Below are 72089 nucleotides of genomic sequence, written 5' to 3' on the forward strand. Positions count from 1 at the left end.
CGTGGTATAAGTTAGAACCTATGGATGGCCATTCCTAAAATCCGGAAAGTCTAAACCTTGTCTGTGGTATTCCGAGTAGGATTTGGAAAGGGATGGCTGTGACGAACTTCAAACTCGCGGGTGCTGGGCGTAGTGACAGACGCAAAAGGAGGGTGAACCCTATTCCAGTATGATCGAGAACCTCCAGATGATTAGCCGTGCCATGACAGAGCATTTGGACCTTTTTCACAGAGAGGATGGGATGTAGCCATTGACAATGGTGATGCTCTATATAAAGCTTGCCATGGAAAGGAGTAGGAATGATTGGATGAAGACAGCAGGAAAGCAGAGGTTCAGAGGAACGAAAGTATCTCTATACGCTTATCTGAATTTCTCACCAATGATTTACATAAGTATTCCTATCTTTATTTTCTGTTTATTTATAATTATTATTCAAAAAATCCATAACCATTTGATATCCGCCTGACTGAGATTTACAAGATGACCATAGATTGCTTCATACCAACAATCTCCGTGGGATCAACCTTTACTCACGTAAGGTTTTATTACTTGGACGACCCAGTGCACTTGCTGGTTAGTTGTATCGAAGTTGTGACAAATTATGAATTAAGATTAGAGCACCAAGTCTTTGGAGCCATTACCAGGGATCACAATTTCGTGCACCAGCCACAAGAAACATCGAGAATAGTTAATTTTCATTTCATTGTAATTTGATTTTAATTTCATTTTGTAATTTAGGAGAGTCTATAAAAAGGCCTTACTTTCTACATTAAATTCATTCTAGAATGGGGGATTGAAAAGGGGTCTTCGGACTCCCTCCCCTCACACACTTTTCCTTCTCTTTCTTTTCTTTGTACTTTTCATTTATGAATTTTGAAGTTTCAATTTTAGTTTTAATCTTCATTTTTACTTTTCTGCACTTTCTTTCTTTTCTATTTTTGGTAGAGCAATGATCAACTAACTCTTTTCATTGGGTTAGAGAGCTTTATTGTGATTCAATGGATCAATTGTAGTTCTTATTCTTCTTCTTCTTTATTTTCTCTTGATTTTACTAGAGAGCTTTCGATCTTCATCCAATTGGGTAATTGTCTCGGAAGAGAAATTGCTCATACTTGGATTTCCTCTGAACCTTGGAAGAGGAATGAGGAAATCATGCTAGAAATACTCTCTCACATTGGATTAGGTTGGGGGTTGGATGGATATTGTGACATTTAATCCTACCAATACTTTGATCTATGAATGTGTGTGGTATAATCAGTGACCAAACTTCATCTCTTTCCATGAGCAATTAAATCAAGGAATTGGGAAATTGTTCAAGCTTAGAGAGATTGGATTACCAAGGAATTGGGATCCAATCACTTAAGATTGCCAAGGAGATCAATGAATGCATTGATTGAGGAAGAGATGAGAATGAACTTGATCCGGAGGATTGCAATATCTCTTGATCCCAATGTTCATTTTATTTTTAGTTCTTACATTTACTTTTCTTGCCATTTTACTTTTATGCACTTTATTGCTTTCTTTACTTTTATGCCAATTACATTTCCTTGATTACTTATCACTCCAATATGATTTGTCTAACTAGGATAATTAATCATCTATCGATTGCTTAATTCGTTAATCTTTGTGGGATTCGACCTCACTCTTTTGTGAGTTATTACTTGACGACAATTCGGTATACTTGCCGAGAGAAATCTATTGAGATACAAGTTTCTGTACATCAAGTTTATGGCGCCGTTGCCGGGGATTAATCGTGATTAACAAACTACCGGTTGATTGATTTACTAGATTAGACACTTTTCTTTTGTCTTTATTTTCTTTTGCTTCTTATTTTCTTTTGCTAACTAACTGTTTGTGATATTGCCTCACTAAGAATCCCTCATTTATTACAATGGAGATTCCAATTTCTTTTGGTGATTATTGTTTGAGACAGAGCTTTTTGCAGGAAATAAAGGAGCATCCATCATATTTTAGTCAATCAAATTTCATGGGAAACTCTCCACCACCACAGAATGATTCACTTTACTATGCTCATGGTGGGTGGGAGTATCAAGAACATGAAATGGGGTACTTTCCAGAGCCACAAAATGGTCCATATTTTGGTAAAATTGATCACTACTCAAATTGTGGCTGGGAAGATCAAAATCAAATATATTTCACTCATTCATACCCCATTCATCAAGAGCCATCACCTCTCAATTATCCAACCTCACCTCCAAGTTTTACATGCCTAAATTCTTCATCACTTGAGTATACCTCAGCACAAAATTCTGTCCCAAATCCATACAATTCATTTCACCATCCAAAAAACTCAATCCACTACCCACAAGAGTCATACCACTTTCAGAACACACAACCACAAAACAACCAATTCCATTCACAAGCCAACCCCAACCAACCATTACAACCTACCCAACCTCCTTTAGATAGACTTGCTAGGATGGAACTCATCATTGAAGAACTCAAAAAAGGTAGAGAAGAAGAGAGACTCGCTAGGATAGAACTCCTCCTTGAAGAAATGACAAAGACAAACGAAGAGGAGAAAATAGCAAAAAGAGACCATGAAGAAAAATTGAGACAGAATGCACAACTCTATTCTGAAAAAAAATTCATTGAAGAGCTGAGATCACAAAGAGAGACCACTTCACTCTCTCCAAAAATAGAGGAGTTCATTCAAAGATCAAGAACAATGGAGGAATCAGAAGAACAAGAAAAGGAAGCACCCATACCAAGTGAGATTTCTATTAAGAAGGAGGAGGTTATAAGAGTATATAAGCCCAAAGCTCCATACCCACAGAGGCTACTAAGGGTGACAAAGGAACATGCAAACTCACTCCCAAAAGACTCAATGCAACATCATGTAGAATGGTGCACAAAATTGTGATCTCTGGTAATGGCTTCTTAGGCCAGATACTCTGATCTAGTTTTACAGTCTGTCACAACTTCGATACAACTAACCAGCAAGTGGACTGGGTCGTCCAAGTAATACCTTACGTGAGTAAGGGTCGAATCCCACGGAGATTGTTGGTATGAAGCAAGCTATGGTCACCTTGTAAATCTCAGTCAGGCGAATATAAAACAGTTATGTGGTTTTCGAATATTAATTAATAAAATAGGGATAGAGATACTTATGTAATTCATTGGTAGGAATTTCAGATAAGCGAATGGAGATGCTTTTCGTTCCTCTGAACCTCTGCTTTCCTGCTATCTTCATCCAATTAGTCTTACTCCTTTCCATGGCTAGCTTTATGCAAGGGCATCACCGTTGTCAGTGGCTACATCCCCTCCTCTCAGTGAATAATATGCTCACGCACCCTGTCACGGCACGGCTATTCATCTGTTGGTTCTCGATCATGCTGGAATAGGATTCACCCTCCTTTTGCGTCTGTCACTAACGCCCAACAATCGCGAGTTTGAAGCTCGTCACAGTCATTCAATCATTGAATCCTACTCGGAATACCACAGACAAGGTTTAGACTTTCCGGATTCTCTTGAATGCCGCCATCATTCTAGCTTACGCCACGAAGATTCTGGTTAGGAGATCTAAGAGATACTCATTCTAGCTTAATTCATGTAGAACAGAAGTGTTTGTCAGGCACGCGTTCATAAGGGGGAAGGATGATGAGCGTCACACATAATCATCACCTTCATCACGTTCTTGGGTGCGAATGGATATCTTAGAAGCGAAATAAGAAGAATTGAATAGAAAACAGTAGTACTTTGCATTAATCTTTGAGGAACAGCAGAGCTCCACACCTTAATCTATGGAGTGTAGAAACTCTACCGTATGAAAATACATAAGTGAAGGTCTAGGCATGGCCGAGATGGCCAGCCCGCAAAACGTGATCACAGGATCAAAATACAATCCAGGATGCCTAATACAATAGTAAGAGGTCCTATTTATAATAAACTAGCTACTAGGGTTTACATGAGTAAGTATTTGATGTATAAATCCACTTCCGGGGCCCACTTGGTGTGTGTTTAGGCTGAGCTTAAGTGTTGCACGTGCAGAGGCCATTTGTGGAGTTGAACGCCAGTTTTTGTGCCAGTTTGGGCGTTCAACTCTGGTTTTGGATCCTTTTCTGGCGCTGGACGCCAGATTTGGGTAGAAAGCTGGCGTTGAACGCCAGTTTACGTCATCAATTCTTGGCCAAACTATGGACTATTATATATTGCTGGAAAGCCCTGAATGTCTACTTTCCAACGCAATTGGAAGCGCGCCATTTCGAGTTCTGTAGCTCCATAAAATCCACTTTGAGTGCAGGGAGGTCAGAATCCAACAGCATCAGCAGTCCTTCTTCAACCTCTGAATCTGATTTTTGCTCAAGTCCCTCAATTTCAGCCAGAAAATACCTGAAATCACAGAAAAACACACAAACTCATAGTAAAGTCCAGAAATGTGAATTTAACATAAAAACTAAGGAAAACATCCCTAAAAGTAACTAGATCCTACTAAAAACATACTAAAAACAATGTCAAAAATCGTATAAATTATCCGCTCATCACAACACCAAACTTAAATTGTTGCTTGTCCCCAAGCAACTGAAAATCAAATAGGATAAAAAGAAGAGAATATACTATAAATTCCAAACTATCAATGAAACATAGCTTCAATCATATGAGCGGGACTTATAGCTTTTTGCCTCTTGAATAGTTTTGGCATCTCACTTTATCCATTGAAGTTTAGAATGATTGGTATCTATAGGAACTTCAGATTTCGAATAGTGTTATTGACTCTCCTAGTTCAGTATGATGATTCTTGAACACAGCTTCTTTATGAGTCTTGGTCGTGGCCCTAAGCACTTTGTTTTCCAGTATTACCACCGGATACATAAATGCCACAGACACATAATTGGGTGAACCTTTTCAGATTGTGACTCAGCTTTGCTACAGTCCCCAATTAGAGGTGTCCAGGGTTCTTAAGCACACTCTTTGTTTTTGCTTTGGACCTTGACTTTAACCGCTCAGTCTCAAGTTTTCACTTGACACCTACACGCCACAAGCACATGGTTAGGGACAGCTTGGTTTAGCCGATTAGACCAGGATTTTATTCCTTTAGGCCCTCCTATCCACTGATGCTCAAAGCCTTGGGATCCTTTTTATTTGCCCTTGCCTTTTGGTTTTAAGGGTTATTGGCTTTTTCTGCTTGCTTTTTCTTTTTCTCTTTTTTTTCTATTTTTTTCGCCTATTTTTTTTTTTCTGCAAGCTTTGTTCTTTGCTGCTTTTTCTTGCTTCAAGAATCATTTTTATGATTTTTCAGATTTTCAAATAACATGTCTCCTAGTCATCATTCTTTCAAGAGCCAACATTTTTAACATTCTTAAACAACAACTTCAAAAGACATATGCACTGTTCAAGCATACATTCAGAAAACAAGAAGCATTATCACCACATCAATATAATTAAACTAAGTTCAAGGATAAATTCAAAACTCATGTACTTCTTGTTCTTTTGAATTAAAACATTTTTCATTTAAGAGAGGTGATGGATTCATAGGACATTCATAACTTTAAGACAAAGTTACTAACTACTAATGATCATGTAATGAAGACACAAACATAGATAAGCACATAACATAGAAAACGAAAAACAGAGAAAGTAAGAACAAGGAATGAATCCACCTTAGTGATGGTGGCGTTTCCTTCTTGAGGAACCAATGATGTCCTTGAGCTCTTCTATGTCTCTTCCTTGTCTTTGTTGCTCCTCCTTCAGTGCTCTTAGATCTTCTCTGATTTCATGAAGGATGATGGAGTGCTCTTGATGTTCCACCCTTAGTTGCTTCTAATAATTGTGTGGAAGAAAATGTATCCCCTGAGGTATCTCAGGGATCTCTTGATTTGCAGTCAAATGTTCTACCACTGAGCTATAGACCCTTGATGGAAGCTTTTGTCTTCCCTTTCCTCTTTCTAGAGGTTTCTCTGGCCTTAGGTGCCATCAATGGTTATGGAAAAAAACAAAAAAGCTATGCTTTTACCACACCAAACTTAGAATGTTGCTCACCCTCGAGCAAAAGAAGAAAGAATAGAAGAATAAGAAGAAGATATGGAGGAGATGGATGGGAGTGTGTATTCGGCCATATGGGTGGGATTGGGTGGGAGAGAGATGTTGAATATTGAAGGTAGTGGGTGTATGGATGTGAATGGTAAATGGAAAGTAGAAGGGATGATCATGAATGGGAAGAGAGATGATGAGGTAGGTGGGGATACTGTGGGGTCCACAGATCCTGAGGTGTCAAGGCATTTACATCCCTGCACCAATTTAGGCATGCAAAATGCCCTTGCACACAACTCTGGGCGTTCAGCGCCAGGTTGGTGCCCATTTTGGGCGTTCAACGCCCCTTTGCTGCCATTTCTGGCGTTGAACGCCAGAACCATGCTTGTTCTGGGCGTTCAGCGCCAGGATGTTGCCATTTTGGGCGTTCAGCGCCAGAACCATGCTATGTTCTGGCGTTTGAACGCCAGGCAGATGCTCCTCCAGGGTGTGATTTTTCTTCTGCTGTTTTTGATTCCGTTTTCAATTTTTCTATTTATTTTGTGAATCCACATGATCATGAACCTAAGAAAACATGAAAAACAATGAAAATAAAAGTTAGATAAACATTGGGTTGCCTCCCAACAAGCGCTTCTTTAATGTCAATAGCTTGACAGTGGGCTCTCATGGAGCCTCACAGATGTGCAGAGCTTTGTTGAGACTCTCCAACACCAAACTTAGAGTTTGGATATGGGAGTTCAACACCAAACTTAGAGTTTGGTTGTGGCCTCCCAACATCAAACTTAGGGTTTGACTGTGGGGGCTCTGGTTGACTCTGCTTTGAGAGAAGCTTTTCAAGCTTCCTCTCCATGGTTGCAGAGGGAGATCCTTGAGTTTTGAATACAAGGGAGTTCTCATTCCATTGAAGGACTATTTCACCTCTGTCAACATTAATCACAGCTCTTGCTGTGGCCAGGAAAGGTCTTCCTAGGATGATGGATTCATCCTCTTCCTTTCCAGTATCCAGGACTATGAAATCAGTAGGGATGTAAAGGCCCTCAACCTTTACTAACACGTCCTCTACTTGTCCATAAGCCTGTCTTCTTGAGCTGTCTGCCATCTCTAATGAGATTTTAGCAGCTTGCACCCCATAGATTCCCAGTTTCTCTATTACAGAGAGGGGCATGAGGTTTATTCCTGAACCAAGGTCACACAAAGCCTTAAAGATCATGGTGCCTATGGTACAGGGTATTATGAACTTTCCAGGATCCTGTCTCTTCTGAGGCAATGTCAGTTGATCCAGATCACTTAGTTCATTGATGAACAAGGGAGGTTCAACTTCCCAAGCATCAATGCGAAACAATTTGGCATTCAGCTTCATGATTGCACCAAGAAACTTGGCAGTTTGCTCTTCAGTGACATCCTCATTCTCTTCAGAAGAGGAATACTCATCAGAGCTCATGAAGGGCATAAGGAGGTTCAATGGAATCTCTATGGTCTCTAGATGAGCCTCAGAGTCCTTTGGTTTCCCAGAGGGAAGCTCCTTATTGACCACTGGACGTCCCAGGAGGTCTTCCTCCTTGGGATTCACGTCCTCTCCTCTCCTCACAGGTTCGGCCATGGCGCTTATGTCAATGGCCTTGCACTCTCCTTTTGGGTTCTCTTCTGTATTGCTTGGGAGAGTACTAGGAGGGATTTCAGTGATTCTTTTACTCAGCTGGCCCACTTGTGCTTCCAGATTTCTAATGGAAGACCTTGTTTCATTCATGAAACTTACAGTGGCCTTAGATAGATCAGAGACTAGATTTGCTAAATTAGAAGCATTTTGTTCAGAGTTCTCTGTCTGTTGTTGAGTTGATGATGGAAAAGGTTTGCTATTGCTAAACCTGTTTCTCCCACCATTATTAAAGCCTTGTTGGGGCTTTTGATCCTTCCATGAGAAATTTGGATGATTTCTCCATGTTGAGTTATAGGTGTTTCCATGAGGTTCACCTAAGTAATTTACCTCTGCTATTGCAGGGTTCTCAGGATCATAGGCTTCTTCTTCAGAAGATGCCTCTTGAGTACTGTTGGATGCAGCTTGCATTCCATTCAGACTCTGAGAGATCATATTGACTTGCTGAGTCAATATTTTATTCTGTGCCAATATGGCATTCAGAGTATCAACTTCAAGAACTCCCTTCTTCATAGGCGTCCCATTACTCACAGGATTCCTTTCAGAAGTGTACATGAACTGGTTATTAGCAACCATGTCAATGAGTTCTTGAGCTTCTGCAGGCGTTTTCTTTAGGTGAATGGATCCACCTGCAGAAGTGTCCAGTGACATCTTTGATAGCTCAGATAAACCATCATAGAATATATCCAGGATGGTCCATTCTGAAAGCATGTCAGAAGGACACTTTTTGGTCAACTGTTTGTATCTTTCCCAAGCTTCATAGAGGGATTCACCTTCTTTCTGTCTGAAGGTTTGAACATCAGCTCTAAGCTTGCTCAGCTTTTGAGGAGGAAAGTACTTGGCTAAGAAAGCCGTGACCAGCTTATCCCAAGAGTTCAGGCTGTCTTTGGCTTGAGAATCCAACCATAATCTAGCTCTGTCTCTTACAGCAAAAGGGAAAAGCATGAGCCTGTAGACTTCAGGATCTACTCCATTAGTCTTAACAGTATCACATATCTGCAAGAATTCAGTTAAGAACTGAAAAGGATCTTCAGATGGAAGTCCATGAAACTTGCAGTTCTGCTGCATCAGAGAAACTAATTGAGGTTTCAGCTCAAAGTTGTTTGCTCCAATGGCAGGAATGGAGATGCTCCTTCCATGTAAATTGGAATTTGGTGCAGTAAAGTCACCAAGCATCTTCCTTACATTATTATTATTTTCGGCTGCCATCTCCTCTGCCTGTTCGAAAATTTCTGAAAGGTTATCTCTGGATTGTTGTATTTTAGCTTCTCTTAATTTTCTCTTCAGAGTCCTTTCAGGTTCTGGATCTGCTTCCACAAGAATGTTCTTATCCTTGCTCCTGCTCATATGACAAAGAAGAAGGCACAGAAAAATAATAATAATAATAAAGATCCTTTATACCACAGTATAGGGATCCCTTTGTGAGTGGAAGAAAAGAGGGGGAGACAAAGAATGTAATATAATGGAAGAAACACAACTGTAAGGATGGAAGAGAGGTGAGATGAGATGTTAGGATATGAATGAATAAATAGAATGAGATGGGGGAGGGATAATTTTCGAAAATTATTTTGAAAAAGAGTTAGTGATTTTCGAAATTGGTTTTTGAAAAATGTTAGTAATTTTCGAAAATTTTTGAAATCAAAAATAAAAAATAAAAATAGTTAGTTAATTAAAAAGAAATTTTTGAAAAAGAGGGAAGATATTTTCGAAAATTAGAGAGAAAGAGAGAGTTAGTTAGGTAGTTTTGAAAAAGTTTAAGAAACAAAAAGTTAGTTAGTTAGTTGAAACAAATTTTGAAAAGATAAGAAGTTAGGAAGTTAGAAAAGATATTTTGAAATCAAATTTTTGACAAAGATAAGATAAGAAGATATTTTGGAAAGATATGATAGAAATTAGTTTTTTTTTTTTTGAAAAAGATTTGATTTTTAAAATCTCAATTAATGACTTGATTCATAAGAAATCACAAGATATGATTCTAGAACTTAAAGTTTGAATCTTTCTTAACAAGCAAGTAACAAACTTCAAATTTTTGAATCAAAACATTAATTGATTATGTTATTTTCGAAAATTTGAGATAAAAATGAGAAAAAGATTTTTGAAAATTATTTTTGGAATTTTCGAAAATAACCAAGAATTTTGAAAAAGATTTGATTTTTGAAAAAGATTTTGAAAAAGATAAGATTTTCAAATTGAAAATTTGATTTGACTCATGAGAAACAATTTGGTTTTAAAAATTTTTTGAAAAAGTCAACTCAATTTTCGAATTTGATGAGAGAAAAAGGGAAAGATATTTTTTTTATTTTTAAAATTTTTATGAAAAACATGAAAATTATGCAATGCATGAAATTTTTAGATCAAAACAATGAATGCATGCAATAATGCTATGAATGTCAAGATGAACACCAAGAACACTTTGAATGTCAAGATGAACATCATAGACACAATTTTGAAAAATTTTTAATGCAAAGAAAACATGCAAGACACCAAACTTAGAATTCTTTAATGCTTAGACACTAAGAATTCAAGAATGCATATGATAAACATGAAAAGACACAAAACAAAAAATCATCAAGATCAAACAAGAAGACTTACCAAGAACAACTTGAAGATCATGAAGAACACTATGAATGCATGATATTTTCGAAAAAATGCAAGATGCATATGCAATTGACACCAAACTTATAATATGACTCAAGACTCAAACAAGAAACAGAAAAATATTTTTGATTTTTATGATTTTCTAATTTTTTTGGATTTTTTTTTTTTTGAATTTTTCGAAAATTAATTGAAAAAGAAAAAATAAGGATTCCAAAATTTTTAATATGAATTCCAGGAATCTTGCATTCTTAGTCTAAAGCTTCAGTCCAGGAATTAGACATGGCTCACTAGCCAGCCAAGCTTTCAATAAAAGCTCCGGTCCAAAACACTAGACATGGCCAATGGCCAGCCAAGCTTTAGCATGTAATTTAGATATGACATGCCTGACATACTCATTCCCAAAGGAATAGACATGGCTTTACAGCCAGCCAGGCTTCAACATGCTTCATGAAACACTAGAATTCATTCTTAAAAATTCTGAAGCCATAGAATAATTTATTTTTGAAAACATTTTTATTTTTTTTCGAAAACAGATGAGAGATTTTTGAAATTATTTTTGAAAAAGAAAAGAAAATTACCTAATCTGAGCAACAAGATGAACCGTCAGTTGTCTAAACACGAACAATTCCCCGGCAACGGCGCCAAAAACTTGGTGCTGTTGCCGGATCAAAAGGGAATCTGGCACTGATGTTACCGGACCAAAAGCTTGCCGAAAACTCAAACAATCCCCGGAAATGGCGCCAAAAACTTGGTGCACGAAATTGTGATCTCTGGTAATGGTTTCTTAGGCCAGATACTCTGATCTAGTTTTACAGTCTGTCACAACTTCGATACAACTAACCAGCAAGTGCACTGGGTCGTCCAAGTAATACCTTACGTGAGTAAGGGTCGAATCCCACGGAGATTGTTGGTATGAAGCAAGCTATGGTCACCTTGTAAATCTCAGTCAGGCGAATATAAAATAGTTATGTGGTTTTCAAATATTAATTAATAAAATAGGGATAGAGATACTTATGTAATTCATTGGTAGGAATTTCAGATAAGCGAATGGAGATGCTTTTCGTTCCTCTGAACCTCTGCTTTCCTGCTATCTTCATCCAATTAGTCTTACTCCTTTCCATGGCTGGCTTTATGCAAGGGCATCACCGTTGTCAGTGGCTACATCCCCTCCTCTCAGTGAATAATATGCTCACGCACCCTGTCACGGCACGGCTATTCATCTGTCGGTTCTCGATCATGCTGGAATAGGATTCACCCTCCTTTTGCGTCTGTCACTAACGCCCAACAATCGCGAGTTTGAAGCTCGTCACAGTCATTCAATCATTGAATCCTACTCGGAATACCACAGACAAGGTTTAGACTTTCCGGATTCTCTTGAATGCCGCCATCATTCTAGCTTACGCCACGAAGATTCTGGTTAGGAGATCTAAGAGATACTCATTCTAGCTTAATTCATGTAGAACAGAAGTGTTTGTCAGGCACGCGTTCATAAGGGGGAAGGATGATGAGCGTCACACATAATCATCACCTTCATCACGTTCTTGGGTGCGAATGGATATCTTAGAAGCGAAATAAGAAGAATTGAATAGAAAACAGTAGTACTTTGCATTAATCTTTGAGGAACAGCAGAGCTCCACACCTTAATCTATGGAGTGTAGAAACTCTACCGTATGAAAATACATAAGTGAAGGTCCAGGCATGGCCGAGATGGCCAGCCCGCAAAACGTGATCACAGGATCAAAATACAATCCAGGATGCCTAATACAATAGTAAGAGGTCCTATTTATAATAAACTAGCTACTAGGGTTTACATGAGTAAGTATTTGATGTATAAATCCACTTCCGGGGCCCACTTGGTGTGTGTTTGGGCTGAGCTTAAGTGTTGCACGTGCAGAGGCCATTTGTGGAGTTGAACGCCAGTTTTTGTGCCAGTTTGGGCGTTCAACTCTGGTTTTGGATCCTTTTCTGGCGCTGGACGCCAGATTTGGGTAGAAAGCTGGCGTTGAACGCCAGTTTACGTCGTCAATTCTTGGCCAAAGTATGGACTATTATATATTGCTGGAAATCCCTGGATGTCTACTTTCCAACGCAATTGAAAGCGCGCCATTTAGAGTTCTGTAGCTCCAGAAAATACACTTTGAGTGCAGGGAGGTCAGAATCCAACAGCATCAGCAGTCCTTCTTCAACCTCTGAATCTGATTTTTGCTCAAGTCCCTCAATTTCAGCCAGAAAATACCTGAAATCACAGAAAAACACACAAACTCATAGTAAAGTCCAGAAATGTGAATTTAACATAAAAACTAAGGAAAACATCCCTAAAAGTAACTAGATCCTACTAAAAACATACTAAAAATAATGTCAAAAAGCGTATAAATTATCCGCTCATCATAGAAGAAAGGGAGGAAGTCAATCAAGGGAGTCCACACTACTCCAATAAAATAGAGAGTTGCATAAAGGGTGAGTTCATTGAACCACCAATTCAAGAAGCACTTGATGAAGATGATGCTCTAACCATCATACAACACGCAAGTTCTGAAATCAAGGTGGTGAAGGCAATCAACATGAGCACTAAAAAGAGGATGGTGACCAAGAAAAGAAGGACAATATCCATGAAGAAGAAAAGGTCAACCAAAAGCCATCCCACCCTTACCCCCAACAAGCAAGTTTACTCAAGCTAACAACAGAAGAAGGCTTGCTGGAGAGAGGCACTCAAAACAAGGGGCATTAATTGGCTCCTCTTTCCTCTTGAGGTCATTCCTCTTAACAAACTGGAAGAAGAGGAAGAAATTCATGAACAACATGTCAAGCTAATGACATTAAAAGAGCGCTTGTTGGGAGGCAACCCAACTGTAGGTAACATTTTCTTTCCTTGCTTAGTTTACTTTCAATAATTTGACATATGATTGCATTCTAAGTTTGGTGTTGCCATGCAACAAAATGATTTTCAATCTTCACTAGGTATTTGCATCATTCTAAAATGACAGTGTCACACTAAGTTTGGTGTTGCCACTTAACTTTCATGCAAAGTACCATGCCAACACCACTTATTAATGCCATCACAATGTTGCTGTTTTTAGTTCTTGTGCCTTTATTGTGATCCTTAATCTTGCTTGCTAAAACACATGCATACTCACACTTTATTCTAAGACATTCATGATCCATCATAAACCCCATCACCACTGTTTTACTTGTTGCTTGAGGATAAGCAATCATTCTAAGTTTGGTGTGGGAAGGGAAAGAATAGGAGGAAAAGGACAACAACAATGAAGATGAACTACAAGGTGGTAAAGTTCCTTTTTCCTCTTACTTATTTCCAGCACTTTAAATTGCATGATTGTCTTCTATTTATGCATATGTGATTACTTCTTGTGAATAAGCATAATTTGATATTTGATTTGTAACATGTTGCTATGATATCATGATTATAATCTTGAATTTTACTTGCACCCAATATCTTTAAGACTACAACAAAGAAATCATTCTTTTGAAAGGAAAATGTTGAAGAATTTTATAAATCTTGGGGCAAGCAAAAGATTAAGAGGAGTGGAGGTTCTGATTGTATGATTGTATATTGAGGTTGCATGTTTGTGAAAACTTGCATGGAGCTCATAGACAGGAATTGAAATTTAGAGAAGTATTATGGAATTTCTCAAACATCTATTGATCCAAGAAGCAGCAACAAAAAGAAAACAAAAGAAAAAGAAAAACAAAGAAGAATCCCAAGGCTCTGAGCATTAATTACTAGGAAGAAAAAGAAAGAAACAAGAACTCAAAGAGTTATTGTCCTAGTTAAATGCTTGTGGTGGATTTGTGTCAAAGAGAGAGGCTTGAGCAAGTATATCCTAAGGGGTGTTTCAACACCTAATACCTTAGACCAACTGGTTTGGGAGTATTGATTGAAAGCTTATCTTAAAAAGCCGCTTTGAGACATGATACCTAGAGTCGAGGCCAAGATACAAAAAGAAAAAAAAATGCTAGAAAATAAGTGCTGCTTCAAAGGTGACAATCTATAAAGAGGATTCCATAATATCATTTGAATGAAAGTCCGAAGATCTAATACTTCAAAAATGTAAGGACTAATGAGTACTGGAATCCTTGCATAAGCATACAAATTAGAGTTAACCCCACTGTCACTTATTCACTTCACCCACTAAGGCATCATAAGCAATTGTTCAATACATTCCAATTAAGAGAATTCTTTGTGCATAGTTCTTTTCTTGCTTGGGGACAAGCAAGATTTAAGTTTGGTGTTGTGATGCCAGGGTATCATGGCTAGTTTTACTAGCCATTTTTTGTATGCTTTAGGTTGGTTTCATGCATTTTCTTAGGAAATAAGAAAGTATTTGGTTGAAAATGCATTCACACCATGATTCAAGCAAACATTGTAAATTTTGAATGATTTCATGAGAATTATGCATGAATTGAATGGTAAAATGGATGATGCATAATCTCATGATTAAGAACAAGACTTTGATGCACTTTGTTTGATTGGTTTCAGGTAACAAGAAGCCAAGAAGACCCACGTTAATAGCCACGTTAGTTACACTAACGTGGGCATTAACATGGAAGAAAGGAGGCAGCTGTGAAAGTTAGTGGAAAAAGTGAACGCCACTAACGTTTGCGAAGCAAAGAAGGCCTACGTTAGTGGCCACGTTAGTTACACTAACGTGGACAAATTCTCACCCGGCAGCCTGACCATGCCTTCTTCAAACAAGGATAACTTGAGCCAAAAAGCTCCAAATGAAATGATTCCAGTGGCATTGGAAAGTAGGATTCCAGAGCTTTCCAAGCATATATGGCACTACATGGTGGACACTAAATTTGAGGGAGAAAACCTGCCCCGAAAGTGCAAAGATGAACATGGTATCAACCTGTAGTAAGGCCAACTGACCTCTTCACCTTCCAAGAAGTGTAACTCGAGTTGTAGAGCTCCAAATGATGCGCTTTCAAAGGCGTTAGAAAGTAGACATCCAGGGATTTCCAACAATATATAATAGTATGGGGTGGACATTAAGTTTGAGCTCCAGAACCTGGAAATATTAACCCCCTGGATGCGGACGTTATTGGCACTCACTTTTGCCAATAACGCCAGCCACTATGCCAGCAACCATGTCCCCTTCAAAGGAGTATAACTTGAGTTACAGAGGTCCAATTGAGGTAATTCTAGTTGCGTTAGAAAGCTGACATTCAGAGCTTTCAAACGATATTTAATACTCTATAGTGGGCGTGAAATTGGAGCACAAACCAGAGGCATCTTTTAAGCCCCAAAAACACCAACTGGGTAGCAAGTGTGACGTTAGCCACACTAACTTCAGCACTAACGCCACACTTGTAGCATTAGTGTGGCTAACGTTAGCACTGACATTAGCACCTGGACCTCAACTTGATTCACTTACAAGGACCACCCAACCTCAAGGAAGCAAGCCCACAAGTATCAATCAATCACGGCCACAAGAAGCATCGAGAATAGTTAATTTTCATTTCATTGTAATTTGATTTTAATTTCATTTTGTAATTTAGGAGAGCCTATAAAAAGGCCTTAGTTTCTACATTAAATTCATTCTGGAATGGGGGATTGAAGAGGGGTCTTCGGACTCCCTCCCCTCACACACTTTTCCTTCTCTTTCTTTTCTTTGTACTTTTCATTTATGAATTTTGAAGTTTCAATTTTAGTTTTAATCTTCATCTTTACTTTTCTGCACTTTCTTTCTTTTCTATTTTGGTAGAGCAATGATCAACTAACTCTTTTCATTGGGTTAGAAAGCTTTATTGTGATTCAATGGATCAATTGTAGTTCTTATTCTTCTTCTTCTTTCTTTTCTCTTGATTTTACTAGAGAGCTTTCGATCTTCATCCAATTGGGTAATTGTCTCGGAAGAGAAATTGCTCATACTTGGATTTTCTCTGAACCTTGGAAGAGGAATGAGGAAATCATGCTAGAAATGCTCTCTCACATTGGATTAGGTTGGGGGTTGGATGGATATTGTGACATTTAATCCTACCAATACTTTGATCTATGAATGTGTGTGGTATAATCAGTGACCAAACTTCATCTCTTTCCATGAGCAATTAAATCAAAGAATTGGGAAATTGTTCAAGCTTAGAGAGATTGGATTACCAAGGAATTGGGATCCAATCACTTAAGATTGCCAAGGAGATCAATGAATGCATTGATTGAGGAAGAGATGAGAATGAACTTGATCCGGAGGATTGCAATATCTCTTGATCCCAATGTTCATTTTATTTTTAGTTCTTACATTTACTTTTCTTGCCATTTTACTTTTATGCACTTTATTGCTTTCTTTACTTTTATGCCAATTACATTTCCTTGATTACTTATCACTCCAATATGATTCGTCTAACTAGGATAATTAATCAACTATTGATTGCTTAATCCGTTAATCTCTGTGGGATTCGACCTCACTCTTTTGTGAGTTATTACTTGACGACAATTCGGTATACTTGCCGAGGAAAATCTGTTGAGAGACAAGTTTCCGTGCATCAATAATATGCTTAATAAAATCGACGACCTTGCCGTCGATATTTGATTTAATAAAATCGACACAATTGTCGTCGATTTAATTATTTAGATAGCGACAAATTATGTGTCTATATTTTGTTTTTTTGTCTATTTTAAACTTAAAAAGCGACAACTCTGCCCTCGATTTTAATAGTTATATATTTTAATTATTTTTTGCCTATTTAAAAAATAGTAAACAATTAATGCAAATAAACTTTTAAATATAGAAAAAAAAAATAGTAAACAATTAATACAAATAAACTTTTAAATATTAGATAATAAATTTACAAACTTATCAAAATAATAAATAATCCTCTAATATAAAGATTCAAGACAAAATAAATAATCCTCATTAATTAACTAAATCATTTCTTTTCAAATTCTTTCTACAGTTTTTCTTTTCCAATCACTATAGCTATCAGTATACATTATCATAACTACCCTTCTCATTTTCTATGCATTATTACAAGAACAAAATAATAATAATAATGTTGACTATCTTAATTATATTTTCATCTTCTTTCAGTCATCATAAATATTCTCTGAAAACAAATTAAATTTCTATGCATTATTACAAGAACAAAATAATAATAATAATAATGTTGACTATCTTAATTATATTTTCATCTTCATTCAGTCATCATAAATATTCTCTGAAAAAACAATTTAAAAATGATGAATAAGAATGAAAAATCACCCTCTTCCATTTCCTGCATACAAAAAAAGAAGGAGTTTGATTATGATTATGCGTGCAGCGTGCATATCACTAGTAACTTACATATACATTAACTAATTAATTAATCAGAAAAGAATAATTTAGTACCTAATGATTGTGCAGCACTGTGATTTATCATAAGAAGGTATATGAGACAATGGAAAGTGAGTGTTGTTAATTGATGGAAATGGATCCTCTCCAGTTTTTTCAACACTTGAGGAAATGCAGTGTGATCTTTCACCATTAACTTTATAAGTGGGGCCAAAATTAAATATGAGAGAGAGTGTAATAAAAGGTGAGAGATCACAATTGACACCATCCAGTTTTTTCTTTACTGGAGAGGATCCACTCCCGTTAATTGATAGAAGCTGGCGTGAGTAGGTAACAACATTCATGATGATTATGAACGGTACTGATCATGCGTTAGACAAAGGTGAAATTACATATTAGCACCTGACAAATCACAATGCAAAAAAAGAAAAAGTTAAAGTTAGAATTAGACAAAGAGGTTTGGAACCAAAAGCAAAAACCAAGAAAAGCATCAGAGTTTAAAAAATTAATTAAAATAAAATAAAATAATCACTAATCAGCTAATTATAAATTAAAATAGAGATATTTTGCATATATTCTGTTGTATTAATCATGATGCAAAATTCACAAACAATATGGTACAGAGGAGTTTGTACAAGAATTCAACCTACTAAGCCTCTTAAAGAAACAAATAAAATGAGCTACTATAACTGCAGCAACATAAACTAAAGAGATTTAATGGGAAAAAAAACTCTGAAAAAAGCTGAAAAGAAATATGACATAAACTGATAAAAAAACATTATGGCGACAAATGATTAAGGGGGGAGAAACAATGATTAGCTTCTTATGTATAGAAAAGGGGAAAAAATTCCATGTTTATTAACACAAAATAAACTTAAAAATTCCCCCAAATTGACATTATTGACATGGAACAAGCTAAACAGCAATAGCCATCCATGAATAAAAGGCATGAACAGCAGCAAATAATCTGAGACAGTAGGATGATCATGAAAAAGAAAAGAAACAGGAAGAGCATGCACAATGAACAAAGAAACAGGGATAAACTAGTTTCATTGACTCACATTCGAGAGTGCCGCCACACCACAAGGCAGAGTGTAATTGAATACTATGTTTATGAATTGAAATTGATTATTTCCAAGATAACCCATGAGTCTTCTGCCAACACAAGACACTTTCATGTTCCCAATATGATCCTTTAATTCACTTCTAACCCATAGGGTAAGAAATATTCCTACCATTTGCTTGCTTGCAACAACACAATACCACACAACATTTTCCCACTAAGTACCACTAACTAAATCAGTCAGTATCTGCTATTGCATCCAATGATGAACCATTACTATTGCAAAAGAATTATCAATGTAAAGACCCAAAACACTAAGTAGATATATTATCATGTATCGAACCAAATTTCAATCGGATGATGATATTGGATATCTAAAATTGAAGACAATGTTTTTGATGAATTATCTAAGAACATATTGCAAACAACTTAAGCACCAATATTGCAGTCAATATTGCCCTTCATTGCCTTCTTTCTCATAACAATATTCTAGTGCTAATCAACAACTAAGCATGAAAGCACCCTAAACACTGCCAAATAACATTCAACTACAAAAATATATTGATGGAAAAGTACAAAGAATCATGATGCAGTAGCAACCAAGAAACAGTGAGTACCATTCACAGTAACATTTCAGGCACATAGCATGGATGCAGTTAGGCAACACAATTTTACTATTCACTTCCATGCATATTCCACATTCTTCTTCTCTTTCAATGTCTATATCAGAATATTGTTGATGATCCTCATCGTCTCTTTTTCGATACCTCTCCATACAAACAGCCTTCTGTTTCTTATCCTTTAAATCTGTAACCCCTTTCTGAAGTTGTAACAAAGACAGATAAATTACTGCTGATCAATGCAAAAACTCAACAAATCAGCCAAATTAACTGACACAAAGATGCAAAATAACTTATCATACAACAAAATAGAGGAACAAATACCATAGAATTCTCTAATGCTAGCTTTCATTTCATGAGTAGACATGGTAGTTGTTCCATCCACATATACCTGCACCATGAGAAACATTTTTCAGCCTATCCCAATTTCTCAGCTCAATATGAAAAATCCCAATAACTAATCATTGTCTATACCTTGTAAATTAGGATTCTTAACAAGCCAAGTGCTCCAGAGAATCCAATGACGAAGGAACTGCCATCTCATCCATGCCTCCTTCTCGTCTCAACTGCTCCCCTAAGCACAGGCACTGCATCATGTTCTTCAAACTCCTCCTCTTCTTCCTCCTCCCCTGCCTATTTCCATTTCCCATGCTTTCTCAACTCACCCAATAACTTCCCACAAGCCACAACCGTTGAACCACTGTCACATATCAAATTCAAATGAAATCACAAAATCATCACTGAAAACAACAAAAACTGTTTCCATTTCCTATTCAATTAAACATTTAAACTAAATTAGTTTTCCAAAAAAAAAACAAAACAAAACCGAAAACCTCAGCTATATGTTCAGGGAAATCATATCAAAATCTCACCATCCGAAATTGAAAAGTGATAAGAATCAAACGAATTCAACGGAAAAATAAGTAATGTCACAAAACTAAAGCGAAACCGATGCAAAAATAATAAATTCGCTAAACAATCAAATAGGAACCTCGTACATGACTTCAGTGGTGAATTGAATTGAATTGAGCTCTCAATTCAGGAACCGGTGGAGAAGTCGGAAACACAAAAGAAGAAAAAAAAATTGAAACTGAAAAAAGAAAGAATAAAAGAGAGCTATGATTAGAGCAAAGTAAAAGTAACCTTTGGTATTTGAGAAAAAGAAAAGTAGAGGGAAAAAGCAGAAGGGAGATGAATAGTAACGGCGATTGCTGAAATTCTAGCAATGCATCCATCAATTGAGAGAGAGTGGAGAAGGACCAAAGTAGGAGGAGCGAGGGTAGCAACAGAAAGAAGGAGCGACGGCGGCACGGCAGCAGCAGAGTGACAGGCGGCGTGAGCAAGAGGAGCGACAGCGGCATGGCAACAACAGAGCACGACGGCGGCACGAGCAAATGGAGTAACGGCGGCGCAACCGTGACGCCAGCAACGGAGATTAGGGTTGGTGAATTTGGGGTAAAATGAGGGTTGGTGAGAAATGTAGAAAAGAAAAAGGATGAAACAGAGGGTTGGTGAGGAATATAGGGGTAAAATTGTGTTTCTGAAGTTGGAGGCGGGAGGTAGGAGCGGGGTTTGGTATTTTTAGCAATAAAAATTGACGGTGTTGATGTCGATTTTAATTTGAAAAAAGTAACGCGTTTTGCGTCTATTTTATACATTAAATCCACACCGTTTATTTATTTTTAGAAAATAATTTAGACCGTTTAAATTTATCGATGGAAGTATTGTCGATATTTTAAATATAAAAATAAATGTAATGTCCGTCGATTTTAAAATAAAAGTATTTTCTGCCGCTACTTTGTCGACCATATGACGATAGTTAAAAATGGTTTAATGCAGCACAAAAAAAAATCGACGACAAGGCTGTCGATTTTATTATTTTATTTTTAATTATCTTTTTTTAAAATATCGTCAGCAAGCCGTCGAAAAATATTGACGGGAGAGATAGCCATCGATTTTTTGCGTCGAAAAATACGCTTTTTCTTGTAGTGCAACTCTAAAAACAAGCTTCATACATACAACATAACCATACATCAACAACTAAAGCTCATACTATACCAAACCACAATGAAAAAGAGGTTCCTTACCTTATCCAACGAGATTAGGGGTAAAATCTATCAATTACCCGCTACTAGAGATCACCTAAACAAGCAAAACCACAAAATTTACTCAAAACCATAACCTCAAAAACGCAGAAATCTAGGGCATGAAACTGGGACTTGGGCTTCAAGTTCTTACCAGATTTGCTTGGATAGAAACGTAGAGCTCAACGAGAGCTTCGCGTGGCCGCAAACGGCTTGTCAATCGGAACTCCGTAGCTCAAGTTATGGCTCTCGGAAGGTAGAGGTGAATAGTGAAACCCCACCCTCACCTCTCTTCTCTCTCAAATCTGGTGTGTGTGTGTGTGTTATGGTTGAAGGGTTCATTAATGAACCCTTATATATGTTGGACTTGGGCCCAACTTGGGCCCGATCCAATCCGTTAGCGTTTTTAGCCCGTTCGGTCCAACTTTGGGCTAAACCTTAAACACTAACGTCCGACTTTCCATTTCTAATACTTTTCTAAGGCTTTCAACTGTTTTCACTTTTTTTCGCGCAATACCGGGCAGACTTGAATCGGTTCAACTGTCGGTTCGCGGTTTTTCGCAGAAAACACATTTTCTGATTCAGAAAAACCTACTGAATCTAAAAATCATATTTAAATCCCCAAATTCTCGTCCTAACTTTCCGAAATCTAATTTGAGCATTTAAATAATTTTATTTGTGAAAACTCCAGTTCTTACAGTAGCTGCAGTGGTTAGGGTGGCGGCGGTGGTGCTGTGAGTGAGGAAAGGAGAAGAAGAAGCTCGTGCGACGAAAAAGCTCATTGAAGGAGAGAGGAACAACTCGTTTGATCTGTGATTTTGTGTGTGTGAAAGGAGCTCGATAGGGTGGGGGTGAAGTTAGGTTTAAATTAAAATTTTCTTATGGAAAATTTTAAATTACAGATGGATTTTCTGTCTGTAATAATTTAATAAAACGTAATGTTTTTGTCCAATTAATTACAGGCGAATTTTCCGTCTGTAACCATTGTCCATGAAAAAAATTAATTTTTTTCGACAGAATTATCGACGAATTCTCTTTTCCGTCTGTAATTTATGCTAATTCATTTTTTTTGTTTTTCGACAAAAAATCCCTCTGAAATTCCGTCTGTATTTCCGTGGGATAAAATCCGTCTGAAAATACCTGTCTGTAATAACTAGTTTTCTAGTAGTGTTTCTTCGCATTTTTTTCTTTTTCTCTGCGCTCTGATGAGCGGATAATTTATACCCTTTTTGGCATTGTTTTTACATAGTTTTTGGTATGTTTTAGTTACTATTTATTATATTTTTATTAGTTTTTATTCAAAAATCACATCTCTTAACTTTACTATGAGTTTGTGTGTTTTTCTATGATTTCTAGAATAGTCCATACTTTATCCGAGATTTGATGGCCCAAACTGGCTTTCAAAGTCAGCCTAAAAATTCTGGCATAAAACGCCCAAACTGGCACCAGAATTGGAGTTAAATGTCCAAACTGGCACCAAAGCTGGCGTTTAACTCCAGGAACATCCTAAGCACGAAAAAGCTTCAATGCTCAGCTCAAGCACACATCAAATGGGTCCCGAAAGTGGATTTCTGCACTATTTGCACTTAGTTACTCATTTTCTGTAACCCTAGGTTACTAGTCTAGTATAAAAACTACTTTTAGAGATTCATTTTGGACTTTATGACATTTTTACATTTCATATTGTACCTCTGATAGCATGAGTCTCTAAACCTCATAGGTGGGGATGAGGAGCTCTGCTGTGTTTCAATGGATTAATGCAATTATTACTGTTTTCTATTCAATTACGCTTGATTCTATTCTAAGATATTCACTCGTATTTCAATATGGAGAATATGATGATCCGTGACACTCATCATTATCCTCAACCCTATGAACGCGTGCCTGACAACCACTCCGTTCTATCTGAGCTCAACGTAATCATTGGGCGACAGCTTGAATGCGTATCTCTTGGGTTTCTAATCCACGGACCGAGTCCGGAGGTTAGAACCTTCGTGGTATAGGCTAGAATCAATGGCAGCATTCCTGGAATTCGAAAAGTCTAAACCTTGTCTGTGTTATTCCGAGTAGGATATGGAAGGGGATGACTGTGACGAGCTTCAAACTCGCGAATGTTGGGCGCAGTGACAGTGTGCAAAAGGATAATGGTCCTATTCCGACGCTAGTAAGAACCGACAGATGATTAGCCGTGCGGTAACAGCGCTTGGTATTTTTCATCCGAGAGGATCATACAACCTGCTATGGAAGGAAACCATGCGTGTTTGGAGAAGAAGACAGTAGGAAAGTAGAGATTCAGATGACAGGGTATCTCCGGAACCTCAACCTGTTTCCCATTACTGAATCACAAGTACTGTTTATTTCATGTTATTTATTTTCATAAGTATAACCACTATTATCATTAATCTCCTGACTAAGATTTACAAAATAACCATAGCTTGCTTCAAGCCGACAATCTCCGTGGGATCGACCCTTACTCACGTAAGGTATTATTTGGACGACCCAGTGCACTTGCTGGTTAGTTGTGCGGATTTGTGAAAAGTGTAATTACAATTTCGTGTACCAAGTTTTTGGTGCCGTTGCCGGGGATTGTTCGAGTTTGGAAAACTGACGGTTTATTTTGTTGCTTAGATTAGGAAAAATTTGTCTTTTTGGTTTAGAGTCACTAACATTGAGTCTTCTATTATTGTTTTTGGTTAAAATTTTAAAATCCTTATTTTATTTTTCTAAACTATTTTTGAAATTTAAAAAAAAAACCAATAACTTCATAATTTAGTCTTCTATTTGAGTTTAGTTTCATATTTTAAGTTTGGTGTCAATTGCATGATTTTATTTTTCTTTCAATTTTCGAATTATATGTTCTTAGTTCTTTATTGATCTTCAAATTGTTCTTGATAATTTTCCTTATTTGATCTTTAAAATTTCTTTTTTGGTGATTGTTGCTGTTTATCTTATACATTTTCGAATTATTAGTGTCCAAAATATAAAAATTTTTAAGTTTGGTGTCCTTTGTGTTTCTATTTTCTTAAAAATTTTTAAAATTTATTCTTGGTGTTCATCTTGATATTCAAAGTTTTCCTATTTGTTTTCTTTGTTTTGATCTAAAAATTCTAAGTTTGGTGTCGTTTTATTGTTTTTCTCTTTCCTCACTAAATTAAAAAATATCTTCTCTATTTATTAAATTGAATTTTCGAAAATTTCATTTATAAATTCAGATTTTTTTATTTTAAATTTTTTATTTTATCTTATCTTAGTTTTAAAATTTCAAAATTCAAAATCTTTTTCAAAAATCATATCCAAAGTTTTTCAAATCTTCTTAATTAATTAATTATTTTAGTTTTCGAATTTCTTTTTATTTTTCTTCTAGTTTTTGAAATTTATATTTCATTCTCCAATTATTTTATTTTATCTTATATTTTTTTATTTATTCAGTTTGTTTTTAATTAAAAAAATAAAAATAAAAATATATTTTATTTACAATTCACATCAATTCTATTTGCTCCATCATAGATCTAAGTGGAAATGAACAGTCCAGAAGGACTCTGGGGCCATATGCTAACCCCATTACTGCTGCATAAGGGAGTAGTATCTGTATACCCCCCTATCAGAGTAAGCAGTTTTGAGCTAAATCCTCAGCTCATTATCATGGTGCAGCAAAATTGTCAGTATTCTGGTCTTCCACAGGAAGAACCTACTGAGTTTCTGGCACAGTTCTTACAAATTGCTGACACAGTACGTGATAAAGAAGTGGATCAGGATGTCTATAAATTATTACTATTTCCATTTGCTGTAAAAGATCAAGCTAAGAGGTGGTTAAATAACTAACCCACAGTAAGCATAAGAACATGGAAACAGTTATCAGACAAATTCCTGAATCAATATTACCCTTCAAAAAGGATGACACAGCTAAGGCTGGACATCCAAGGCTTTAAACAAGAGGATGATGAATCCCTTTATAATGCTTGAGAGAGGTACAGAGGGATGCTAAGGAAATGCCCCTCTAAAATATTTTCAGAGTGGGTGCAGTTAGACATCTTTTACTATGGGCTTACAGAAAAAGCTCAAATATCTCTAGATCACTCAGCTGGTAAATCTATACATATGAGAAAGACAATTGAAGGGGCTCAAGAGCTCATTGATACAGTTGCTAGAAATCAGCATCTGTACTTGAGTAGTGAGTCCTCCCTGAAAGAAGAGGCTAAAGCAGTATCCACTGAACTTAGTCCTCAAGAACAAGTTGCTGAACTCAATCAGCAATTGCTTATCATAACAAAACAATTCACAGAATTCAAAGAGATGCTCCAAGACACTAAAAATGCTAACCAAAATATGGAAGCACAATTGGATCAGACAAGACAGCAGCTATCTAAACAGATAACAGAAGAATGCCAAGATGTTCAATTAAGGAGTGGGAAAACACTGAATGTATCAATCCAAGGTAGCAGGAAGCAAAGAAAGGAACAATTGACAAAGGATAACTAAACCACTACCCATAATCCCTCTAAGGACAGTAAGAGCCCAGAGAGGAATGATTCTGGTGTTCAGACGCCAGAAAAGGGTAAAAAAGTGGCGTTAAACGCCCAAGGGACAGCCAATTCTGGCGTCCAGACGCCAGAAAAGGGTGGTAATCTGGCGTTAAACGCCCATGCAGCCCCCAATTCTGGCGTTCAAATGCCACAAAGGGGTCAGACACTTGCAAGTGCTGATAACAACCCCCTTAAGTAGGCTTCTCCAACCACTTCTGTAGGAAATAAAATGCATGCACAAGATCCTGTTGGAGGATGATGCTAAGCCAGTGGTTCAACCACAGAGGCAGTTAAATCCAGCCACGAAGGAGGTGGTGCAGAAAGAGGTCACTAAATTACTAGAGGTTGGGATTATTTATCCTATTTCTGATAGACCCTGGGTGAGCCCTGTCCATGTTGTCCCCAAGAAGGGAGGAATGACAGTGGTTCATAATGAAAAGAATGAACTGGTTCCTACAAGAACAGTTACAGGGTGGCATATGTGTATTGACTACAGAAGGCTCAATACAGCCACTAGGAAGGATCATTTTCCTTTACCATTCATAGACCAGATGCTAGAGAGACTAGCAGACCATGAATACTACTGCTTTTTGGATGGCTATTCAGGTTACAACCAAATTGCAGTAGATCCTCAGGACCAAGAGAAAATAGCATTCACATGTCCATCTGGAGTGTTTGCCTACAGAAGGATGCCATTTGGTCTGTGCAATGCACCTGCAACTTTTCAGAGGTGCATGCTCTCTATCTTCTCTGATATGGTAGAGAAATTTTTGGAAGTCTTCATGGATGACTTCTTAGTATTTGGAGACTCATTCAGCTCCTGTCTTGACCATCTAGCACTTGTTCTGAAAAGGTGCCAAGAGACTAACCTGGTTTTAAACTGGGAGAAATGTCACTTTATGGTGACTGAAGGAATTGTCCTTGGGCACAAAATTTTGAACAAGGGAATAGAGGTGGATCAAGCTAAGGTAGAGGTAATTGAAAAATTACCACTACCTGCCAATATTAAACAATCAGAAGCTTTCTGGGGCATGCAGGATTCTATAGGAGGTTTATAAAGGATTTTTCAAAAATTGCAAAACCTCTTAGCAATCTGCTAGCTACTGACACACCATTTGTCTTTGACACGGAGTGTATGCAGGCATTTGAAACTCTGAAAGCTAAGCTGGTCACAGCACCAGTTATTTCTACACCAGACTGGACATTACTATTCGAACTAATGTGTGATGCCAGTGACCATGCCATTGATGCAGTATTGGGACAGAGGCATAACAAGCTTCTGCATGTCATTTATTATGCTAGCCGTGTTTTAAATGATGTACAAAAAAATTACACAACCACAGAAAAGGAGTTGCTTGCAGTGGTCTATGCCATTGACAAGTTCAGATCTTATTTAGTAGGATCAAAAGTGATTGTGTACACTGACCATGCTGCTCTAAAATATCTCCTCACAAAGCAGGATTCAAAACCCAGACTCATAAGATGGGTGTTGCTTCTGCAAGAGTTTGATATAGAAATAAGAGACAGAAAAGGGACAGAGAACCAAGTAGCAGATCACCTGTCCCAGATAGAACCAGTAGCAGGAGCGTCCCTCCCTCCTACTGAGATCTCTGAAACCTTCCCGGATGAGAAACTCTTTGCCATTCAGGAAGTACCATGGTTTGCAGACATTGCAAACTATAAAGCTGTGAGATTCATACCCAAAGAGTATAACAAGGTACAAACAAAAAAATTGATTTCTGATGCAAAATACTACTTGTGGGATGAACCATACCTCTTTAAGAGGTGCACAAACGAAATGATCCGTAGATGTGTGCCTAGAGAAGAGGCACAGAAGATCCTATGGCATTGCCATGGATCACAATATGGAGGACATTTCGGAGGTGAGTGAACAGCCACCAAGGTTCTCCAGTGTGGCTTCTACTGGCCTACTCTTTATGAGACTCCCGAGAGTTTGTACGTAACTGTGACAGTTGCCAGAGAGCTGGTAATCTGCCTCACGGTTATGCCATGCCTCAACAAGGGATCTTAGAGATTGAGTTGTTTGATGTATGGGGTATTGACTTCATGGGGCCTTTCCCATCTTCTTACTCAAACACTTATATTCTGGTGGCAATAGACTATGTATCTAAATGGGTAGAGGCAATTGCAACACCCACTAATGATACTAAGATAGTGATGAAGTTCCTCCAGAAGCATATCTTCAGCAGGTTTGGTGTCTCTAGGATACTGATCAGCGATGAAGGAACTCATTTCTGCAATAAACAGCTTGACTCTGCTCTGGTACGATATGGAATCAACCATAAAGTGGCAACTCCATATCATCCCCAGACAAATGGACAGGCTGAAGTCTCAAATAGAGAACTAAAGCGAATCCTGGAGCGAACTGTAAATGCTCGTAGAAAGGATTGGGCAAGAGGTCTCGATGATGCTCTGTGGGTATACGGAACAGCATTCAAGACTCCTATAGGGACCTCTCCATACCAGCTTGTGTATGAAAAAGCCTGTCATCTGCCAGTGAAACTGGAACACAAGGCCTACTGGGCAACCAGGTTCCTAAACCTTGATACTAAGGTAGCTGGAGAGAGGAGATTACTCCAGTTGAATGAGCTGGAAGAATTCAGACTCAATGCTTTCGAAAATGCCAAAATTTATAAGGAGAAGGCAAAAATATGGCATGACATAAGGCTATAATCTAGAGTCTTTGAGACAGGACAGAAGGTCCTGTTGTTTAACTCTAGGCTCAAATTGTTCCCCGGGAAATTGAAATCCCGGTGGAGGGGCCCATATGTGATTACAAGTGTGTCACCATATGGCTATGTAGAACTTCAAGATATTGATTCTGACAAAAAGTTCATTGTTAATGGACAAAGAATCAAACATTATCTTGAAGGCAATGTTGAGCAAGAATGCTCAAAGCTGAGACTAAGTTAAAGGCTTAGTAAAGTCCAGCTAAAGACAGTAAAGAAGCGGTTGCTGGGAGGTAACCCAGCCATTATCAATAATTAGATATTTGTAACAGTTAGATAAGTCTTTTTAATTTTGTTTTCCTTGTTAATTAATATATTTTTAGTGAAAAAGTCAAGAAAATGGAGGTTCAAGACATAAAACAGAGAATTCACAGAGGAAAGGAGCTCATTGGCATCAAAACGCCAGTAAAGAGGCAATCTGGGCATTTAATGCTAGAATTGGCAGCATTCTGGGCGTTCAAAAAAACGCCCAGTGAAGAAGGATTTCTGGCATTTAATGCCAGCCAAGGTACCTGGCTGGGCGTTAAACGCCAGAATGGATATCATTCTGGGCATTTAACGCCAGAACAGACGGGGAGAGGTAATTTCGTTTTCAATCAAAATTTTTTCGAATTTTCTTGTTTTAATTCAAAATTTTCTGCATCTAAACATTACAAACATTCAATTTCTAACTTCCATTAACAAAAATTCATAATCTTATAAATTCCTTTTAATTCTCCTTTAAATTCCTTTCAAATCTTTTTCAAAAACTCATTCAACTTCCCAATTTCTTTTCAAATCTTTTCAATTCATTCATATTATCTTTTATTTTTTAGATACATAAACAAAAATTCAGATTTAACTCCCTCATATCTTCTTCATATCTCTTAAATTTTGAAAACAATCTTCTCTTTCGCATATCATGTTTACCTTTTATTAATCATATCTTTCAATCATATCTTTTTCTTTTTAAATTTTTGAAACTATACCCTCCCTCCCCTCTATTTATACATTCGGCCATCATCCCTCCTCCATCATTTGAATCATTCTCTCCATCTACTCATCTTCTTTCTGTGCTTTTGCTTGAGGACAAGCAAACCTCTAAGTTTGGTGTGATTTTCCGTGATCACTGACCAAGATCATGGCCCCTAAAGGAAAACAAACCACTCCAAGAGGCAAGAAAGAAAATAATCTAAAACCACAATGGATGCATGAGAGGTTCTGCACCAAAGAACATGCAGATCATTACTTCAAAATAGTGTGCAGAAGATCAGTGATCCCGGAAGTCAAGTTCTATCTGAAAGAAGACGAATATCCGGAGATCCAAGAGCAGATTCAAAACAGAGGCTGGGAAATCCTAGCTAATCCTGAGATGAATGTGGGAAGAAACATGGTCTAGGAATTATATGCAAATCTGTGGCTAACAGATAAGCAAAGAATGGAGGGAACTGCCTTCTACACTTTTCAAACCATGGTCAGAAGGAGGATTATCTACTTCCATCTTGACAAAGTGAGAGAAGTCCTCAAACTTCCTCAACTGCGGGATGATCCAGAATTCTTTAACAGGAGAATGGCTAAAGATAAAAAGTTGGATCAAGTTTTAGAGGACATATGCCTCCCTGGAACCAAGTGGATAACCAATTCAAAAGGTATCCCAAACCAACTGAAGAGAGGAGACCTCAAGCCAGTTGCTAGGGGCTGGCTGGATTTAATTGGGCAATCCATACTTTCCACCAGTAACCGCTCTGAAGTCACTGTCAAAAGAGCAGTGATGATCCACTGTATTATACTGGGAAAAGAAGTAGAGGTCCATCAATTAATTCCTTGTGAAATTTACACAATTGCAAACAAGGAATCCACTGAAGCCAAACTGGCCTACCCAAGCTTGATCAGTCTGTTATGTAAAGATGCGGGAGTACAAATAGCTGTTGATGAGTATATCCCAGTCGAACACTCAATCACTAAAAGGGTGATGGATGGACCTCAAGTTCAAGACAACCTCATCAAAAGGAGGGCGCATGAGCTCCTCCCAGAAATTCCTCAATTTGACTATTGGGCCCGCTTAGAAGCATTTGTCAACAAGTTGCAAGAGTCTATGGATCAACTCAAAGAAGAGCAGCAGAATCAGAACAACATGCTCTGCAAACCGCTCAGAAAACAAGAGAAGTAAGGGCGTGAGCTACAGGAACTAAAGCGCCAGAAGCTGTCCCATGAAGAGCCAGGTGTCCTACAAATTGAAGGAGCACTTGCCTCTCCCAATGCAGGTTGTTGAGTCCTAACACAGTGATAACTTTTGTTATTAGAGATCCATTTTAAGAGTTATATGAGCATTAGTATTAGAGTAATTTATTTTTATGTCTTTAATTTCCTTTCTTTTATTATTATTTGTCTGCTTTTATGCTTATTTCATGTCTTATTTCTATTCCATAATCAATAAAATTTAGAGTATATGTCTTAAAGCTATGAATAATCCCATAAATCCCTCACATTTCTTAAAAGAAAAATGTTTTTGTTTGCAAAAGAATAAGAAGTTCATGAATTTCGAATTATATCTTGAAAATAATCTAATTATTTTGATGTGGTGGCAATACTTTTTTGTTTTCTGGATGAATGCTTGAACAGTGCATATTTTTTATATTGTTGTTTATGAATGTTAAAACTGTTGGCTCTTGAAAGAATAATAAAAAATGAGAAATGTTATTGATAATCTGAAAAATCATAAAATTGATTCTTGAAGCAAGAAAAAGCAGTGAATACAAAGCTTGCAAAAAAAAAAATTGGCGAAAAATAAAAGAAAAAGAAAGAAAAAGAAAAAGCAAGCAGAAAAAGCCAATAACCCTTTAAACCAAAAGGCAAGGGTAAAAAGGATCCAAGGCTTTGAGCATTAACGGATAGGAGGGCCCACATGAATAAAATTCTGGCCTAAGCGGCTAAACCAAGCTGTCCCTAACCATGTGCTTGTGGCATGAAGGTCCAAGTGAAGAGCTTGAGACTGAGTGATTAAAGTCGTGGTCTAAATAAAAAATAGTGTGCTTAAGAGCTCTGGGCACCTCTAATTGGGGACTCTAGCAAAGCTGAGTCACAATCTGAAAAGGTTCACCCAGTTATGTGTCTGTGGCATTTATGTATCCGGTGGTAATACTGGAAAACAAAGTGCTTAGGGTCACGGCCAAGACTCACAAAGTAACTGTGTTCAAGAATCAACATACTGAACTAGGAGAATCAATAACACTATCTGAATTCTGAGTTCCTATAGATGCCAATCATTCTGAACTTCAAAGGATAAAGTGAGATGCCAAAACTGTTCAGAAGCAAAAATGTTACAAGTCCCGCTCATCTAATTGGAACTGAGCTTCATTGATATTTGAAATTTATTGTATATTCTCTTCTTTTTATCATATTTTGTTTTTATTTGCTTAGGGACAAGCAACAATTTAAGTTTGGTGTTGTGATGAGCGGATAATTTATACCCTTTTTGGCATTATTTTTACATAATTTTTGGTATATTTTAGTTACTTTTTATTATATTTTTATTAGTTTTTATTCAAAAATCACATTTCTGGACTTTACTATGAGTTTGTGTATTTTTCTATGATTTCAGGTATTTTCTGACTGAAATTGAGGGACCTGAGCAAAAATCTGATTCAGAGGCTGAAAAAGGACTGCAGATGCTGTTGGATTCTGACCTCCCTGCAATCGAACTGGAATTTTTGGAGCTACAGAAGCTCAATTGGCACGCTCTTAATTGAGTTGGAAAGTAGACATCCTGGGCTTTCCAGAAATATATAATAGTTCATACTTTGCTCGAGATTTGATGGCCCAAATTGGTGTTCAAAGTCAGCCTAAAAATTCTGGCGTAAAACGCCCAAACTGGCACCAAAGCTGGCGTTTAACTCTAGGAATAGCCTAAGCACGAAAAAGCTTCAATGCTCATCCCAAGCACATACCAAGTGGGTCCCGGAAGTGGATTTCTGCACTATTTACACTTAGTTACTCATTTTCTATAACCCTAGGTTACTAGTCTAGTATAAAAACTACTTTTAGAGATTCATTTTGCACTTTATGACATTTTTACATTTCATATTGTACCTCTGACGACATGAGTCTCTAAACCCCATAGGTGGGGGTGAGGAGCTCTGCTCTGTTTCAATGGATTAATGCAATTATTACTGTTATCTATTCAATTACGCTTGATTCTATTCTAAGATACTCACTCGTACTTCAATATGGAGAATATGACGATCCGTGACACTCATCATTATCCTCAACCCTATGAACGCATACCTGACAACCACTCTGTTCTATCTGAGCTCAACGTAGTCATTGGGTGACAACTTGAGTGCGTATCTCTTGGGTTTCTAATCCACGGACCGAGTCCGGAGGTTAGAACCTTCGTGGTATAGGCTAGAATTAATGGCAGCATTCCTGGGATCCAGAAGGTCTAAACTTTGTCTGTGATATTTCGAGTAGGATCTGTGATAATATAACCACTATTATCATTAATCTCCTGACTAAGATTTACAAAATAACCATAGCTTGCTTCAAGCCGACAATCTCCGTGGGATCGACCCTTACTCACGTAAGTTATTACCTGGACGACCCAGTGCACTTGCTGGTTAGTTGTGCGGAGTTGTGAAAAGTGTAATCACAATTTCGTGCACCACGATCCTTCTTCTTTGCAATCATTCTTCTTCTCTGCATGTAATTACTGTGTTTTTTTTTCTTTTCCTCTTCATCTTTCTGGTGACTTTTTGAAGCATTATCTATGACTTTTTTTTTGTTTGATTTTTTCTTCTCTTTTTTAATTTTTATTTTTGTTAAGAAGGTGATGAGCGGATAATTTATACGCTTTTTGGCATTGTTTTTAGTATGTTTTTAGTATATTTTAGTTAGTTTTTAAATAAAAATCACATTTCTGGACTTTACTATGGGTTTGTGTATTTTTTGTGATTTCATGTATTTTCTGGCTGAAATTGAGGGACCTGAGCAAAAATCTGATTCAGAGGCTGAAAAAGAACTGCAGATGCTGTTGGATTCTGACCTCCCTGCACTCGAAGTGGCTTTTCTGGAGCTACAAAAGTCCAATTGGTGCGCTCTCAATTGCGTTGGAAAGTATACATCCTGAGCTTTCCAGAAATATATAATAGTTTATACTTTTCCCAAGATTTGATGGCCCAAACCGGCGTTCCAAGTCAGCATAGAAATTCTGGCGTCAAAACGCCAGAACTGGCATAAAAGTTGGAGTTAAACGCCCAAACTGGCACAAAAGCTAGCGTTTAACTCCAAGAAAAGTCTCTACATATGGAAGCTTCAATGCTCAGCCCAAACACACACCAAGTGGGCCCAAAAGAAGATTTCTGCATTAATTACCTATTTCTGTAACCCTAGGCTACTAGTTTTCTATAAATAGGACCTTTTGCTATTGTATTTACATACGCTTTTCATATAGACCTTTTCACGTTTGGAGGCTGGCCTCACGGCCATGCCTAAACCCTTTTGTTCTTATGTATTTTCAATGGTGGAGTTTCTACACACCATAGATTAAGGTGTGGAGCTTTGCTGTTCTTCATGAATTAATACAATTACTATTGTTCTTCTATTCAATTCACGCCTACTTCTTCTCTAAGATATTCATTCGTTCTTCAACTTGATGAATGTGATGAGCCGTGACACTCATCATCATTCTCACCTATGAACATTTGCCTGACAACCACCTCTGTTCTACTAGCAATGGCTTGAATGCGTATCTCTTGGGTTTCTAATCTAAGATTGGAACCTTCGTGGTATAGGCTAGAATTATTGGCGGTCATTCTTGAGATCCGGAAAGTCTAAACCTTGTCTATGGTATTCTGAGTAGGATCTGGGAAGGGATGACTGTGACGAGCTTCAAACTCGCGATTGTTGTGCGTGTGACAGACGCAAAAGGATCAATGGATCCTATTCCAACATGATCGAGAACCGACAGATGATTAGCCGTGCGGTGACAGCGCATTTGAAACATTTTCATTGAGAGGACGTGAAGTAGCCATTGACAACGGTGATGCCCAACATAAAGCTTGCCATGGAAGGGAGTATGAATGATTGGATGAAGGCAATAGGAAAGCAGAGGTTCAAGAGGAACAAAGCATCTTCATACGCTTATCTAAAATTCCTACCAATGAATTACATAAGTATCTCTATCTTTATCTCTATCTTTATTTTATGTTTATCTTTTAATTATCAATTCTCCATAACCGTTTGAATCTGCCTGACTGAGATTTTCAAGATGACCATAGCTTGCTTCAAGCCGACAATCTCCGTGGGATTGACCCTTACTCACGTAAGGTATTACTTGGACGACCCAGTGCACTTGTTAGTTAGTTGTGCGGAATTGTGACAAAGTGTGATTCACGTTTGAGAGCTCCAAGTCTTTGGCGCCATTGTTGATGATCACAATTTCGTGCACCAAGTTTTTGGCGCCGTTGTCGGGGATTGTTCGAGTTTGGACAACTGACGGTTCATCTTGTTGCTCAGATTAGGTAATTTTATTTTAATTTTAAGCTTTTTATTTCTTATTTTTGAAAAATACAAAAAAAATTTCTTCTTTTTCGTTCTTCCCAAAATAATTTTGAAAAAAAAAACCAAAAAAAATTAATAAAATCATAAAAACCAAAAATTTTGTGTTTCCTGTTTGAGTCTAGTGTCAAATTTTAAGTTTGGTGTCAATTGCATCCTTTTTAATATTTCTAAAAAAATTTCGAAAAAATTCATGCATGTTGTTCCTCATGATCTTCAAGTTGTTCTTGATGATTTCATTGTTCTGATCTTTAATTTCTCTTGTTTTGTGTCTTTTGTTGTTTCTCATATGCATTTTCCAATTATTATAGTCCTTAGTATACAAACTTCTAAGTTTGATGTCTTGCATGCATTGTTTATTTGATCATAGTTGCATTTTGATTGTTTCTCATCATTCAAAAATTCAAAAAAAAAATTTTCAAGTCAATAACACAGAGAATTGAAGATTAAGAACATACAGCAGAGGAATTACACTGAAAAAGTTGGGCGATCAAAACGCTCAGTGAAGAAGGAAAACTTGCGTTTAAACACCAGCCAGGCCCAAAAAGTTTCTTTTTGGGCGTTAAACACTAAAATGGATGCCATTCTGGGCGTTTAACGCCAGAAGGACAATAGAGGGAAGATTTTGTTTTTAATTCAAATCTTTTTCAAATCATATCTTTTCAATCATATCTTTTCAAAATCAATTTCTTTCCGTTTTTTTATTTATTATTATTTTCGAAAATCCTTTCTACAATTAATAATTTAATTCAAAATTTTCAAGTTGTTACTTGCCTATTAAGAAAGGATCAAGTTTTATTCTAGAATTATATCTTTTAATTTCTTGTTGGTTAAGTAATTAACTTTAATTTTAAAAATTTCTCTTTTTAATTTGATTAATCATATCTTCTCAATCATATCTTTTCAATCACATCTTGTTCAAACTTAATTTTCTATCATATCTTTTTTATTTCTAATTTCAAAATCTTTTTCAAAAATCACTTAATTTCTTTCCCAATCTTAGTTTTCGAAAATCATTTACCAAAATTTCAAAATTTCTTTTAATTATTTCAAAATCTTTTACTTTAATTTCGAAAATTCTTCCCCTCTTCCCAAATCCTTCTATTTAAAGGACTAACACTTCTCCATTATCAGCAATTCGAACTCTATCCCTCTTGATAAGTTTGAATTCTCTCTTCTCTACCTCATCCTTCTATTTTTATTTTCCTCTGACACCTCAAGGAATCTCTATACTGTGACATAGAGGATTCCATATTTTCTTCTCCTCTCTTTTCATATGAGCAGGAGCAAGGACAAGGGCATTCTTGTTGAAGCTGATCCTGAACCTAAAAGGACCTTGAAGAGAAAGCTAAAAGAAGCTAAAGTACAACTCTCTATAGAGGACCTAACAGAACTTTTCAAACGAGAAGAAGACATGGCAGCCGAAAATAACAACAATGCCAACAATGCAATGAAGGTGCTTGGTGACTTTACTGCACCTACTCCCGACTTCTATGGGAGAAGCATCTCAATCCCTGCCATTGGAGCAAACAACTTTGAGCTTAAGCCTCAATTAGTTTCTCTAATGCAACAGAATTGCAAGTTTCATGGACTTCCATTGGAAGATCCTCATTAGTTCTTAGCTGAATTCTTGCAAATCTGTGGCACTGTCAAGACCAATGGGGTTGATCCCGAGGTCTATAGACTTATGCTTTTTCCCTTTGCTGTAAGAGACAGAGCTAGAGCATGGTTAGATTCACAACCTAAAGAGAGCCTGAACTCTTGGGAAAAGCTAGTCAATGCCTTATTGGCAAAGTTTTTTCCACCTCAAAAATTGAGTAAGCTTAGAGTGGAAGTCCAAACCTTCAGACAGAAGGAAGGTGAATTCCTCTATGAAGCTTGGGAAAGATACAAGCAATTGATCAGAAGGTGTCCTTCTGACATGCTTTCAGAATGGAGCATCATAGGTATCTTTTATGATGGTCTGTCTGAACTGTCCAAGATGTCATTGGACAACTCTGCTGGAGGATCTCTTTATCTGAAGAAGACGCCTGCAGAAGCTCAGGAACTCGTTGAAATGGTTGCAAATAACCAATTCATGTACACCTCTGAAAGAAATCCTGTGAATAATGGGACAAGTCAGAAGAAAAGAGTTCTTGAGATTGATACTCTGAATGCCATATTGGCTCAGAACAAAATATTGACTCAACAAGTCAATATGATTTCTCAGAGTCTGTCTGGAATGCAAGCAGCCACAGTCAGTACCAAAGAAGCTTCATCTGAAGAAGAAGCTTATGATCCTGAGAACCCAGCAATAGAAGAGGTGAATTACATGGGAGAATCCTATGGAAACACCTATAATCCTTCATGGAGAAATCATCCAAACCTCTCATGGAAGGATCAACAGAGGCCGCAACAAGGCTTTAACAACAATAATGGTGGAAGAAATAGGTTTAGCAATAGCAAGCCTTTTTCATCATCTTCTCAGCAACAGACAGAGAATTCTAAGCAAAGTCACTCTGACTTAGCAACCATAGTCTCTGATCTAATCAAAACCACTCAAAGTTTTATGACTGAAACAAGGTCCTCCATTGGAAATTTGGAGGCACAAGTGGGTCAGCTGAGTAAGAAAGTTACTGAACTCCCTCCTAGTACTCTCCCAAGCAATAGAGAAGAGAATCCAAAAGGAGAGTGCAAGGCCATCACCATAAACCACACGGCCAAACCTGGAGAGGAGGAAGAGGTAGTGATCTCCACTGAGGAAGACCTCAATGGACGTCTACTGGCCTCCATGGAGTTCCCCGATGAGGAACCATGGGAATCTGAGGCTCATACAGAGACCATTGAGATTCCATTAAATTTACTTTTGCCATTCATGAGCTCTGATGAGTATTCTTCCTCTGAAGAGGATGAAGATGTTATTAAAGAGCAAGTTGCTAAGTACCTTGGAGCAATCATGAAGCTAAATGCCAAGCTATTTGGTAATGAGACTTGGGAGGATGAACCCCCCTTGCTCACCAAAGAACTGGATGACTTGACTAGGCAGAAATTACTTCTGAAGAGACAAGATACTGGAAAGTTCTCAATACCTTGTACCATAGGCACCATGACCTTTGAAAAGGCTCTGTGTGACCTAGGGTCATGCATAAACCTCATGCCTCTCTCTGTAATGGAGAAACTAGGAATCCTTGAGGTACAAGCTGCAAGAATCTCACTAGAGATGGCAGACAATTCAAGGAAACAGGCTTATGGACTTGTAGAGGATGTCTTGGTAAAGGTTGAAAACTATTACATCCTTGCTGATTTCATAATCCTAGAGATTGGGAAGTGTATGGATGAATCCATCATCCTTGGCAGACCCTTCCTAGCCACAGCAAAAGCTGTGATTGATGTTGACAGAGGAGAATTGGTCCTTCAAGTGAATGAGGACTCCCTTGTATTTAAGGCTCAAGGATCTCCATCTGTAACCATGGAGAAGAAGCATGAAAAGCTTCTCTCAATACAGAGTCAAACAAAACCCCCACATTCAAACTCTAAGTTTGGTGTTGGGAGGCCATAACCAAACTCTAAGTTTGGTGTTAAGAGGCCATCATCATGCTCTGAGTATCTGTGAGGCTCCATGAGAGCCCACTGTCAAGCTACTGACATTAAAGAAGCGCTTGTTGGGAGGCAACCCAATTTTACTTATCTATGTTAAATTTCTATTTTCCATTGTTATTTTATATTTTCTGTAGGTTGATGATCATGTGAAGTCACAAAAACAATTGAAAAAGTAAAAACAAACTGAAAAATAGAATGAAAAACAACACACCCTGGAGGAGAAGGCTACTGGCATTTAAACGCCAGTAAGGGCAGTAGAATGGGCGTTAAACGCCCTGTCTGGCACCATTCTGGGCGTTTAACGCCAGAAATGGGCACCAGACTGGCGTTTAACGCTAGAAAAGGGCAAGAAGCTGGCGTTAAATGCCAGAAATGGGCAGCAACCTGGTGTTTAACGCCAGGATTAGCAGCAAGGGGGCATTTTGCAAGCCTAATTGGTGCAGGGATCAGAAATCCTTGACACCTCAGGATCTGTGGACCCCACAGGATCCCCACCAACCTCAACTCACTCTCTCTCACTTTTTCACACCTTTTCATAATACTCTTCCCCAAATAACCTCCACCAATCACCTCCATTACTCCTCCAAAACCATCATACAACCCATCTACACCCACCCACTCAACTTCAAACCATCACTCCTTCCTTTTCCACATCATAACCACCTAAAACCCCCTCTGGCCGAACAATTCACACACCTTCTCCTCCTTTCTTTATTCTTTTGCTCGAGGACGAGCAAACCTTTTAAGTTTGGTGTGGAAAAGCTCAGCTTTTTTGTTTTTCCATAACCAGTTACGGCACCTAAGGCCGGAGAAACCTCTAGAAAGAGGAAAGGAAAGGCAATTGCTTCCACCTTCGAGTCATGGAAGATGGAGAGATTCATCTCAAAGGTCCATCAAGACCACTTCTATGAAGTTGTGGCCAAGACTCCTCATTGAAGAAGACAAGTCCATCACTAAGAAAGGGATGGAGCAAACAAGAGAGCCCACTCATGGACCTCAACAAGAGCATGAGGAAATTCCTCATCATGAAATCCCTGAGATGCCTCAAGGGATGCATTTTCCTCCACAAAACTATTGGGAGCAAATCAACACCTCCCTAGGAGAATTAAGTTCCAACATGGGACAACTAAGGGTGGAGCACCAAGAACATTCTATCCTCTTCCATGAAATTAGAGAAGACCAAAGAGTTATGAGAGAGGAGCAACAAAGGCAAGGAAGAGATATTGAGGAGCTCAAGCACTCCATAAGTTCTTCAAGAGGAAGAACAAGCCGCCATCACTAAGGTGGACCCGTTCTTTAATTCCCTTGTTTTTTTATTTTCTATTTTTCGAATTTTTATGCTTTATGTTTATTTATGTTTGTGTCTTTATTACATGATCACTAGTATCTAAGTGTCCATGCCTTAAAGCTATGAAAATGAATCCATCACCTTTCTTAAATGAAAAATGTTTTTAATTGAAAAAGAAAAAGAAGTGCATGAATTTCGAATTTTAAAACAGTTTAGTTATTTTGATGTGGTGGCAATACTTTTGTTTTTCTGAATGAATGCTTGAACAGTGCATATTTTTGAATTTTTTGTTTATGAATGTTAAAATTGCTGGCTCATGAAAGAATGATGGAAAAGGAGAAATGTTATTTGATAATCTGAAAAATCATAAAATTGATTCTTGAAGCAAGAAAAAGCAGTGAAAAGCTTGCAGAAAAAAAAATATATATGCAAAAAAAAAAAGAGAAAGAAAGAAAAAGAAAAAGCAAGCAGAAAAAGCCAATAGCCCTTTAAACCAAAAGGCAAGGGTAAAATAAAAAGGATATAAGGCTTTGAGCATCAGTGGATAGGAGGGCCCACAGGAATAAAATCCTAGCCTAAGCGGCTAAACCAAGCTGTCCCTAACCATGTGCTTGTGGCGTGAAGGTGTCAAGTGAAAACTTGAGACTGAGCGGTTAAAGTCGTGGTCCAAAGCAAAAAAGAGTGTGCTTAAGAGCTCTGGACACCTCTAATTGGGGACTCTAGCAAAGCTGAGTCACAATCTGAAAAGGTTCACCCAGTTATGTGTCTGTGGCATTTATGTATCCGGTGGTAATACTGGAAAACAAGCTGTGTTCAAGAATCAACATACTTAACTAGGAGAATCAATAACACTATCTAGATTCTGAGTTCCTATAGAAGCCAATCATTCTGAACTTCAAAGGATAAAGTGAGATGCCAAAACTGTTCAGAAGCAAAAAGCTAAAAGCCCCGCTCATCTAATTAATACTGATCTTCGTAGATTTTTTTAGAATTCATTGTATATTCTCTTCTTTTTATCCTATTTGATTTTTAGTTGCTCGAGGACAAGCAACAATTTAAGTTTGGTGTTGTGATGAGCGGATAATTTATATGCTTTTTGGCATTGTTTTTAGTATGTTTTTAGTATATTTTAGTTATTTTTATTATATTTTTATTAGTTTTTAAATAAAAATCACATTTCTAGACTTTACTATGGGTTTGTGTGTTTTTTTTGTGATTTCAGGTCTTTTCTGGCTGAAATTGAGGGACCTGAGCAAAAATCTGATTTAGAGGCTGAAAAAGGACTGCAGATGCTGTTGGATTCTGACCTCCCTGCACTCGAAGTGGCTTTTCTGGAGCTACAAAAGTCCAATTGGCGCGCTCTCAATTTCTTTGGAAAGTAGACATCCTGGGCTTTCCAGCAATATATAATAGTCCATACTTTTCCCAAGATTTGATGGCCCAAATCGGCGTTCCAAGTCAGCATAGAAATTCTGGCGTCAAAACGCCAGAACTGGCATAAAAGCTGGAGTTAAACGCCCAAACTGGCACAAAAGCTGGCGTTTAACTCCAAGAAAAGTCTCTACACATGGAAGCTTCAATGCTCAGCCCAAACACACACCAAGTGGGCCCAAAAGAAGATTTCTGCATTAATTACCTATTTCTGTAACCCTAGGCTACTAGTTTTCTATAAATAGGACCTTTTGCTATTGTATTTACATACACTTTTCATATAGACCTTTTCACGTTTGGGGGCTGGCCTCACGGCCATGCCTAAACCCTTTTGTTCTTATGTATTTTTAACGGTGGAGTTTCTACACACCATAGATTAAGGTGTGGAGCTTTGTTGTTCTTCATGAATTAATACAATTACTATTGTTCTTCTATTCAATTCACGCCTACTTCTTCTCTAAGATATTCATTCGTTCTTCAACTTGATGAATGTGATGAGCCGTGACACTCATCATCATTCTCACCTATGAACATGTGCCTGACAACCACCTCTGTTCTACTAGCAATGGCTTGAATGCGTATCTCTTAGGTTTCTAATCTAAGATTGGAACCTTCGTGGTATAGGCTAGAATTATTGGCGGTCATTCTTGAGATCCGGAAAGTTTAAACCTTGTCTGTGGTATTCCGAGTAGGATCTGGGAAGGGATGACTGTGACGAGCTTCAAACTCGCGATTGTTGTGCGTGTGACAGACGCAAAAGGATCAATGGATCCTATTCCAACATGATCGAGAACCGACAGATGATTAGCCGTGCGGTGACAGCGCATTTGGAACATTTTCACTGAGAGGACGGGAAGTAGCCATTGGCAACGGTGATGCCCAACATAAAGCTTGCCACGGAAGGGAGTATGAATGATTGGATGAAGGCAATAGGAAAGCAGAGGTTCAAGAGGAACAAAGCATCTTCATACGCTTATCTGAAATTCCTACCAATGAATTACATAAGTATCTCTATCTTTATCTCTATCTTTATTTTATGTTTATCTTTTAATTATCAATTCTCCATAACCATTTGAATCTGCCTGACTGAGATTTACAAGATGACCATAGCTTGCTTCAAGCCGACAATCTCCGTGGGATTGACCCTTACTCACGTAAGGTATTACTTGGACGACCCAGTGCACTTGCTGGTTAGTTATGCGGAATTGTGACAAAGTGTGATTCATGTTTGAGAGCTCCAAGTCTTTGGCGCCATTGTTGATGATCACAATTTCGTGCACTAGAAGGTAAAACAAAAAAATTAGGAGAGACAAGAAAAGAAGAAGAAGATGATTATGATAATGAAGAAGAAGAGGATGAGGAGTTTTGAATTATAAATACAGAACTTATTAGAAAATAATATCGAAATTTCTTAACAATAACACTGAAATTTTTTAATTTTGACACCGAAATTTAATTATACAAAAACACAGCTAAAGAGAAGGAGGAGGAAGAATTCTAAATTGTTATTCTTACTTTTTTTAGGAGTATTGCTTCTCATATTAGACTTGAATAAACATGTATTATAATCTTATTTAATTTAATAAATGTAAATAGTAAATTGCAACTAAAAGATCACAAGATAGTACTGAAATTACTTGAATGAACATGTTTATATTATATTGTAATTTTATTTAGTTGAATGGATGTAGGTTCACACTTATTGGATTAAATTCTGGCCAAAAATAAAAAATACCGAAATTTTTAATTTTGACACCAAAATATTGCTATAAAAATACAAAAACTTCTTAATTTCGACACCAAAATTTTGTTACAAACACATAAATATCTTCTTAATATCTTATTATGCTTTAATGAGAGTTTCTTTTCTTCTCCTACTTACTAACTAAAGATAATGAGAAGGAATATTCTAATTTGATATTCTAATCTTACTAGGTAATCATGATGATCAAGATAACAAAGAATAAGAGGAGGAGGAATTGTTGTTTTGAATTGTTATTCTTACTTTTTTTAAAATTAATGCTTCTCATATTAGACTTGAATGAACATGTATTACAATCTTATTTAATTGAATGAATGCAAAAAGTAAATTGCATACTAATAAAAGATCACAAGATAATATTGAAATTACTTAAATGAACATGTTTGTATTATATTAGAATCTTATTTAGTTGAATGGATGTAGGATCACATTTATTGGATTGAATTCTTTCCAAAAACAAAAAAAACACCGAAATTTCCTAATTTTGACACTAAAATATTGTTATAAAAACACGAAAATCTCTTTTTAATACTACATTTTTTGTTTCTTCTTATTCTTCTTTCTTTTTTTTTCTGTTGTTTTTACTTCTTTTAAGAGTATTGCTTCTCAATTAGACTTAAATGCATACTTATTGAATTGAAATCTTACATGTGCAAAAATTAAAAGAGAATGAAGGAGGAAAAGAAACAATGTAATTTACGTATGAGAAAAAAACGACAATAACGATGATAACAATGATAATGATGATGATGGAGGAGGAAGAAAAGGAAGGAGGAGAGTAAATTCAATGAGAAATGAAGGAGGAGGAAGAGGAGGTGGTCTTGATAGTGTGGTGATAATGACGACTATAACAAAAGAGAAAGATGAGGAAAAATGGGATGAATAAGAAGAGGTAGTAGCAGCAGCAAAAAAGAAGAAAAAGCGCGGAAACGAGAAACACATTATAACAACTTGGTTGGATTTGGTTAGATAAATGACTTGAATGTAGAGTTTTTTCGAAAATTATATTAAACTTTTAAATTTTGATAAGAACAAATAATTTAAAAAAAAATTATTTTAAATGCTTTTAAAAGTACTCTTTTCTTTTAAAAGTTACAAGTATAAATACATAATCTTTTTAAAAATTATAAATACCTAATCAAAAATTTTACCAAACTAAGTTTACATGCATCCAACTATTTTACATAATATTAATAAAAATAATTATTTTTTATATTAATTCATTAAATAATTATTTAAAAAAATAGATGTGATTCAACCTATGTTAAAAACATTTTATTTTTGTAAGTGTATCAACATTAAATTCTTATTTCTGTCCCATTGATGAACCATCTTGTCGTGTTGTTCCGCCATGACGTGCTAAACAGTTAAAAGGAAGATATATGAGAAAAAACAAAAACAACCGAAAACAAAATACAATAATGTTAAAATTTGCGCGAGTCAAAGACAAGCTAGGTATGATAATCTGGCATGTTTTAGGACAACTCATGGCATTCACAAAACTTAAAGTGAACTACTCTCCATGAATTACTACCGAGAGCATGCGTCTCAGTAATTACTACATTAATTATTACTTGTTTGTCTTGTGCTCAATAATAATGATCCTTAAGATGAGTAGCAGCGAAAGGATTAATCTTGATAACTAGGCCAGGGAAAACATCATCAGGGTCATGAATATGTGGGTTCTCTTCAACAATATAAGGGTCTCCACATTTCTCACCAATTGTTTGCAGCGTCTCTCCCTCACGAACCACGTATATTTAATCACACCCCCTCTTGTAATTCTGATGATGATGATCAATAATAATACTTGTGCTGGTTAATAGCTCGCAGGAACTCAGCATGAGCATCAGCGTCACCAGCATTGCGCAGTACCATGAAAACCTCTCTGCCATCGCTCTTGAAGAACACTCACAAGCCATGCTTTTAATTAATATTAAAACACATCATATCTATTTGATTATATATATATAAGAGAGAGAATTGAATTGAATTGAAGTTGCTATCACTGGTTGTTGGAGTGGGTTGAGATCGATGGATCTTTCAGTGAAGTAGGTGAATGCCTGCCAAGTGTTCAACAACGAATAGGGTTGTTGGAATCAAAATGGAAGACCACAAGATTTGGTTTAACTGCTTTATCATATGCCTTTGGTCTTTGATTTTGACTTAATTAATTTGCACCCCTCCCACCTATAGCTAGTAACAAGCTTAATAATGCGTGCATTGCACCCACGAGTGAAAACATGTATAAAAATATGATATGTGAATATAATTATAATTATTTATAAGTGATATACATCTATATTTTAATCATTTAGTTTTAGCAAATTTTTACAATGAAAGTCTTAATCTAAAAGGCAGTCCATAAGAAAAAGAAGTCAACACAATCGAATTTGGTGGTGTTTGAACTCGGAAAAAATCGTGCCCACAACCGGGAGAAAAGGTAGAAGAAGTGCAAATCGGAGATCACCCTAAAAAGACGATGAATATAGGGGCTAACTTGGAAGGAGGACTGAAAGTACAGCTCGTTGACCTCCTACAAAAAACTCCGACCTTTTCGGTTGGAAAGTCTCCGATATGCCTGACATAAATCTCGACCTGATATCTCATAAGCTCACTGTCCACCCGAGTTCCAAACCTATTCATCAAAAGCGTCGAAAACTCGGACCCGAAAGGACACAAGTCGTGGAATAATAACTGCAAGCATTACTAGAAGACGGATTCATAAGAGAGGTCAAGTATCCATTATGGCTGGCTAACGTGGTTCTGGTAAATAAGTAGAATGGAAAGTGGAGAATGTGTGTAGACTACACCAACCTCAACAAAGCTTGTCCCAAGGACCCATACCCTCTCCCGAGCATTGACGCTCTGGTTGAATCAACCTCAACTTACCGGTATTCGTCCATCATGGACATATACTCGGGATATAACTAAATCCCGATGTATAAGCTGGACCAAGAGAAGACCTCTTTCATTATTCCTAAAGCTAACTATTGTAATGTAGTAATGCCTTTTGGATTAAAAAACATCGGAGCCACATTGAAAGAGTATTTTCGTATGGTTAGGAATTTCACACAAAATAATTCCGTTGGTAGTATAGTTTCCAATGATGACAAGTCATCTTATGCTAGTTTCACAAGCATTTTTCATTTGTTTCATTAGGTTTTATGCACTTTCTTGCACAATAAGTAAGTGATTGGAGTAGAATTTCATGTTTCCTTGACTCAATTAAACATTGTCGATTTTTGTATAAAATCATGAGATTTATGCACAATTTAGTTGATTATTATAGATGATGCAAAATCTTATGATTTTGGTGAGACTTTGATGGCATGTTTAATTGATAACAGATAAAGAAATGAGAAAAAACAAAGAGAAAAGCAACGTGCAGGAGAACGCTGTGATCACTCAATGAACGCTACGTTCACAAGGGCGCATACGCGTACTAGCCACCCCCGCGTGACGAAGCAAGTTTGGAGATCCACGCCCACGCGCAGATGGCGCGCCCGCGTGCATCGAGGATCAGCGTTCACCAACAATGAACGCTACGTTCATTTCGAGTGAACGCCTGCGATACTTTTAGAGTGGGAACTTGAAAAAGGGAATTGACGCGCACGTGCACATGCCGCGCCCGCGCCGATGGAATAAAAGTGGTGATGGATGCAGACGCGTACAAGACGCTGGAACACAGAATTAATATTTGCCTATACACGCGCAAGTGCACAAGGCGCGCATGCAGACATAGCGTTCATGGCGCGAACGGAGTGTTCAGTTAATGAACACTGCTCAAGGGCGCGCTCGCACACAGTACGCGCCTGCGTCGATAATGAGGAATGCCAGGGATGCGCTCGCGCACAGGACGCACCTGCGTCAGTGAAAGAACGCTGCGTTCAATTTGATAACGGTACGTTCACCTGAAGCTGCAACAAATGGCCATTTTTGATCCACTTCATGAAAGACCAAAAAGCCCACTCCAAGTGCTGAAGGCCTGAAATAGAAAGTGTATATATAGATAGGAATTTAATTTCAGGGGAGCTCTCTCTTAGTTTTCATTTTTAGAATTTTAGAATTGAGATCAGATCTGAAGTTTTGCTTTCTGTTTTCGTTTCCTCTCTTCTGCAACCTGTCACTTTCTGTTTTGGATCTGAGATTTGGATTGAAGAATTCTTCTGAATTCCTTCAATCTGAAGTCATCCTTTACTTTTCCTTGCATAGTCTAAGAATTGAAGATCTGATCATAGTTTGCTTTCTAAGTTTCTTTCTTCTGCAATTTCTTCATTTCTGTTTTGAGAGCAATTGAGACTAAATTTCCTTTTCTGTTTTGTTAATTTTTTGCAATAGTTAATTTCTCTTCTAAGATTCTAGAATTGGTTTACATTTTCATTCTGCTTTAACTCTTCTGTTTCAATTTCTATTTTGGCACTGAAATCCTAACTAATCTATTTTCTGAATTTCTTCCTCTGAGCACTCTTTATTTCACTGCAGTTTACATTTTCAGTTCTGTTTTGATTCCCAATACCCAAATCCCTTTACTATTCATACAATTTAAATTTTCCAGCAATTTAGATTCAGTAATTTACATTACTTGCACTTTAAGTTTCAGCTATTTAGTTTTCTTGCAATTTAAGTTTCTGCTCTTTTAAGTTCTTGCACCTTAAGTTTTTGCAATTTTACTTCTTCTGCATTTAAGATTCTGAAATTTTCCTTTCTGCTTTTTAGTTTACTTGCAATTTTACATCTGTTAATAAAATTTCACTCAAATCATCAAATATTCGCTTAACTAAATTTATCACCAAACTAAAGTTACTCAATCCATCAATCCCTGTGGGTTCGACCTCACTCTTGTGAGTAATTACTACTTGATGCGACCCGGTACACTTGCCGCTGAGTTTGTGTGGAATCATTTTTCCCTCATCACCCAACCAACTAACAATACTCAAATCAAATTTTAAAGATTTTGGTTGTCACAAGTACAAACCCTAATGAAAATTAACCGAAGTATTCAAACCTCAGGTCATCTCACAAGGAATTGCAATGAAGTGCTCAATTATTGGTTATGAAGAACAAGGGGGTTTGATTTATAATTGGCAAGGAAATATAAAAGCAAGAAAGTAAATAACAAGAACTAATAAAAGAAAGAAAAATAACTCTTAGCCAAGACATAGGAATTGAGATCACCATCATTGTCTATAAACCATATATTGACAATTATGAGGGACCAACCCATTAAGTCTACTTCTATGCTTGAAGTATGTCAAATAGGCTTGATCAACATCAATCCATAAGTCCTAACCTAGCTACTAATTGACTTAGTAGTAGGCTAGTATCAATGGTTATCAAATTGACCACTAAGGGTTCTCAAATCACCAATTGAATGAGACCCAATGACTCAAGGTCACTCAATTCCCTTAGCCTAGGCCAAGAGTAAAGAAAACTACTCAAAAACTAGTGGAAGCATTTCATCAAACACCTAGAATGCAATGAAAGTAAACATCACAAAATGCAAGAATTAACAAAACCTATAACTAACATAAGCAAGAAATCAACAATAGCAATGAAGATAGACATAAAAGAAGACATGAAAACATAAAATTGCATTAGAAGAAATCAAGATCCAACAATGGTTCATCAACATAAAAGAAAGCAAAATAAGAAATTAACAAGAGAAGTAAATAAACTAAAATACTAGAACAAATAAAAGCAAAGAAAAACTAAAATGAAACAAGATTAAAATCTATATCAAAAAGGAGATGGAAATAAGAATCCTAAATCTAGAGAGAGGAGAGAGCCTCTCTCTCTAGAATTCTATCCTAAAACATGATGAAAAATCTACTATGAATCCTTGGTTTATTCCTCCTTCAATCCTTGGGTTTAATAGCATCAGAAATGAGTTGGATTGGGCCCAAAATGAGCTAGAAATCGCTGGCCACGAGTTGCTTAAAATGGCCCACGCTGATCCTGCGACGCGTGCACGTGGGATGACACGTACGCATCATCAAACGTCCTAGAAACTATGGCAAATTGCATATCATTGAAGCCTCGGATGTTAGCTTTCTAACGCAACTAGAACCGCCTCATTTGGACATTTGTAGCTCAAGTTATGATCGTTTTAGTACGAAGAGGTAAGGATTGACAGCTTAGCAATTCCTTCATTTCTTCATGAGTTCTCCATTTTTACATGCTTTATCTTCATTCCTTCAATCCAATCTTTGCATTCTAAACCTAAAATCACTTAACAAATATATCAAGGCATCGAATGGAATTAAAGTGAATTAAATTTATCAATTTTTGAGCCCAAAAAGCATGTTTTCACTCTTAAGTACAATTTAAGGAGAATTTACAAAACTATGCTATTTTAGTGAATAAATGTGGGAAAAGTTGATAAAATCCCCTAAATTCAACACAAAATAAACTACAAAATTGCGGTTTATCAAATCTCCCCACACTTAAACCAAGCATGTCCTCATGCTAAACCAAGAAAGACAAGAAAAGGGGTATGAATATTTATTTAATGCAAAGAAACTATATCACCCATCTATTTGAATGCAACTAAATGCAACGTGATTCTACCTACTTGGTTAAAAGTGAATCGATCTCCAAGAACATACATGAACATGTAGGGCTAAGGTCATATGACGACTCACAAACTCTACCAATTTAAATATCATAATAAAGTTCAAATAGACTTGCAAGAAGAAAGCTAATGAAAGTCGGAAACAAGGAATTGAGCATTTAACCCTCACCGGAAGTGTATCCGCTCTAGTCGCTCAAGTGTATAGAGTTGATTCACTCAATTCTCTTCTAATCATGCTTTCCATGATTTATTTTTCATCTAACAATCAACAATTATTCAATGCATGCATACATTCATCATGAGGACTTATTCATAGGTTGTAATGGGGCTAGGGTCAAGGTAGGGATGCATATAGTCAAGTGAGCTTGAAATAATTTGAACCTTTGATTAACCTAAGCTCTCACTAAACACATATAACAACTTATACAATTCTAATACAATACCTAGCTACCCATGATTCCCACTTTTCACATACTCATGCATTCTATTTAATTCACATTCCACATGTATTATTATTATTACTTTACTTTGGTGTATTTTTGTCCCCTTTTTATTGCATTTTTTTATAAATTTTTTTCTTTCTTTTATTTTTTCTATTTCTTTTTCTACATACATATTTTTTTTTTTACATTTTTTTTACAACAAGGTACATACAAACGTATCAATGTATATGGTTTTACATATTTAATTCATAAGCACGTACCCAATCCCATGATTTTCAACAAAAATACAAATACACTTTTACCTCAACCAATATTCCAAGTTTTCCATACCCAAATGATACACACCCTCACTAGCCTAAGCTAATCAAAGATCCAAATTAAGGGACATTTATTGTTTTTCACTTAGGGGTAGTGATGTGCTAAAATTAAGAACAAAAGGGATTAAATAGGCTCAAAATTGACTAACAATGGTTGATAAAAGGTAGGTTATTTGGGTAAATGAGCTAAATGAAATGATGGCCTCAATCATATAAATACATGTATACATGGAATAATGGACATAAAGAATCAAACAAATCAAAGATTACAATTATAGAAAGAGAATAATACACACAAGAATGGAAATAAGTGGTTATATGATGTAACCACGCAATTAGGCTCAAAACTCACATGCTTGTGTTCTTAGCTCAAAAATCATGTTCCAAAATAAATTTTTCAAGCAAGTTCAACACAAAAATTTTTTTCCAAATTGGTAGGGTGCCCTAGAATAGTTTTCTTGGAAAAGAAATCATCACTCTAACCAAGTAGTCCTAACATAAAAAGAAGTGGTAAAATATGTACAAATTCTAACTATCATGCAACCTATCATGCAATACGATAATTAACTAACAAAGAAAATTAGAATTGGTGTTGAAAAAGGAAATTGTTATCCATGGAGATCGGTCGGACGACCTCCCCACACTTGAAGATTGCACCGTCCTCGGTGCATGCAAAGAAGAGCAAGGTGGACGGGTTACTACAACTGATGAGCTTCCTCAAAGGATTGTGCGGGTAGACTTGTTTGTTGCCCCATTTAGAAGCTTTTCCTTTTTCTCTTTTGGTGGCCAACCTAAAAGGAAAGAAAAAGAAAGAAAATTAAGCCTACAACAAAGATATCAAAGCAATAGAACATAGGCGGGGGCTAATGCCAAATAAGAGTAAGGTTCTCAACTATATGGTAACTACAACATATAAGTGAGAAAACAATATAAGCTAAGACATATCAACTAATACTTGATGCAAGAGTAAAGTCAAAGCATGAAAAACACTCAGAAGCATCAAGTTCAAACAAGAAAGAATGGGTTACGAAAAATAATAGAAGTTCATGTCAATGCACAAAGGGTGCAAGAATCATAAAAGATTAAGCATTGATTTTAAAAGTTTCATCACCCATCAATATCAAACAAGTCAAGAAGCACCAAGATAATCCAAGAAATTCTCAACAATTGAGTATGAGAATTCAACACCATTATTAAAATAAGAAACTTAGGAAAGAAAATAAGAACAAGCTATAAAAACAAAATTAAAATGCAATGAATAAGAGTATGCAAATACAATAAACAAAAGAAAATGAAAGATGAGAAAAATAAAAAGTTAAAACTTTTTTATTTTTTTATTTTTTATTTTTTATTTTTTGAAGAAAGGGAAAAGAAGAAAGTAAGAAAGGAAGAAGAGAGAAGAATAAAGGTAGAAAGAAAGATGAAGGAGAGAAGAAAGAAGAAGAAAGGAGAAAGGAGAAGAAACAGGGCGCGGAGGCGACGTGTAAGCGTCGCCCACGCGTGCGCGTGGAAGGCAGGAGAGACAAGCGACGCGTAAGTGTCGCCCACGCATACGCATGGAACGCAGAAAGTACAGGTGACGCGTAAGCGTCACACACGCGTATGCGTGGGTCAAATTGTGCTATTTGCACAAAACCAGCACCACTCCAGCACAACTCTCTGGTTTTTGTACCAGGAGTCCAAATGTAGCACACGACGCGTACGCATCGGCCACGCTTACGTGTGGCGTGCACTTTTTTTTTTACATAAAATAGAAACAGGGTACTCTCCTAACCTATATGCATTCTAAATCAACCAAAATTTAAATTTGACAACAAATCTTTTGATTTTTGAAAAATTTTCAAATACAAAACAAACAAAACTTACACTTCAAGCAAAATACAATTTAACAACAACTATTCTACAACTTAAGGAAGAAATCTAATCAAACAAACTAGCAACCCAAACACTAAAACAAGAATATGCGAAGAAGAAAACTACCTAACAATGGCTACTCAATTCATTCATTGATTATATATACAAGAGAATGGAAAGAGTTTACCATGGTGGGGTGTTTTCCACCTAGCACTTTTAGTTTAAGTCCTTAAGTTGGATTATTGGGAGGCTCCTTATCAAGGTGGCTTGTGCTTGAATTCTTCTTGGAACTCCCACCAATGCTTGGATTTCAAGTTGGGCTCCAAATCTCAAAATTAACAGCACTAAGCTTTGGTGAAGTTCCACACAAGCTAAGGGCTCCCAAAATTGATCCTCATATATCCCTGAATCTCAAATCTTATTTCTACACCCATCTTTAAGTTGATCAAGACAAGTCCATTTGGGTGGCAAACACATAGAATTCTCACTTGGGCACCAAATTCTCCTCCTAGATCCATACAAATGAGAACTATACTAACCATTACACTTAGACTTTAAGTTTCCAACCATAAAGAACCTTGATTGGCAATTCCACCCATTAACCAATTTTCTCTTGCTCTTAATTCCACAAAGAGCTCTAAGTTGCCCATCCGTCTCAAGCAAAGCATATTCAAGTGAGAAAGTAAAGCTTAGGGATAAGAATTTTACCCACTTGAATATTGTGTTGGATGGTGACTTAGGATGGGATGGTCCTAATGATCTTGCAAGTTCCACTTCCTTGTGCTCTTCTTTGACTACCTCCACCTCTTGGCAAGCTTTTACAACTTCTATTCCTTGCCCACTGATAAACCCATATTTTATGATTCATCTTGTGCTTAATTAAGTGTTTTTATCAATTCTTCACCCACTTATTCGTAAGTTTTGCATGGTTTTATAATTCCTTCCTTATTCTACTATATATGTGAAAACATGTTTCCTATGCCTTAAAATATTAATTTTAATTATCCTTTATTACCATTCGATGTCGTGATCTGTGTGTTAAGTAATTTCAGGCTTCATAGGGCAGGAATGGCTTAGAGGACAGAAAGGAAACACGCAAAAATGGAAGGAACGCACAAAATGGAGTTTTGAAGAAAATGGCAGTGACGCGCACGCATGGACGACGCGGATGCGTGCCTAGCGCAAAATGCAAGTGACACGCATGCATGGACGACGCGGACATGTGCCTAGCGCAAAATGAAAGCGACGCGCACGCATGGACAACGCGGACGCGTGCCTAGGCGCAGAGCATAAACGACGCGAACGCGTGACCGACGCGTACGGGTGACAACGAAATCTCCAAATGACGCGCACGCGTGACCCACGCGCACGCGTGACGGACGCCACGTGCAGAAAATTGCAGAAGTCGCCCCCAACAATTTCTGGACCCTTTTCGGCCCAAATCCAAGCCCAGAAACACAGAATAGAAGCCAGAGAATAGGGGAATCAAGGGAGACAATTCGCACAATTCATACAACTTCCATAATTCACAATCTTAGGTTTTAGATGTAGTTTTCTAGAGAGAGAGTCTCTCTCCTCTCTCTTAGAATTTAGAATTTAGGATTTCTCTTAATTTTAGGATTGCTTCTTCTCAATTCCAGGTTCAATATTCCTTTAATTTATATTCTCTTCTACTTTTATTCATTCTATTACTTTAGTTTGTTTATTTTCCCAAATTGGTTTATAGATTCCTATGTTTAATTTGATTCAATATAATTCGAGGTATTTCAGATTTAAGATTGATTTCTTTTATTTATGATATAAATAATTTAGATTTTTCTCCCTTTTGGCTCTGGTTGAGTAATTGGTGACACTTGAGTTATCAAACTCAGCAGTTGATTGAAAATTGAAAATTGCTGATTGATTTGGATCCTTCTAAAGCTAGCCTTTCCATAGGAGTTGACTAGGACTTGAGGAATCAAGTTAATTAGTCCACTTGACTTTCCTTTATTTAGTAAGGGTTAACTAAGTGGGAGCAATAAACAATTCTCATCACACCTGATAAGGATAACTAGGATGGGATTTCCAATTCTCATACCTTGCCAAGAGTTTTTCTAATTATTAATTTATTTTTTTTTGCCATTTAAATTGCTTGTTCCTTATTTTAAAAACCCAAAAATATACAATTCAATAACCAATAATAAATCATACTTCCCTGCAATTCCTTGAGATACGACCCGAGGTTTAAATACTTCGGTTATAAATTTTATTGGGTTTTGTTACTTGTGACAACCAAACTTTTGTACGAAAGGATTCTCTGTTGGTTTAGAAACTATACTTACAATGCGATTATTTTTATAAAATTCTTTACCGGCAGAAAACCTAACGTCAAAATGGCGCCGTTGCCGGGGAATTACAATTGTGTGCCTTATTATTGGTTATTGTAAATATTTTCCTTTGCTTGTTTATTTGATTTTATTTTTATTTTTAATTTTAATTTTTATTAGCCACTATGAGTTCTCACCCCCATCGCTTTGAGTTTGGTTCTAATGTTGTTGTAAGGAATGGAAGCTATAACAGGAACATGCGTCAAGGTCGAAACAATCACAGATGGACGGAGCCACGAGGATCTGATCAACCCTTTCGGCAACAACACCCTCCAAAATACCATGGACAACGACCATTCTACAATGCATACCAAGACAATAGTTATAGTGGACCCCTTCGTGACAAACCACCTCCACCAAATTACTATGGTCAAGAACCATTCTGAGGTGCATACCAAGATGACAGATATGGTAGACCCCCTTGTAGTTACCAACAAGCTCCATCATATGCCTATGAACAACCTCCTCAACATAGATTTGAACCACCATACTCACAAGTCACCTACAACCATTCGCCTCCATATAGCACTGGTGCACGAAATCACAATCACACTTTTGCAATTCCGCACAACTAACCAGCAAGTGCACTGGGTCATCCAAGTAATACCTTACGTGAGTAAGGGTCGATCCCATGGAGATTGTTGGCTTGAAGCAAGCTATGGTTATCTTGTAACTCTTAGTCAGGATATCAGTAATTCTCAGATTTAATTGTAAAAAGTAAAAGAACATGAAATAAATACTTGTTGTGTAGTAATGAAGAACAGGTTGAGGCTTTGGAGATGCTTTGTCTTCTGAACCTCTGCTTTTCCTACTGTCTTCTTCTTCATGCACGCAAGACTCCTTCCATGGCAAGATTTATGTTGGGCATCACCGTTGTCAATGGCTACATCCCGTCCTCTCAGTGAAAATGTTCCAAATGCGCTGTCACTGCACGGCTAATCATCTGTCGGTTCTCGATCATGTCGGAATAGGATCCATTGATCCTTTTGCGTCTGTCACTACGCCCAACACTCGCGAGTTTGAAGCTCGTCACAGTCATCCCTTCCCAGATCCTACTCATAATACCACAGACAAGGTTTAGACATTCTGGTCTCAGGAATGACCGCCAATGATTCTAGCTTATACCACGAAGACTCTGATTTGAATCATGAGGCTAAGAGATATGCATTCAATCTAAGGTAGAACAGAGGTGGTTGTCAAGCACGCGTTCATAGGTGAGAATGATGATGAGTGTCACGAATCATCACATTCATCAAGTTGAAGTGCGAATGAATATCTTAGAATGGAAGCAAGCGTAATAGAATGGAAAACAGTAGTAATTGCATTAATTCATGAAGAACAGCAGAGCTCCTCACCCCCAACAATGGGGTTTAGAGACTCATGCCGTAGAGAACACAACAAGAAACGTGTAAAGTGTCATGAGGTACAATATGAATCACTGAAAGTAGTATTTATAGTAAACTAGTGACCTAGGGTTACAGTAAATGAGTAAGCTAGGGTGTTTATTGTAAAATTCCACTTCCGGGGCCCACTTGGTGTGTGCTTGGGCTGAGCATTGAAGCTTTCATGTGTAGAGACATTTCTTGGAGTTAAACGCCAGCTTTTATGCCAGTTTGGGCGTTTAACTCCAGCTTTTGTGCCAGTTCTGGAGTTAAGCGCCAGAATTCTTGAGCTGACTTGGAACGCCTGTTTGGGCCATCAAATCTCGGGAAAATTATGAACTATTATATATTGATGGAAAGCCCAGGATGTCTACTTTTCAACGCAATTAAGAGCGCACCAATTGGGCTTCTGTAGCTCCAGAAAATCCACTTTGAGTGTAGGGAGGTCAGAATCCAACAGCATCTGTAGTCCTTTTTCAGCCTCTGAATCAGATTTTTGCTCAGGTCCCTCAATTTCAGCCAGAAAATACCTGAAATCACAGAAAAACACACAAACTCATAGTAAAGCCCAGAAAAGTGATTTTTATTTAAAAATTAATAAAAATATAATAAAAACTAACTAAAATGTACTAAAAACATACTAAAAATAATGCCAAAAAGCGTATAAATTATCCGCTCATCACAACACCAAACTTAAATTGTTGCTTGTCCCCAAGCAACTAAAAATCAAATAGGATAAAAAGAAGAGAATATACAATGAATTCCAAAAACATCTATGAAGATCAGTATTAATTAGATGAGCGGGGCTTTTAGTTTTTTTTGCCTCTGAACAGTTTTGGCATCTCACTTTATCCTTTGAAGTTCAGAATGATTGGCTTCTATAGGAACTCAGAATCCAGATAGTGTTATTGATTCTGCTAGTTAAGTATGTTGATTCTTGAACACAGCTACTTTATGAGTCTTGGCCGTGACCCTAAGCACTTTGTTTTCCAGTATTACCACCGAATATATAAATGCCAAAGACACATAACTGGGTGAACCTTTTCAGATTGTGACTCAGCTATGCTAGAGTCCCCAATTAGAGGTGTCCAGAGCTCTTAAGCACACTTTTTTTGCTTTGGACCACGACTTTAACCGCTCAGTCTCAAGTTTTCACTTGACACCTTCACGCCACAAGCACATGGTTAGGGACAGCTTGGTTTAGCCGCTTAGGCCAGGATTTTATTCCTGTGGGCCCTCTTATCCACTGATGCTCAAAGCCTTGGATCCTTCTTATCACCCTTGCCTTTTGGTTTAAAGGGTTATTGGCTTTTTCTGCTTGCTTTTCTCTTTCTCTTTCTCTTTTTTTTTTTTTTGCAAGCTTTCTATTCACTGCTTTTTCTTGCTTCAAGAATCAATTTTATGATTTTTCAGATTATCAAATAACATTTCTCCTTTTTCTTTCATTCTTTCAAGAGCCAACAATTTTAACATTCATAAACAATCAAATTCAAAAATATGCACTGTTCAAGCATTCATTCAGAAAGACAATAGTATTGCCACCACATCAAAATAATTAAATTGTTTTAAAATTCAAAATTCATGTATTTCTTTTTCTTTTTCAATTAAGAACATTTTCTTTTTAAGAAAGGTGATGGATTCATAGAACATTCATAGTTTTAAGACATAAACTTTAATTTTATTGATTATGGAATAAAAATAAAACTCAAAAATAAATATAAAGGCAGACCCATAATAATAGAAGACAGAAAATTAAAAGTAGAAAAATAAATGACTCTTAAAATAGACTCTTAATAATAAAGGTTATCACAGAGTTAGGACTCAATAACCTTGATTTTGAGAAGTGGATGCTCCCTCTTTTTGTGGGGTGCTTGGTCCTTCAAGGGAGAGCTTCTGGCGCTTCAGCTCCTGTAGCTCACGCCCCTGCTTCTCTTGTTCCTTCAGCAGCTTGCAGAGCATGCAGTTTTGATTCTGCTGTTCTTCCTTAAGTTGTTCCATAGCTTCCTGCAGCTTGGTAACAGATGCTTCTAAGCGGGTCCAGTAGTCAATTTCAGGAATTTCTGGGAGGAACTCCTGCGCCCTCTTTTTGATGGAGTTGTCTTGCACTTGTCCTTCCATTGACTTCTTAGTGATTGGGTGTTCAATTGGGATGAATTCATCTACTCCCATCCTCACCCCAACATCTTTACATAGCAGAGAAATTAAGCTTGGGTAGGCCAGTTTGGCTTCAGTGGAGTTCTTGTTTGCAATTGTGTAAATCTCACAAGAAATCAGATGATGAATCTCCACTTCTTTTCCAAGCATAATACAATGAATCATCATTGCTCTTTTGACAGTGACCTCAGAGCGGTTGCTAGTAGGCAATATAGAACGCCCAATGAAGTCCAGCCAGCCTCTTGCAACTGGTTTGAGATCTCCTCTCTTGAGTTGGTTTGGGACACTTTTGGAATTGGTTATCTACTTAGTTCTAGGGAGGCATATGTCCTCTAGAACTTGATCTAACCCCTTATCTACTCTCACCATTCTCCTATTAAAGGATTCAGGATCATCTTGTAGTTGAGGTAGTTTGAAGACCTCTCTTATTTTATCCAGATGGAAGTAAATAATTCTTCCTCTGACCATGGTTCTGTAGGTATGAAAGGCGGTTCCAATCATTCTCTGCTTATCTGTCAGCCACAGATTTGAGTAGAATTCCTGAACCATGTTTCTTCCAACCTTTGTCTCAGGATTGGCTAGAATTTCCCATTCTCTGTTTCGAATTTGCTCTTGGATCTCTGGATATTCATCTTCTTTCAGATTGAATTTAACTTCCGGGATCACTGACCTCAGACCCATTATTTTGTAGTAATGGTCTGCATGTTCTTTGGTTAGGAACCTCTCTTGATTCCAAAGACTCTTTGGAGTATTCTCTTTCTTGCCTTTTGATTTGGTTTGTTTTCCCTTAGGTGCCATGATCTTGATGAGTCTTAGCTCAGTGATCATGGAAAAGCACACCAAAATTAGATGTTTACTTGCCCTCAAGAAAAAGAAAGGAAAGGGGAGAGAGAGGAGAAGATGTAAATTCGAATGGTGTAGAGGAGGGGATGGCCGAAACTATTTTTATAGGAGGAGGGGATGGCTTTCGAAAAATTTGAGAGAGATATGAAAAGATATGGAAAGAATTTGAGAAGATATTTGAGGTTTTGAAGAAGATTTGGAAAGGATTTGAAAGAAATTTGAAAAATAATTTAAAAAATTATTGAATGATGAAAATTGAGGGTGAATGATGAAAGTTTGAAACATGTTTATGCAGAAAATTATGAGTCAAAACCTGAAAATTTGAAAAAATTTGCAGTTGGAAACAAAATCTCCTCCCCCTGCCTTTCTGGCGTTAAACGCCCAGAATGGTATCCATTCTGGCATTTAACGCCCAGTTGTTGGCCATTATGGGCGTTTAACGCCCAGCCAGGTACCCTGGCTGGCGTTAAACGCCAGAAACTCCTTTATCATTGGGCGTTTTGCTGAATGCCCAGGATACTACAATTTTGGCGTTAAACGCCCAGAATGGTACCCATTCTGGTGTTTAACACCCACAATGGTACCTTTATTGGCGTTAAATGCCCAGAATGATACCCATTCTGGCGTTTAACGCCCAAAATGCCCCTTACTGGCGTTTTCTTGCCAACAAGCTCCTTTTCTCTGCTTTTTGCACTGAATCCTTCTGTAACTCTGTGAATTCCTTCATTTTTGATGATTAACCTTTAATGAAAATGTATATCAAGCCTCTACAAGTATTAATTTAAAATAAATAACTTGCTAATGGCTGGGTTGCCTCCCAGCAAGCGCTTCTTTATTGTCTTTAGCTGGACCTTCACTGAGCTTCATTCAAGCCTCAGTTTTGAGCATTCTTGCTCAAAATTGCTTTCAAGATAATGTTTGATTCTCTATCCATTGATAATGAACTTTTTGTCAGAATCAATATCTTGAAGCTCAACATATCCATATGGTGACACTCCTGTAATCACATATGGTCCCCTCCACCGGGATTTTAATTTCCCAGGGAATAATCTGAGCCTAGAGTTGAATAGTAGAACTTTTTGTCCTGGCTCAAAGACTCTGGATGACAATTTCTTGTCATGCCACTTTTTTGCTTTTTCCTTATAAATTTTTGCATTTTCAAAAGCATTGAGTCTGAATTCTTCCAGCTCATTTAGCTGGAGCAATCTTTTCTCACCAGCTAACTTAGCATCCATGTTTAGGAATCTGGTTGCCCAGTAGGCTTTATGTTCCAGTTCCACGGGCAGATGACAAGCCTTGCCATACACAAGCTGGTATGGAGAGGTTCCTATAGGAGTCTTGAATGCTATTTTGTATGCCCACAGAGCATCATCCAAGCTCTTTGCCCGATCTTTTCTACGGGCAATTACAGTCCATTCCAGGATTCTCTTTAGTTCTCTATTAGAGACTTCAGCCTGCCCATTTGTCTATGGATGATACGGAGTTGCTACTTTGTGGCTAATTCCATATCGAACCATAGCAGAGTAAAGCTGTTTATTACAGAAATGGGTTCCCCCGTCACTGATTAGTACTCTGGGAACACCAAATCTGCTGAAAATATGTTTCTAGAGGAACTTTAGCACAGTCTTAGTATCATTAGTGGGTGTGGCAATTGCTTCCACCCATTTAGATATGTAGTCTACTGCCACCAGAATGTAAGTGTTTGAGTATGATGGTGGGAAAGGACCCATGAAGTCAATACCACATACATCAAACAACTCAATCTCTAAGATCCCTTGTTGAGGCATGGCATAACCATGAGGCAAGTTACCAGCTCTTTGGCAACTGTCACAGTTACGCACAAACTCTCGGGCATCTCTATAGAGAGTAGGCCAATAGAAGCCACATTGGAGGACTTTAGTGGCTGTTCGCTCACTTCCGAAATGTCCTCCATACTGTGATCCATGGCAATGCCACAGGATCTTCTGTGCCTCCTCTCTAGGGACGCATCTGCGGATCATTCCGTCAGCGCATCTCTTAAAGAGATATGGTTCATCCCATAAGTAGTACTTTGCATCAGAAATTAGTTTTTTCTTTTGCATCCTGCTGTATTCCTGGGGTATGAACCTCACAGCTTTATAATTTGCAATGTCTGCAAACCATGGTGCTTCCTGAATGGCAAAGAGTTGCTCATCCGGAAAGGTCTCAGAGATCTCAGTGGAAGGGAGGGACGCCCCAGCCACTGGTTCTAACCGGGACAGGTGATTAGCTACCTGGTTCTCTGTCCCTTTTCTGTCTCTTATTTCTATATCAAACTCTTGCAGAAGCAACACCCATCTTATGAGCCTGGGTTTTGAATCCTGCTTTGTGAGTAGATATTTAAGAGCAGCATGATCAGTGTACACAATCACTTTTGATCCTACTAAATAGGATCTAAACTTGTCAATGGCATAAACCACTGCAAGCAGCTCTTTTTCTGTGGTTGTGTAATTCTTCTGTTCGTCATTTAAAACACGACTGGCATAGTAAATGACGTGCAGAAGCTTTTTATGCCTTTGTCCCAACACTGCACCAATGGTATGGTCACTGGCATCACACAATAATTCGAATGGTAATGTCCAGTCAGGTGCAGAGATGACTGGTGCTGTGACCAGCTTGGCTTTCAGGGTTTCAAACGCCTACAGACACTCTGTGTCAAACACAAATGGCGTGTCAGCAGCTAGCAGGTTGCTCAGAGGTTTTGCAATTTTTGAAAAATCCTTTATGAACCTCCTATAGAATCCTGCATGCCCCAGAAAGCTTTTGATTGCCTTTACATTGGCAGGTGGCGGTAATTTTTCAATTACCTCTACCTTGGCTTGATCTACCTCTATTCCCTTTCTTGAAATTTTGTGCCCAAGGAAAATTCCTTCAGTCACCATAAAGTGACATTTTTCCCAATTTAAGACCAGGTTAGTTTCTTGGCACCTTTTCAGGACAAGTGCTAGATGATCAAGACAGGAGCTGAATGAGTCAACAAATACTGAGAAGTCATCCATGAAGACTTCCAGGAACTTCTCTACCATATCAGAGAAAATAGAGAGCATGCACCTCTGAAAGGTTGCAGGTGCATTGCAGAGACCAAAAGGCATTCTTCTGTAAGCAAATACTCCAGATGGACATGTGAATGCTGTTTTCTCTTGGTCTTGAGGATCCACTGCAATTTGGTTGTAGTCTGAATAGCCATCCAAAAAGCAGTAGTATTCATGACCTGCTAGTCTTTCTAGCATTTGGTCTATGAATGGTAAAGGAAAATTATCCTTTCTGGTGGCTGTATTGAGCCTTCTGTAATCAATACACATACGCCACCCTGTAACTGTTCTTGTGGGAACCAATTCATTCTTTTCATTATGAACCACTGTCATGCCTCCCTTCTTGGGGACAACTTGGACAGGACTCACCCAGGGGCTATCAAAAATAGGATAAATAATCCCAGCCTCTAGTAACTTAGTGACCTCTTTCTGCACCACTTCCTTCATGGCTGGATTTAGCCACCTCTGTGGTTGAACCACTGGCTTAGCATCATCCTCCAATAGGATCTTGTGCATACATCTTGCTGGGATAATGCCCTTAAGATCACTTATGGACCACCCAAGAGCTGTCTTGTGTGTCTTTAGCACTTGAATTAGTGCTTTCTCTTCCTGTGGATTTAAAGCAGAGCTTATAATCACTGGAAAAGTATCATCTTCTCCCAGAAATTCATATTTCAGGGATGGTGGTAATGGTTTGAGCTCGGGTTTAGGAGGTTTTTCCTCTTCCTGAGGGATTTTTAGAGGTTCTTTTATCTCCTCCGGTTCCTCCAGACCAGGCTGAACATCTTTAAAGATATCCTCTAGCTCTGATTCAAGACTCTCAGTCATATTGATCTCTTCCACCAAAGTGTCAATAATATCAGTGCTCATGCAGTCATTTGATGTGTCTGGATGCTGCATAGCTTTGACAGCATTTAACTTGAACTCATCCTCATTGACTCTCAGGGTCACTTCCCCTTTTTGTACATCAATAAGAGTTCGTCCAGTTGCTAGGAAAGGTCTTCCTAGAATGAGAGTTGCACTCTTGTTCTCCTCCATTTCCAGCACTACAAAATCAGTGGGAAAGGCAAATGGCCCAACCTTGATAATCATGTCCTCAATGATGCCTGATGGATATTTAATGGAGCCATCAGCAAGTTGAAGACATATCCGGGTTGGTTTGACTTCTTCAGTCAAGCCAAGCTTTCTAATAGTAGATGCAGGTATTAGGTTAATACTTGCTCTAAGGTCACATAGGGCTGTCTTGGTACAAGCACCCTCTAATGTGCATGGTATCATAAAGCTTCCTGGATCTTGAAGCTTCTCTGGTAAGCTTTTTAGAATGACTGCACTGCATTCTTCAGTGAGAAACACTTTTTCAGTTTCTCTCCAATCCTTCTTATGACTTAAGATCTCTTTCATGAACTTAGCATAAGAGGGTATTTGCTCAAGTGCCTCTGCAAACGAAATCTTTATTTCAAGAGTCCTGAGATAGTCTGCAATGCGGGCAAATTGTTTATCCTGTTCTGCTTGGCGGAGTTTCTGAGGATAAGGCATCTTGGCTTTATATTCTTCAACCTTAGTTGCTGCAGGTTTATTTCCTACAGAGGTGATTGGAGAAGCCTTCTTAGAGGGGTTATCATCAGCACTTGCAGGTGTCTGATCCCTCATTGGCGTTTGAACGCCAGGAGTAGGTGCAGAATGGGCGTTTAACGCCAACTCTTCCCCCTTTTCTGGCGTTTGAACGCCAGAATTATTCCTCTCTGGGATCTTGATGTCCTCAGAGGGATTTTAGGCAGTGGTTTGGTCATCCTCTATCATTTGTTCCTTTCTTGACTTTTTGCTATTTTGAGCTGAGTTTTTCAATGTCTTCCCGCTCCTTAGTTGGACAGCTTGGCATTCTTCTGTTATCTGTTTAGATAGCTGCTGTTTTGTCTGATTCAATTGTACTTCTATATTCTTGTTAGCATTTTTAGTGTCTTGGAGCATCTCTTTGAATTCTGCTAATTGTTTTTTCATAAGGAGTAATTGCTGATTAAGTTCAACAATCTGTTCTTGAGGATTAGGATCAGAAGTTACTGCCATAGCCTTTTCTTTTATGGAGGACTCACTGTTTGAGTACAGATGTTGATTTCTAGCAACTGTATCTATGAGCTCTTGAGTTTCTTCAATTGTTTTTCTCATGTGTATAGATCCACCGTCTAGGGACATCTGAGCTTTTTCTGTAAGCGCATAGTAGATGTCTAACTGTACCCACTCTGAAAACATTTCAGAGGAGCATTTTCTCAGCATCCCTCTATACCTCTCCCAAGCATTATAAAGGGATTCATGATCCTCTTGTTTAAAGCCTTGGATGTCCAGCCTTAGCTGTGTCATCCTTCTTAGAGGGTAAAATTGATTCAGGAATTTGTATGTTAATTGTCTCCATGTTTTTATGCTTGATGTGGGTTGGTTATTTAACCACCTCTTAGCTTTATCTTTTACAGCAAATGGAAACAATAATAATCTGTAGACATCCTGATCCACTTCTTTATCACGTACTGTGTCAGCAATTTGTAAGAACTGTGCCAGAAACTCAGTAGGTTCTTCCTGTGGAAGACCAGAATACTGGCAATTTTACTGTACCATGATAATGAGCTGAGGATTTAGCTCAAAGCTGCTTGCTTTGATGGGAGGTATACAGATGCTACTCCCATATGCAGCTGTGATGGGGTTAGCATATGACCCCAGAGTCCTTCTGGACTGTTCACTTCCACTTATGTCCATGATGGAGAAAAGGGAATTGATATGAATTATATTTTTTTAAAAAGTAACCGAAAATAATAAGTAAAATAAATGGAAAATAAAATAAAATTTTGAAAACAAAAATAAAATAAAATAAAATAAAATCAAATTGAAAACTAAATTAATTAATTAATTAAAAAGATTTTGAAATTAGCAATTAAAAAGATATGATTGAAAACTATTTTGAAAAAGATATGATTTAGAAGATATGATTGAAAATAAAAAAAAAGATATGATTGAGAAGATATGATTGCAAATAAAAAAAAGATATGATTGAAAAGATATGATTGAAGAAATTAAAAAGAATTGATTTTTGAAAAAGATTTGAAAAGATCAATTTTTGAAATTAGAATATTGACTTGACTAAAAAAAAGATATGATTTTGAAAATCTTTGACTAAATTAATGCAAAATTTCGAAATTTATGAGTAAAATAAGGAAAGGATATTTTTTTTATTTTTGAATTTTAATGCGGAAAGAGAAAAACAACAAAATGACACTAAACTTAGAAATTTTAGATCAAAACACAGAGAACAAACAAGAAAACTTTGAATGTCAAGATGAACACCAAGAACACTTTGAAGATCAAGATGAACACCAAGAACAAATTTTTGAAAAATTTTTAAGTAAATAAAAGCACAAGGGACACCAAACTTAAAATTTTTAGAAAATCAAACACAACTTTTCGAAAATTTAAAGGAAAACACAAAGAAGACACTAAACTTAGAATTTTTAAAGATCAAGAAAGAACTAAGGACATGCAATTTCGAAAATTAAAAGAAAATAAAATCATGCAATTGACACCAAACTTAAAATATAAAACTAAACTCAAATAAAAGACTCTAAACCAACAAAAACACAATATTCCTAATCTAAGCAACAAGAATAACCGTTAGTTGTCCAAACTCGAACAATCCCCGGCAACGGCGCCAAAAACTTGGTGCACGAAATCACAATCACACTTTTGCAATTCCGCATAACTAAACAGCAAGTGCACTGGGTCGTCCAAATAATACCTTACGTGAGTAAGGGTCGATCCCACGAAGATTGTCGGCTTGAAGCAAGCTATGGTTATCTTGTAACTCTTAGTCAGGATATCAGTAATTCTCAGATTTAATTGTAAAAAGTAAAAGAACATGAAATAAATACTTGTTGTGCAGTAATGAAGAACAGGTTGAGGCTTTGGAGATGCTTTGTCTTCTGAACCTCTGCTTTTCCTACTGTCTTCTTCTTCATGCACGCAAGACTCCTTCCATGGCAAGCTTTATGTTGGGCATCACCGTTGTCAATGGCTACATCCCGTCCTCTCAGTGAAAATGTTCCAAATGCGCTGTCACCGCACGGCTAATCATCTGTCGGTTCTCGATCATGTCGGAATAGGATCCATTGATCCTTTTGCGTCTGTCACTACGCCCAACACTCGCGAGTTTGAAGCTCGTCACAGTTATCCCTTCCCAAATCCTACTCAGAATACCACAGACAAGGTTTAGATATTCCGGATCTCAGGAATGATCGCTAATGATTCTAGCTTATACCACGAAGACTCTGATTTGAATCATGAGGCTAAGAGATATGCATTCAATCTAAGGTAGAACGGAGGTGGTTGTCAGGCACGCGTTCATAGGTGAGAATAATGATGAGTGTCACGAATCATCACATTCATCAAGTTGAAGTGCGAATGAATATCTTAGAATGGAAGCAAGCGTAATAGAATGGAAAACAGTAGTAATTGCATTAATTCATGAAGAACAGCAGAGCTCCTCACCCCCAACAATGGGGTTTAGAGACTCATGCCGTAGAGAACACAACAAGAAACGTGTAAAGTGTCATGAGGTACAATATGAATCACTGAAAGTAGTATTTATAGTAAACTAGTGACCTAGGGTTACAGAAAATGAGTAAGCTATGGTGTTTATTGTAAAATTCCACTTCCGGGACCCACTTGGTGTGTGCTTGGGCTGAGCATTGAAGCTTTCATGTGTAGAGACATTTCTTGGAGTTAAACGCCAGCTTTTATGCCAGTTTGGGCGTTTAACTCCAGCTTTTGTGCCAGTTCTGGAGTTAAACGCCAGAATTCTTGAGCTGACTTGGAACGCCTGTTTGGGCCATCAAATCTCGGGCAAAGTATAGACTATTATATATTGCTGGAAAGCCCAGGATGTCTACTTTCTAACGCAATTAAGAGCACGCCAATTGGGCTTTTGTAGCTCCAGAAAATCCACTTCGCGTGCAGGGAGTTCAGAATCCAACAGCATCTGCAGTCCTTTTTCAGCTTCTGAATCAGATTTTTGCTCAGGTCCCTCAATTTCAGCCAGAAAATACCTGAAATCACAGAAAAACACACAAACTCATAGTAAAGCCCAAAAAAGTGATTTTTATTTAAAAACTAATAAAAATATAATAAAAACTAACTAAAATGTACTAAAAACATACTAAAAACAATGTCAAAAAGCGTATAAATTATCCGCTCATCAAACACCAACTTTTATCCACCCCAATTCCAATCTAATTACTCCCAAGAACCACCACTCCCATATGCACCATATCCATGTCCATCAAACCAAGTATCACAGGATCGTCTCAAGGACACAGTGAACCAATTTCATGTAACCCTTCATTAATTGGAGCAAGCGATAAATCGATTAGCCCCTAGTACGAAGGAGCCACTAGAAGCTCCGACTGAAAGTAAAGAGCGTGACTTTGTACTAGAATAAGTGGAGGAAGCCCAGATTGTCGAAGAAGAAGAATTAGTTGAAGATTTCGGAGACGCTGAACCTCCATGGGAATCAAGAGTTGTGGAGAATTCCGCCCAGAAATTTGCAATTGATGCTAAGGAGGATAGTGCACAACCCCCAAGGCATGTATCTTATGAAGAACTAGACGGAACAAATCAAGAAGCAAGTTTCCTTGGTAACTATAATCATGAACTAAGCTCTCCTAATAATGGACCTGCATCCGCAATTGAGTTCTTTGAGATTGAAGAATCTTCCCCAAGCAAATATGAAGATGATGTGGAGGTAGATTTTTCTCAACCCCCAACTTATGACTTGAGTGATGAGGAAGAAATCGAAGACTTTGATTAAGACATGGTTGCAATTGAAGTGATTTGTCCGGAATTGGAAGAATTCACAGAGGAGTACAAGGAAGTGGAGCCTGGAGAACCACTGGAAACACCTCTCCCACGGCCATTACCACCAAATACAAACTTCAAGTGGGTAAAATCCTTAGCCTTCATCTTTACTTTTCCACTTGAATATGGCTTGCTTGAAACAGATGGCCAGCATAGCGCTCTCTGCGGCTTTAAGAGTAAGAGGAAAATGGTTAGTAATAGAAGTTGGTATCCAAGGTTCAATATGGTTCCACGCTCCGATTAGAAATGCAAGGATTGGTATAGAACTCGATTTAATGGGTTTCGAAAGATGTTCGAGTATCTCAGCGGAAATTTAAGTTGCGTACCGCCCGGCTGGGAAAATGAAGATCAATACAAAGACGAGTACAAAAGCAAGGTTTGGGATCATGGAATTCATTCTGACAATCAACACCCGTGGAGCCTGAAAACCTGCTTTGATTTGCTCGAAGGCTTTACATACCTAGTTTGGGACCCCGGAGGATATTGGAATCGCAAGCATGGGTGGAAATTTCTAGATGAGTTCAAACACAAGCCACCATGACAATGAGCTCATCAAATGTCTAACTTAAGGACTTTAACTAAAAGTGCTAGGTAGGAGAGAACCCACCACGGTATGATCGTTCCTTTTTCAATTTTAATTTTATTTCGTTTTATTTATTTTAGTTTTATTTTATTTTATTTCAATTTTCTAGAACCATTTATAACATCTGCATCTTGCATATTGCATAAAAATAAAATAAAATAAATTCACCCCACGCGTGCGCATGGGCCACGCATGGGCGTCGACTCCAAATCGACGTCACAATCCAACGCCCAGAAAGTTGGGCTGGAATCGTGCGGCTGTTATATGTTAGGCACAATTTGGGCCACGTGTTTGTGTCAATGACGCGAACGCGTCACTTTCTCTTCACACACACCACGCGTAAGCGTGGGCAACGCGTGGAAATTATTGCCCCCTAATTGAAACAGAGAGTTGCACCAAAACGACGTTGGAATTGTGCGTTTAGCACAATTCTGAGCGACGCGTACACGTGCTTCACGCGTACGCGTCACTTTCATTATCCCTCACTCACGCGTTCGCGTCAATGACGTGTCTGTGTCGTTGCATTTCCGCCCCATCCACGCGTTCGCGTGACACACGCGTCTGCGTGGACTTGAGTCCACTTAACCCAACCTACGCGGAACCCTAGCCCCCCGTGTCACCATTTCCCCCCTCCTGACAGCCTCCTCTCTTCTTCTCTGCACCCACCGCCGACTAGCCGCTGCGTCGCCACCGACGCAGCCACCGCGCCGCCCTCGCCACACCGCCCTTGCCCCCTCCCTTCTCTTCTTCTCCCCCTCTTCTTCCCCTTCCACCTTCCTCCCTCCACTACCCCCCATCGCCGAACCATCCAAAATACTGGTTAATTGACAATATTGGTTAATTGACAATAAACATATGGTTATAACTGAGTTGAATGGAAACTCTTAATTTCTACTTACATGATATACATAACTATTATATGGTTTTTGAGCCAAAGAACACACAACCCGTGAGTTTTTTAGCTTAATTGCATGGTTATATTTAACCATAGTTTTCATTCTTGTGTGTTTCGCCCTTCTTTTCTATGCTTGCAATCTTTACTTTGTTTCAGTCTATATGTCCAATATAGAATGTATTTACATACTTGCATATGATTGAGGCCATTACTTGTTTTTACTCACTTATCCCAAATAAGTCTACCCTTTTATGTCACCCTTGTTAGCCCTCTTGAGCCTTTTAATCCCCTTCTGTTCTATAACCACATCACTAGCCTTAAACAGAAAAACAAATAAAAAAAAATCCCAAATTGAATCTTTGGTTAGCTTAAGATAGAGATTATGTATCAACTTAGTGTGGGAAAAATGTGGGAACTTAGGTTGATAGGAAGGTATTAACTCTATAAATCATTTGAAATTTGGGAGCATGCTCATGTGAAACTAAAATAATTAAAATACCATGTGCATTGATATGTTATGTTTATGCTTAAAAAAAATTCTTTTTAATAAATAAATGAATAAGGGGACAAAATTACCCCAACAATAAGTTTAGTAAAGAAATCAATGCACATGGGGCAAAATAAAAAAAAATTTATGCATGAGTATGTGATAAGAAAGTGAAAAAAATTGGGAAGCTAGGCATAATTTCAAAGTTGTATAGAGTATGTATATGTTAGGTGAGATCTTAGAATAATCAAGGATTCAATTTATAGCTCACTTAGCCTTATATATATACCCTCACCTTTACCTTAGCCCCATTATAACCTTGAAAAAGACCTCATGATGTTTGCATGTATACATTATATGTTTGTTGATTGGTTAGATGAAGAACAAAGTTTTAGAAAGCATGACTAGGAAAGAATAGAGTGATTAACCCCAAACACTGAGTGACTAGAGAGTAAACACAAATCCAGTGAGGGTTCAATAGCTCATTTCCATATATCCATGTTTAATTATTAATTGTCTTGCAAGTTTGTGAAATCTTTTAACTCAACTCAATTGTGAATGTATTTTAATATGATTTGGCCTTAGTTGTACACATATGATTCCTTGAAAATATGAATCAATTTAACCACATGTAAGCTTTATATATATAAGTGTATAGTAATTAGAATTGCATGATTCATTTAGGTAGCTTGCATTTATAATAGATTGCATTGCATAAGATTCCACCATTCTACCTTCACTCTTTTCTCTTGGATTTAGTATGAGGACATGCTAATGTTTAAGTGTGAGGAGGTTGATAAACCCCTATTTTATGATTCATCTTGTGCTCAATTAAGTGTTTTTATCAATTCTTCACCCACTTATTCATAAGATTTGCATGGTTTTATAATTCCTTCCTTATTCCATGATATATGTGAAAACATGTTTCCTATGCCTTAAGAATATTAATTTTAATTATCCTTTATTACCATTCGATCCCGTGATCCGTGTGTTAAGTAATTTCAGGCTTCATAGGGCAGGAATGGCTTAGAGGACAGAAAGGAAAAACGCAAAAATGGAAGGAACGCACAAAATGGAGTTTTGAAGAAAATGGCAATGACGCGCACGCATGGACGACGCGGATGCATGCCTAGGCACAGAGCATAAACGACGCGAACGTGTGACCGACGCATACGCGTGATAACGAAATCTTCAAATGACGCGCACGCGTGACTGACGCCACGTGTAGAAAATTGCAGAAGTTGCCCCTAGTGATTTCTGGACCCTTTTTCGGCCCAAATCCAAGCCTAGAAACACAGAATAGAAGCCAGAGAATGGGGAATCAAGGGAGACAATTTGCACAATTCATACAATTTCCATAATTCACAATTTTAGATTTTAGATGTAGTTTTCTAGAGAGAAAGGTTCTCTCCTCTCTCTTAGGATTTAGGATTTAGGATTTCTCTTAATTTTAGGATTGCTTCTTCTCAATTCCAGGTTCAATATTCCTTTAATTTATATTCTCTTCTACTTTTATTCATTCTATTACTTTAGTTTGTTTATTTTTCCAAATTGGTTTATGGATTCCTATGTTTAATTTAATTCAATACAATTCGAGGTATTTCAGATTTAAGATTGCTTTCTTTTATTTATGATATAAATAATTTAGATTTTTCTCCCTTTTGGCTCTGGTTGAGTAATTGGTGACACTTGAGTTATCAAACTCAGTAGTTGATTAAAAATTGGAAATTGCTGATTGATTTGGATCCCTCTAAAGCTAGCCTTTCCATAGGAGTTGACTAGGACTTGAGGAATCAAGTTAATTAGTCTACTTGACTTTCCTTTATTTAGTAAGGGTTAACTAAGTGGGAGCAATAAACAATTCTCATCACACCTGATAAGGATAACTAGGATGGGATTTCCAGTTCTCATACCTTGCCAAGAGTTTTTTTAATTATTAATTTATTTTTCTTGCCATTTAAATTGCTTGTTCCTTATTTTAAAGACCAAAAAATATACAATTCCATAACCAATAATAAATCATACTTCCCTGCAATTCCTTGAGATACGACCCGAGGTTTAAATACTTCGGTTATAAATTTTATTG

At 37.5% G+C, this 72089-nt stretch overlaps 1 protein-coding gene and 2 non-coding genes across 12 annotated transcripts; 1 reads left to right on the forward strand and 2 right to left on the reverse strand.

Moving 5' to 3' along the window:
* Nucleotides 1-8350: 8350 nt before the first annotated feature.
* LOC112760997 (small nucleolar RNA R71) lies at nt 8351-8458 on the forward strand. Its single transcript, XR_003181407.1, has one exon. It is a non-coding gene; the product is annotated as a small nucleolar RNA R71 (small nucleolar RNA).
* Nucleotides 8459-17240: 8782 nt separating this feature from the next.
* Nucleotides 17241-20766, reverse strand: LOC112757241 (E3 ubiquitin-protein ligase AIRP2). 10 transcript variants are annotated; one of them, XR_011874379.1, is made up of 7 exons: nt 20473-20766; nt 20204-20302; nt 19687-19912; nt 19537-19603; nt 19210-19412; nt 17587-17931; nt 17241-17473 (listed from the first exon to the last, which is right to left on the reverse strand). XR_011874379.1 is itself a non-coding variant. In XM_072220863.1 (7 exons), the coding sequence occupies exons 4-6, from the start codon at nt 19577-19579 to the stop codon at nt 17925-17927; spliced, it is 285 nt and encodes a 94-aa protein (XP_072076964.1). In that variant the 5' UTR covers nt 19580-19603; nt 19687-19912; nt 20204-20302; nt 20473-20669; the 3' UTR covers nt 17241-17473; nt 17587-17924. The 10 variants fall into 10 exon arrangements, 4 of the variants coding, with proteins under 4 accessions (XP_072076964.1, XP_072076965.1, XP_072076962.1 ...); XR_011874376.1 differs by having other exon boundaries at nt 20211-20302; nt 20416-20764; XR_011874377.1 differs by having other exon boundaries at nt 20211-20302; nt 20473-20714.
* A 16156-nt stretch (nt 20767-36922) lies between these two features.
* Nucleotides 36923-37030, reverse strand: LOC112761490 (small nucleolar RNA R71). Its single transcript, XR_003181884.1, has one exon. It is a non-coding gene; the product is annotated as a small nucleolar RNA R71 (small nucleolar RNA).
* Between the last annotated feature and the right edge of the window lie 35059 nt (nt 37031-72089).

Source organism: Arachis hypogaea, chromosome 16, assembly GCF_003086295.3.
Source record: "Arachis hypogaea cultivar Tifrunner chromosome 16, arahy.Tifrunner.gnm2.J5K5, whole genome shotgun sequence".
NCBI classification, from domain to species: Eukaryota; Viridiplantae; Streptophyta; class Magnoliopsida; order Fabales; family Fabaceae; genus Arachis; species Arachis hypogaea.

Bases quoted from the DNA above. Each gene is read 5' to 3' on its own strand.
- LOC112757241 (XM_072220861.1), bottom strand. From the start codon at position 19,579: ATGTCTACTCATGAAATGAAAGCTAGCATTAGAGAATTCTATG. The intron at 19,445-19,536 runs GTATTTGTTCCT...TGCATTGATCAG, and splicing joins TAGCATTAGAGAATTCTATG to CAGTAATTTATCTGTCTTTG.